Raw genomic sequence first — 72089 nt, forward strand, 5'->3', positions numbered from 1 at the left:
AGTTCAGTTTCATCCGGTTAAACTTGAATGCAAATATGTTGAGCCATGATAAAATAACATGATGCAAATATAATGCATGAGCATGATATCAACATAAGCATCAGGGTACAACATAACTATCCACCATATCAACAATGAATCATGTCCAACTGAGCATGGCATAATGACGAGCATGAATATCACAAGTACAACACTACTCATAGCATAACATGACCATTATCATCAACAATAAATACCATGCAAGAACACATCAATAACATTACCGAGTAAACACTTAATCAACTAGCAGCAAAAGAACAATGCATATTAACAGTACTCGATAACCGATGTTAGTCATGCACCAAAGAACATGACCAACCCAACATGTACTACTATCAAGCATGGCAATATGAAAGTAATACTAGCAAGTAGAACGTGATAACAGAGTGCAAGAAACATAACATGACGGTAATCACCGATCCACAAGCATAGCCGAAATAACGACAACAATAGCAAAACAATCATACAGTTATTAAAGATTCAAGTTGAAAACCAATTCTACTGCATGGCTATCACGCAAATGGTGGTTGTGGCTTGCCTGGGGTGGAAGAATGCACCCGGACGAAGTGCGGTGAAGCCGCAGAAAGATTTGCCGGAAACAGTTCTCTTTCGGAGGGGTTGTTTACGTGCAAGGGCAAAAAGGTCATTTCCAGAATATTAACGCATGGTGAAAGTGATATCAACAGAACGGGCTCGACGAGACGAAGAAGTGGGCTTTGGAATCACCTCATCTGGAGTTGTGGTTGAAAAGATATGAGTGTTTGACTGCCAGGGACCTATCTGTAATGAAATCATCACAAACAAGCCCTCAGTCGGTAAACAGAAAGTGCCTTCTCATGAAGTACGCTTTCTCTGAAGTGAAAACATAGTATGGCCCTAAGAAGAGGAGAGTGCGCTTTCGTGAGGGGAAAGCGCACCCGGGCAAATCCCGCGTCCACTTATCCACGTCAGCGAGGGTGCAGGGCCGAGGCTTGGATCTCTGACTGGTGGGGCCACGGGGGCCACGCGCTGGTCAACTCCCTCCTCCTACCTCCTCCTTCTTCCCCGCGCCTGCTCGCTAGACAGGGAGTGGGTCGACGGTGCCGACAGGATTGCAGCCAGCTACGGCCACCATTTGAGACGCTGCGACCACCAGCGAACTCAGGAGGCTACCGCGACTCCGTTACTGGGACACAAGACCGACGAAGATGCCTGGAGTGGTGACCGGTGAGAGAGTGGCAGGCAAGGTCATCGGCCGAGGTCGGTGCTGGCGATGTGGTTGCTCCGGAGGAGAAACGAAGAGGTGGGGAGGATTAGAGGGTCGAGGAGACTCCTCTAGTGGTGGTAGGAGAGCGCGGAGAGCGCGGAGAGCTTCGGTTGGCACAAATTTGAGAGGAGGTCCAAGGCGGCCATCTGAGACGAGGAGCTCTCGAGCTTGAATGAGACGCTGGGGAGGGGTAGTGGAGAGTGGCGGAGGTGATGAGGTGCTTGGGAAGGCTCGGGGTGGCCTATATATAGGTGGGGCGAGGGGCACGGGCTCGGGTGCCGCCGCTCGCGCTCAGCCAAGGCTCTAGCGACGCGCAGCGAGCACGGGCGAGCACGCGAACACGACGAGGGGGAGTGCGGACGAGCTAAAGAGGTGCACAAGGCAGGAGGGGCCGAGGGCGCAGACGAGAAAGAAACCAAACGCATTGAATGCTCGGTCGGCCACAGTGGGCCCGTGGACGCGCGGCGACAAGCGCTGACGGAGGGGCTTACGGAGGGGGAGATGGCTCCAGTAGGACGGAGACGACGCGGTTAAACTGTGAGACATGCTCATGGGCGCGAAGACGACGAGAGGAGAAGAGGCCCGAGCAAGAAACCATCCAGCTCACGTCCATGGCATGCCAGAGCTTGGGGTCACCGCACGCACTGGTGCACACAGTGCAACACGGCCGGCCAAACCATGTCTGGGGGTTTGTCCTTCCTAGGAAGGTTGCAACTGAGGTGGTAGTTCGGTGAAAATCGCTTTGGTTAAATGGTGATCTACCTCTGAAGTTTACTGCAGTAAACTTGAACGTGCACTGGTGATTTATAGGGACTAGGTTGGGTCCAAAAGGTTTGTCTGGGGTGATCAGATTAGGAAGGACTATAATCCTGGAGGTTTTGGAGCATAATGGAGCACAAACTAATATAGTTGCTTTGTAATTCACATTATGGTCCAGAAAGTAGATCAGGAAGGTGCACTCACATGGAGTGTCAAATTGAGCTGAAATTATGCAAGGCTTAGTGAATTGGCCATACTAAGATGCTGTAAAAAAAATTATACCAATTGGATTCACCAAAATGGTACTTCCTTCACAGTTATTCTCTCTGTCCAAAAATTGCAAAACTTCCAGAGGAATATTTGCTTGATGAATTGGTCCCAAATTTGGTGGAGAGAGGTCTTATGGTCATGAGAATGCTCTGGCAAATGTTTAGGCAAAATGAAGCAATATAAAATGTACTTGCTTCACAATCTGAAAATCTTGCCAGAATCAAACATTTGGTCCTGTTCTGAAATAGATGATAGGATAAGGCTGAAAATTGGAGTAGTGTGCTAATATGAGTACATGAAGGAGTGTGCAAAATTTCAAATCATTTGGATAGCCCTAGCTAGCACTTCCTTCACAAAGCCTTTTGTCTGGAAGAAACTTTGAAAAATCACTGAGGAAGTTTGGCTAGGCAAATAAAGTTGAATTTTGGCACAGGTCAATTATTTGGACAGGAAAAGATTTCCAAAAAGTTTGGTGTCAAATGGGTAAAATTAAATAACACTTCCTTCACAATGTGCCATTTAGGACAGAATAAGAAATGAATTTATTGAGCATGATGGGAACATGGCCAACGAAATATTTTGCCATATTTGAGGAAGATATGACCCAAACAATTTATAAGAATTATTTGGGGATTTTTGGATGGGCAGAAATATAGGTTGCTTCACAACCTAGGGCGGACAGGGTTATTCCTTTAATAGAAAAGGAATATTCCTGAGAAAAGGATTTTAGGGTTTGGTCAAGGAGTTAAGTGACATGATCTTGGCAAGGTGTTGAGAGATGAGCCACTTGGGAGGGGGAATGCGGATGATTTCCAAGGTGGCAAGGCCACAGAACCACACCAAAAAGAAAAACAGAGCAAAAACCAAATAAATCAAAAGAAAAAGAAAAGGGCCAAAATCCAGGCTGTTACAGTTTATCTTTTGCAGAAGAAGAATGCCCCTGCGCCAATCCGGAGATTCTTCGGGTGCGTTGAACCACAACTCCGGTCCTAGGTCTTCGGCGCAAGCCAAAGCTTCTCCCGAACATGCGGCTAGCGTCCAGCCTCCGGCGGATTCGGATGATGTTTCGGTTACCAATTCCGAAGTCGAGAGCGTCATCACTACCGGAAGGAAGCTTTATGTCATGCCGCCTTTTTGATCAAGATTTTAATGCCTTTAATTCGGTGGATGCGTACCTTGGAGCGGCCCGGACATGTCTTGAAGGGATCACCGGTCTGTTTGCCACCAGAGTGCAAATGCGTAACTAAAATAGCTTAGAAGCAGATCATGTTCCCTAACCGACTAGCCCCCGAGCCTTAATTTGGGCGGGACGACCAAGTTAAGGGTTGTTATAGATATGATTTATGTAGGCTGCGAGAGAACAGAGCAAAAAGCTGTCTGAGGACCTTGAGGCAAGTCGGACATACTCAGTCGAAGCCAAGGTCGAACTGGATGCGGCTCGAGAAGCCACCGGCGACTTGTCTGGTAAATAGGAAAATTGTTCCTCATCGTGTAAAAAGATATATGGTGTATTTATGTATTAACACCTTTTTATTCATGCAGTCGCAGAAACCGTACGCAACTTGCAGGAGGAGCTAGAAGCTGGCAAACGAGTGCTGACGCGAAGTCATGAGGAGAAAATGAGCTCAAGGCAGAGAATCAGTGGCAAGCTGAGGAGATTGGGAGTTTGAAAACTCAGCTATCAAAAGCCTTGGAGGAAAACCAGAAGCTAAAAGGTGGCATATTTGGTAAGTACTGACCTAGCCTAGCAAGTAACATGGGCGTCTTAATAACTAAATGCACACCTACTTTTTAGGTCTCATTACTGGGCGGCCCGAGGAGGAAACCAACACGTATGGAAGATACCTTTTAAAGGAGCTAACGAAGACGCACGAGAGGGCCCAAAAAGCCATGAAGAGCATGGTGAAGGTGTTATGGCCGTCGGATACGCCGCCAGATAGCATGGCCGAACTAGCCAGTTTCTTTAAAGGGGCTCAACAAAGGTTTGAATTAGGGAAGATCTTAGCTTGATGAGAAGGAGCACGCGAGGCTTGGGCAATGGTAAAGACTCGTTTCACCAAGCTAGACCCAGAGCATATGGACTGGGTTGGTCCGGTGGCTCACTAGGCTCCTGTGACCCGAGATAGCTTAATCCAGCAAAACACCTACTCTTGATTTCATTCTGTTCACTCGTTGGGTCAGCAAAAAGCTTCTTTGCTATTGAGCACCTGCCTTTGCTTTTACTCCCATCTTTTTCATGGCTCTATACGCAACCAAAAGGCTCGTCATCAGTCCCATGACCGGGGCAATCACTAGAGGACACATTACATGAGGTAGAGTTGTCTACAATTTCCGTCCGGAGAAATTTTCCATTGGTCGAAGCATGCCTTTTCCCTCGTTCCAAACTTTTGACTGTGGCAAGATCACATGTTTGTCATAGGAGAGCACATTAGAAAAAAACGGATTCAGTTTAAGCTACAATTTTAGTAGGGAAACTAAGGTTAAGACACGAAAAAATGCTATTTATGTTCTAATTCAGGAAAATATATTTGACGACCAAGGGATATCTTGGGTATCAGATTTGTGTAACATCAAGGCATATGTATTGAACTAAATACAACAAAATACACTAATGATTTACAGCCTTCATTCACAATATAAGGATCAACCAGGACTTAGGATGCTTTCCACAGAACATCGCATATGTATAACATAAGAGCCTATAGGCCTAGAATTTTGCAATATGGAAATTTTCTGGATGAAAAGCCAGAGAAACAAATATTCAAGTAGATCCAATTACCATGATACTTTGTGTGTCCAAAAACATTCATGTGCACTCAAGAAATGATGTTCCTAATTCTTATACTTGACGATGACATGTACCTAGGGTAGGGTCTTAGGCCTGACCTAGACACCCTACCCAAGGACATTACCCTAGAGTCCAAGGCCTACAAGGTTCAACAGAAGATACCGACTGAAATCCTCATGAAGTGCAATCCACTCGACAGAAGATTCCACTCGGATATCCCAATTCCACTCGACCACAATAACTTCACTCGACCATACAAAAACCCACTCGGAGTACAGAAGGTCTAAAGTCACCCAGGATGGCAACGGTCAGGCATTCACTCCGTCGTCATAAAGACCATTTATAACAGGTGTTACCAGTAACGTTCTAGACTTAACTCACATTGAACATTGATGATCCACAAGTATATGGGATCAATTGTAGCTCTTTTCAATAAGTAACAGTGTCGAACCCAATGAGGAGCAGAAGGAAATGAGAAGTGGTTTTCAGCAAGGTAATGTCTGCAATTGCTGAAATTGTAAGTAACAGAGTAGTTTGATAGCAAGATAATTTGTAACGAGCAAGTAACGATAATAGTAACAAAAGTGCAGCAAGATAGCCCAATCCTTTTGAGGCAAAAGACAGGCCAAAACGGTCTCTTATAGTAAGCAAAACATTCTTAAGGGTACACGGGAATTTCATCTAGTCACTTTCATCATGTTGATTCGATTCGTGTTCGCTACTTTGATAATTTGATATGTGGGTGGATCGGTGCTTAGGTACTCTTCTTACTTGAACAAGCCTCCTACTTACGATTAACCTCCTCGCAAGCATCCGCAACTATGAGAAAAGTATTAAGAATAAATTCTAACCATAGCATTAAACTTTTGGATCCAATTGGTCCCTTATGAAATAGCGCATAAACTAGGGTTTAAGCTTCTATCACTCTCACAACCTATCATCTAATAACTACTCCGCAATGCATTCCCTTAGGCCCAAATATGGTGAAGTGTCATGTAGTCGACGTTCACATGACACCACTAAGGGAATCACAACATACATACTATCAAAATATCGAACACATATCAAGTTCACATGATTACTTGCAACATGATTTCTCCCATGACCTCAAGAACAAAAGTAACTACTCACGAATGATATTCATGATCAAGATCAGAGGGGTATTAAATAGCATATTGGATCTGAACATATAATCTTCCACCAAATAAACCATATAGTAATCAACTACAAGATGTAATCAACACTACTAGTCACCCACAAGCACCAATCTATAGTTTCGGTAACAAGATTGAACACAAGAGATGAACTAGGGTTTGAGATGAGATGGTGCTGTTGAAGATGTTGATGGAGATTGCCCTCCCCAAGATGGGAGAGTTATTGGTGATGATGATGACGATGATTTCCCCCTACGGGTGGGAAGTTCCCCCAGCGGAATAGCTCCGCCGGAGGGCAAAAGTGCTCCTGCCCAAGTTTCACCTCGAGACGGCAACGCTCCGTCCCAAAAGTCCTCCCTTTATTTTTCTAGGTCAAAATGACTTATATACTAGAAGATGGGCACCGAAGGTGGGCCTGGGTGAGCACAACCCACCAGGGCACGCCTGGGCTCCTTGGCATGCCCAGGTGGGTTGTGCCCACCTGGTGGGCCCCCTCTGGTACTTATTGGCTCCAATATTCCTCATATATTCCATAAAAAATCTCCGTAAAGTTTCAGCTTGTTTGGAGTTGTGCAGAATAAGTAGCATGATGTATTTTTTCCACGTCCAGATTTCCAACTGCCGAAATTCTCCCTCTTTGTGTGCACCTTGCATATTATGAGAGAAAAGGCATTAGAATTACTCCAAAAAGCATTATTATGCATAAAAACATCATAAATAAATTAGGAAAACATGATGCAAAATGGACGTATCAACTCCCCCAAGCTTAGACCATGCTGGTCCTCAAGCGAAAACCGAAATCGAAAAACATGTCCACATGCTTAGAGAGAGAGAGAGGTGTTGATAAGAACAAAATACGGACATAGAAGCATCATGTTGATTATTGTAACATCAACAAATTTGAACATAAGACTTTTCTCATAGAACTCTTATCATAGACTTCTCATGAATAAGTGACAATTCATCACACTATTGAAGTATAAAGCATAAACTCTACTAGAAACCAACAAACTATGTTATTAGTTGAAAGTGCAACTACCCCTGGGTGGTTTTGGTAATATCTAACAACATATAGCTCACTGAACTAATGCTCTTTCAAGATAATCATTTCAAGAAGTTAAATGATTGGCATGGCATGGACTAGGAATGTGGACCCCTCAAAATGGTAAGGACACATATTGGCTCAAGCTCAAGACTCTACATTTTCATTTTAGTGATCCGATATCACATTGAGTCCATAGGAAAAGCCAATACTATTAAAAGGGGATGAGGTGTTGCCTAATGGCTTGCTTGCTCAAAATGCTTAGTGATATGCTCCAAAAGCCCTCAACCACTTTCTCGTATCCACATATGCCCCAAACCAAAAGTCAAACTCGGCCCCACCGATTTGATCTATCTGGCGCCACCGAGTCCATTTGACATAGCCATAGCCAGAAACCCTAATCAGTTCGGTCTCACTGATAGGGATCTCGGTCTCACCGAGATGGGATTGCAAACTTTGTGTTTCCCTTCGTAATGTTTTGGTCTAACCGAGATGACCGATCGGTCCCACCGAGTTCGCAATGCAAACTCTCTATATCCTTTCCATAACATTTCGGTCTCACCGAAATGAGCGATTGGTCCCACCGAGTTTGCCTGACCAACTCTATGTTTGCCTATTACAGAAATCGGTCTCACCGAGTTCATGTGATCGGTCTCACCAAGATTATGTTATGCCCTAACCCTAAGGAAATCGGTTCCACTGAGTTGACATGTCGGTCCCACTGAAAAGCCTAACGTTCACATTTTGAACTAAATCAGTCCGACCGAGTTTCATGATTCGGTCCCACTGAGTTTGGTAAATTGTGTGTAACGGTTAGATTTTGTGTGGGGGTATATATACCCCTCCATCCACTCTTCATTCATGGAGAGAGCCATCAGAACGTGCCTACACTTCCAGCATTCATTTTCTGAGAGAGAGAACCACCTACTCATGTGTTGAGACCAAGATATTCCAATCCAACCACAAGAATCTTGATCTATAGCCTTCCCTAAGTTGCTTTCCACTCAAATCATCTTTCCACCAAATCCAAATCAGCCAGAGAGAGTTGAGTGTTGGGGAGACTATCATTTGAAGCACAAGAGCAAGGATTTCATCATCAACACACCATCTATTACCTTTTGGAGAGTGGTGTCTCCTAGATTGGTTAGATGTCACTTGGGATCCTCCGTCAAGATTGTGGAGATGAACCAAGGAGTTTGTATGGGCAAGGAGATCGCCCACTTCGTGAAGATCTACCCTAGTGAGGCAAGTCCTTCGTGGGTGATGGCCATGGTGGGATAGACAGGGTTGCTTCTTCATGGACCCTTCATGGGTGGAGCCCTCCGTGGACTCGCGCAACCATTACCCTTCGTAGGTTGAAGTCTCCATCAACGTGGACGTACGATAGCACCACCTATCGGAACCACGCCAAAAATCTCCATGTTGACATTGTGTTTGCTCCATCCAAACTCCTCCCCTTACCTTCATGTGCAATGTTTTTCATTCCGCTGCTATACTCTTAGATTTGCATGTGTAGGTTGATTACTTGACTTGTGCTAAGTTGCTAAAGTCTGCCAAGACTTAAAATTGGGGAAAGGATAGATTTTTATTTGGTCAAGTAGTCTAATCACCCTCTTCTAGACATACTTTCGATCCTACAAGTGGTATCAAAGCTTTGGTCTCCATTTTCCTTGATTTCCATAGCTTTGGTCTCCATTTTCCTTGATTTCCATAGCTTTGGTGATCATAGCCTTGGTTTCACAACCTAGGAAAGTATGGCGTCTAGTGAGGGAAATTACCACTATAGAGGTCCTTACTTTGATGGTACTAATTTTGCTAGTTGGAAGCATAAGATGAAAATGCATATTCTTGGACATAACCCCGCCGTTTGGGCTATTGTGTGTATTGGCTTGCAAGGTGAATTCTTTAATGGGAGAGAACTGAACCGTGAAGCTACCAAGGAAGAGTTGAAGATGCTGCAATACAATGCTCAAGCTTGTGATATCCTCTTCAACGGATTGTGCCCCGAAGAATTCAACAAAATCAGCCGTCTTGAGAATGCAAAGGAAATTTGGGATACTTTGATTGATATGCACGAAGGTACCGACTCCATCAGGGAATCCAAATTGGATGTGCTTCAAAGTCAGCTTGACAAGTTCAAAATGAAGGATGGTGAAGGTGTCGCTTAAATGTACTCTAGGCTTGCTCTCATCACAAATGAGATTGCCGGCTTAGGAATGAAGAGATGACTGATAGATTCATCATCAAGAAGATCCTAAGAGCCTTGGATGGAAAATATGATACCGTGTGCACATTGATCGAAATGATGCCCAGCTACAAAGATCTCAAGCCAACGGAAGTCATTGGAAGAATTTTTGCTCATGAGATGTCACTCAAGGATAAAGAAGAGCTTCACAACAAGTTTACTGGTGCTTACTAAGCCTCATGTGATGCTCATACATCATCAAGTGAGAAACAAGCCTTCAATGAGGAATTTAGCCTAATGGTAAAGAATTTCAACAAGTTCTACAAGAGTAGAAGCAGAGAAAGAAGTTCTAAGTCAAGGTCCTACAATGACAAAATGTCTTCTAGTCGTGAGTGTAATTGCTACAATTGTGGAAGACCCGGACACTACTCAAATAAGTGTACGGCTCCCTACAAAAGAAGAGAAGATTCACCCAAAAGGAGAAGTAGAAGAGAAGAATCACCTCCAAGAGAGAGAAGGTGTAGAGATGATCGTTATGAATGAAGAACCTCTCGCAGAAGCAAGGATTCGGAAAGGAAGGACAAGTCATCAAGGAGCTACACAAAGCGAAGACATCAAGCTCATGCTGGTTGAATGGGTATCTGGCTCTGACTCCGACCATCACTCCGACTCCGAATATACTCAAGATGAAGGTGTTGTCGGTCTAGCACTTGTGTCAACCAACTCCTATGACATATTTGACTCACCAAATAAAGGAATTGGAAGATGCTTCATGGATAAAGGCCCAAAGGTATCACACCCATACTATGTTGATTTCAATAGTGATGAAGATGATTTGCTAGGTGATGATGATTTACTTGTTAACAACTCTAGTGATGAAAACTATGATGAAATTGCTATTAATCATGCTAATCAAGATAAAACGAATGACGATGATAAGAAGAAGAATGAGCGTCTAACTAAAGAACTAAACACTCTTAAGTTAGCTCATGAAAATACCTTGGAAGATCATTGAGAACTTTTAAAGACTCATGAGAAGCGACGCTTTCAAAAGCTCAACCTTGAGCAAGAGCATGGGTTCTTAAAAGCAATCAATAATGATCTTCGCAAGAAAAGTTCTTATTACATTGCCAAGAATTTACTATTGTCTACTTACATACCACAAGTTAAATCTAGTAACAAGAACAAGAAAGATTCTTCTTCTAGTAGTAACAATAACCATGTTAAATCCAATATTGTTGCTTCTAGTAGTACTCTTGATTCCACTAATGATTCTCTTAGCTAAGTTACACTTGAGCAAGAAAATAGCTTATTGAAGGGAATTATAGAGAAAGGTGTTTACAAGAGCCTTGCCGGAAGTAAGAAATTTGAGGAAATTGTACGCAAGCAAGGAAGGCACCGGAAGAATCAAGGTGTTGGTTTTGAACGAAGGTACAATGCCAATGGAGTTGAGTGGGAAGAAGATCAATACCCCAAGACGAAGTTTGTTCCTCAACAAGAGAAGTATGATCCTACTTCTTTCAAGGGGACACAAGCTCAAGATGATATTCCACCACAAGACCACAAGCAAAAAGGCAAGGACAAGCTTCAAGAGGATATTGATGAATTTGAAGAAGCTCCCAAGGCCTTGGTCAAGTTGGTTCCCAAGACTACATCAAGTTCTACTTCATCAAATATGACTACAACTCCAAGGATTCCCATCAAGTTGATGTGGATACCGAAGAAGAAGAACTAGACAGTTCTTGGGGGTGACTCTGCCAACATACTTCACTCATATCATTTTTGGCGAGGACAAGTGCAAACAACTTCCACATCTTGCACAAGTTCAAGGAGTCACAAACCCTCTTGTTGGTAAGGCAAGGGACAAGGTAACCTAATGTTTTCATGGACATCATCTTGTGTGAACTCCACTCTATGTCTATGGATATCATTGTTTGTTCCTTGTGTGACTAACCCATGTAGGTATTGAAAGTGCAACTCACTCCAGTGGATTGCTCCAAATGATCTACAACAACATTGAGCATCCACATCTTCAACATCTAAATGAAGTCATCATCGACAAAACCCAAGGTTAGTTCATCCCTCTTAGGGTAATATCACATCTAGGGGGAGCTTTACTCTAAGTATTAATCTAAAGCAACTCTAATGGTGTGAACACAACAATGCTTTATATAAAAGTGGTAACCCCATTTGTGCTTAAACGATGAGTATGACCTATGATCAAATGTTCTCATTTGACTCCTAAGTCAATATACTCATATATAGATGACCTAGTCATCACAAATTGCTTGATAGATGCTAGAGTGTTTGTGCATGCTTTGCCACATATTTCATTTGCCACTTTATTGTGTGAGCATGTTGGTTGCATATTTTACTCATTCAAGGACATCCATTTGTTTCTTTGATTGTTTGGCTTTTCTTCTTTTGCCAAATGGATGGACAAGAATGCCTAAGAACTTCCTCTAGCTATCTATGCTTTTCTCGTCTCAAACTCTATTCATGCTAGATCATAAAGTTTGATCAAGTCAGATTCGAACCCTCTGTGTGAGGAGCACTCGGAGTCACCGATTCGTCATAGACTTAAACTTGCAAAACCTCTCTATGCATTTCGATCTGAGTGATTCATCCTTTTCGGTCTGACTGAGTTCACTGAGTTGATCTAGGTTTTCAATCTCGGTGCAATCGATTAGAACTTTTCGATCACACCGAGTTGTAATAACCGCTTGCGACTCCGCATCTCGGTGCCACCGAGTTGTTCCACTTGGTCACACCGACTGGGTCAGGATATAAATACCGACGGGTCAAATTTTGGAAATTCCTCCAAAACCTCTCAGCCCGCGCGTGTCATGCTCTGCTGTCTCAGGTCTCTAGATCATCCTCTTGTTGCCAGTGACCTCCCGCCGCTGGTCTCCATCGTCATCAACAAATTTCAACACCACCGTTGCCGCCGTAGCAAGCTCATCACCGAACTAGGGTATGAGTTCGAATCTTTGTGTTGTTCTTTTCTCCGATTCTTAGCACAAAGCAAATGACATGTTTCTTACCACGTATGAGATCTTCCTGTCTAACAAAAATATCCTTTAGATTAGATTTGATAGGTTTCCACCGAACTCATCTTGGACCGACCGAGTTGTTGAAATCGGTCTCACCGATTTGGCTTAGGCCATTGCACTTGCATGTCTCGGTCTGACCAAAACTTGCAAATCGATGTGACCAAGTTCAACTCTCTATGAAACCCGAGCAATCTCGGAGTCACCGAACTGTGTCCTAGTCTGACCGATTTCACTAGTTTAGACTCCAAAAGTTGCTTCGGTGTCATCGAGTTTAACAGATCGGTAGCTCCGAAATGCTTTTTGTAGAAAACTAGAACTAAGTTTTTGACTCATTTGTTTTGCAAAATTTCTGCACTTTGTGATGCTCATCCACTCTATCTCATCTATAACTATTCACAGGGTCAGCTGTCAGTTTGCTTTGCCAGAATGTCTGATCAAAGTGATAGCCAGAATAAGTCAGAAGAGCGGATGAATCTGAATGAGGGCACTAGTCCCTCTAGCAGCTATGATGAAGGTAGCAGGAGCACCCCAAGCAACTTGCCCAAAGCAGCTACAAGGACAAGGAGGAAGAGAAATTCTGACTCAGAAGATGAGGATTATGTTGCTGCTGAGGAGGAAGTGAGCTCTAAGAAAAGGGTTGTCAAGAAGGAGTTTGGTATAGTTGCATCTACCAAACTTGGTATGCACAAGAAGGCCCCTGCAAAGAGAGTGCCAACCTTAAAAGCCAGGGCCTCAACTATTGAAACTTCCAAGTCAAATATTGAAGAGGCTGTTGGTGAGGGCAAGAAGAGGAAAGACAAGGTCAAGAAGACCACTGCCAGAGTCATTGGGAGACCCTCTATGATGGAAGATCCGGATGTAGAGGAAGAAGAAGAGGATGCTGCACCAGCACCCAAGTCTCGAAAGCTGATGGGGGATGCCATCAAGTCTGGGGCTGCCCCTTCCAAGTCCAAGACAACTCCCAAAGCTTCTGCTCCGTCTCCTAAGACTGCACCAAAGAGAAGCACAAGGAATATACCAGCTGCTGAGAAGAACAAGGCCCAGTGCCTGAAACTGAAATTGAAGAAGATGATGAAGCCCAAGTTCTTAGGAAGCTCAAACCCAAGATCCCTGACCACGATGACAATCATCCAGTGGCAGAAAACATGAAAATCAGAAAGGATGCAACTCTCAGACTATGAAGAGAATCTGATCCATATGCTGTGAGGAGAAGGACTGCTGTGGATTATAGGTTCCACACCAAAGAGCAGTAGGATTTCTATGAGACTATCTTGCTTGATAAGAAGCCAATTGTTTGTGATACGAAGTGGGCAGATTGGAAATATATTGACAAAATGAAGACACTTTCCAGGAGTGCATGAGAGCTTCAGGCTGTGTGGAGTAGATGCTTTTGTGGGTCAGAAGTTGATCAAGTGGAATGATGAACTTATCATGCAATTCTACTCCACATCACACCTCTATCCTGATGGCGGAATTGTCTGGATGTTTGACGGTACTAGGTACCAGTCCACAGTTGCTGAGCGGGCCAAACTGATCAATGCCCCTGAAGAGCAAGAGGATGACATAGATGTATATGCTAAGAAGAAGAAGGATCACAACTCCATGGCTAATATGTATAAGGAGATTCCTGATAAAGCCTTGGAGACTCACAAGATGGGCTCTGTGTACTACCTGTTGTCTGGTCTGACTACCATCAACACCATCTTGAGGCATACATTATTGCCCAAGTCAGGAGATCATAAAATGACCAGAGACCATTCTATTAACTTCCTGCAATTGTTTGATGTGCCCCAAAAGTTCAAAGTCATGAGTCTGATTGTTGAGACAATCAAGAGAACAGCTGCAGATCAAAAGAGGCCATGTGGGTATGCTCCACACATCCAAATGCTCATCAAATCCAAGATGGGCACAGTCACATATCTTTTGGACAAGGAACATCTTCCCTTGAGGCCTGAATTTGAGGAAAACACAATTGTCATGAATGAAGAAGACCCCACATCTGTAGAGGCCCAAGAAAAGAGAGAGAAAGCTAAGGCTGAGAAAGTTGCAAAGATGCCAAGTACAGAAGAAGCATCTCAAGTGTTTCTCAAAACCAAGCAAGATCAACTTGGATATCTGATTCAAGTCACCTTGAGGATTGAGAAGGGCTTGGCCACCCTGACTCAGAACCAAGAGAGCCTGGAGAGGATCATTAAGACTAAATTATATGATCTTGATCTAAAGGTGACAGAGATGCAGACAACAGTTGAGCAGCTCTAGGAAGAAGCTGAGGAGAGGAAAGGGCATGCTACCACAGATGCTTTTCAGAGAATGCCAAGAGGGCAGAGATCTGCTGCAGTGCCCATGGCTGACACAAGAGCAACTACATCAGCACTTGCAGCCATAATATCAGTGCCACCTCTAGTTGCCACTCCACCAACTCCAACAACTTCCACATATGCATTCATCCTTGGAGTCCTCTCAATGCCTCCTCCCGAAGATCAAACCTAGAGAGACCCATAGCACTATGCATTTTCAAGATTTTTGGTAACTTGTTGCCAAAGGGGGAGAAAATGTATAGATCATAGGCTGAAAGAGAGAGAGAGAGAGATTTGCTTCTTTTTGCCTTCTTTTCCATTTGGTTGATACTTATTTGTGTGCTTGCTTGATACTTTATGTCTATGTGTGTGAGATACTTGTATGATCATGTGTTTGATCATATTCTACATTAATGCTTGTGCTTGGATGATGCTATTACTTATCTCTCATATATGATCATTCAGTTTGCCTTGGTGATGAGTGCACGTTTTACTCTCTATCATTTTTAAGCGCTTCACCAAGATGTATGTGACATGGAAGAGTAACCCATGATCCTGATCGATTGTGCATTTGCATTCAAAAGCAAATTTTAAATAATGCACAAATTTAGGGGGAGCTCTTGCTTATCACATACTTCTCAAAGTAATGATGTATTTCAATCTTATTATCATTCGTCGAAGCTTTGATCTATATATTGTCATCAATTACCAAAAAGGGGGAGACTGAAAGTGCAACTATCCCTGGGTGGTTTTGGTAATTTCTAACAACATATAGCTCATTGAACTAATGCTCTTTCAAGATAATCATTTCAGAAAGTTCAGTGATTGGCATGGCATGGACTAGGAATGTGGACCCCTCAAAATGCTAAGGACACATATTGGCTCAAGCTCAAGACTCTACATTTTCATTTTAGTGACCCAATATCACATTGAGTCCATAGGAAAAGCCAATACTATTAAAAGGGGATGAGGTGTTGCCTAATGGCTTGCTTTCTCTAAATGCTTAGTGATATGCTTCAAAAGCCCTCAACCACTTTCTCATATTCAAATATGCCCCAAACCAAAAGTCAAACTCGGCCCCACCGATTTCATCTATCCGATGCCACCGAGTTCATTTGACATAGCCATAGCCAGAAACCCTAATCAGTTAGGTCTCACCAATAGGGATCTCGGTCTCACCAAGATGGGATTGCAAACTCTTTGTTTCCCTTCATAACATTTTGGTCTAATTGAGATGAGCGATCGGTCCCACCGAATTCGTAATGCAAACTCTCTGTTTCCTTCTTGTAACGTTTCGGTCTCACCGAAATGAGTTATCGGTCCCACCGAGTTTGCCTGACCAACTCTCTGTTTGCCTATTACAGAAATTGGTCTCACTGAGTTCATGTGATAGGTCTCACCGATATTACGTTATGCCCTAACCCTAATAAAATCGGTCCCACTGAGTTGACATGTCGGTCCCACCGAAAAGCCAAACGTTCACATTTTGAACTATATTGGTCCGACTGAGTTTCATGATTCGGTCCCACCGAGTTTGGTAAATTGTGTGTAACGAGTAGATTTTGTTTGGAGGCTATATATACCCCTCCACCCACTCTTCATTTGTGGAGAGAGCCATCAGAACGTGCCTACACTTCCAGCATTCATTTTCTAAGAGAGAACCACCTACTCATGTGTTGAGACCAAGAAATTCCAATCCAACCACAAGAATCTTGATCTCTAGCCTTCCCCAAGTTGCTTTCCACTCAAATCATCTTTCCACCAAATCCAAATCAGTGAGAGAGAGCTGAGTGTTGGGGAGACTATCATTTGAAGCACAAGAGCAAGGAGTTCATCATCAGCACACCATCTATTACCTTTTGGAGAGTGGTGTCTATTAGATTGGTTGGGTGTCACTTGGGACCCTCCGTCAAGAATGCGGATTTGAACCAAGGAGTTTGTACGAGCAAGGAGATCGCCTACTTCGTGAAGATCTACCCTAGTGAGGCAAGTCCTTCATGGGTGATGGCCATGGTGGGATAGACAAGGTTGCTTCTTCGTGGACCCTTTGTGGGTGGAGCCCTCCGTGGACTCGCGCAACCATTACCCTTCGTGGGTTGAAGTCTCCATCAACGTGGATGTATGATAACACCACCTATCGGAACCAAGCCAAAAATCTACGTGTCTACATTGTGTTTGCTCCATCCAAACTCCTCCCTTTACCTACATGTGCAATGTTTTTCATTCCGCTACTATGCTCTTAGATTTGTATGTGTAGGTTGATTACTTGACTTGTGCTAAGTTGCTAAAATCTGCCAAGACTTGAAATTGGGAAAATGATAGATTTTTATTTGGTCAAGTAGTCTAATCACCCCCCTCTAGACATACTTTCGATCCTACATCAGTCAACTTTGCAACTACAATTCGTCATGTTTTCAGGAAGGGTCACGTATCGAAGCCTTTAGGCAAGTCCACATACTCGACCATCATATAGTCTTCTATGATTGATAACACTCACCGCAAACACATGAGAACAATGTTTCAACCAGACACATAGAAAGATAAAGGATTATAGTTTTGCCTCCCATCGTATTCACTGATGACCCACATGTGGCACCCCGGCTCAGAGAAACCGGAACGCCCCATATTCCAGCCCAGAGATCGAGATGAAGTCTTCTGGAATACGTTACTGCTTAGTATAGAACAAACCAGCTCTCTATTAAAACACAAATAGGAATACATGGTCTCCGATATTACAATGAATAACATCGGCACGGCGACACTACGCCAACCACGCTTGCTCTATACAAGCAGCATAACAAATCAAGGCAGCGGAACAATGAATGGCGACGATGGACTCCGGTCTGCAAGGAATCTGGCTGGAACGTTTATCCTAGCTCACGAACATAGGAACAACACCAAACAAGCAAGCAATCCAGGCACGACCTGCAAACTGGCATGACCCGCCGGGTCAGTACATTGAATGTACTTGTAAGCTCACAATAACTAGAAGCATTCAAGACAAACAACAGCATGGCAATTACATGTTAAGCAAGAATTATCATGAGATCATCAAGATAACATGGCATGAACAACATGAACATAATATCGCTAGAACAATATGAGCATGGCATGAACATATAAATCTGACGAGACTAGCATGCAACATGATGACCCTATATGCACCACTTATTTTGCTCGGGTTACCTCGTAACCATCACATGCATCACTTACCAACCTCGGACATCACACGATCATCTCAGGATCAAATCAAGCTTGGTATAAACAATATCGTAGTAATCATTAAATGACCACAAGGAGCTTGATCTTTACCCACGATTCTCGCACAACATCACAAATACTTATCAACTTGGTATCCTCGATACCACAATGATCATCTCACGATCACAAGCGAACACATTCTTGGCTCAACGGGTTACCTCGTAACCAAATGGTGATCATTCACGGATCACAGCACCAACTTATCTCATCATCGAACCGGGGTTGTTATTAAGCACATTATTATTATTATTACTATTGACCCATAGTGTGACCGACACGAACTAGGCCCTTATCCGCGGGCACGACTATCAATAGATTTATACACACTAGCACACTGTACCCACACCACGGAACCCATGGCCTCGCACTCCCATTCGGGCGGACCAACGGTGTTCCGACAAAACTGTCCTACTACCTTGACACTCTCCTGGTCACTCCGACCAACACCCCCTCGGGGTTCAGTCCTGGGTGGCCCCGTGCCTACCAAAGGCACCAACGGCCACCATCGTGGCAAATCATAAACGGTCCCAAACGGGGACAAAAAGGCGCCTAACAACTATGGGCACACAAGGCTTATGTCCGCCTACCTGATTAGGGTAGCGCGCGCCCATAACCTTCCCTCGTTGGAGGCACCGGCGAGAGGCACGACAATAGACCCAGTTAGGACCTTCCCACTAGGTAAGTGTGGTTGCACTGATCAGCTCGATATGGTGGCACCATGACTCAACCAACAGTTGTTCAAGTTCAATTAATTCCGATTAAACTTGAATGTAAGAAGCTGAGTCATATTAAAATAACATGATGCAATAACAACGCATGAACATGAATCAACATAAACATGGATGTGCAACATATTCATCGAGAATAACCATAATGAAACATTAACCAGATGATCATGGTAAGCTGACGGACATAACATTACACATGAGCATATCTTGACCACTAGCATCATAAATAAATAACATGCAAGAACTCATCCAGACTACTACCAAGTAAACATATAACCAGCAGGATACAAAGTAACATGCATATCAACGACACTAGATAACAACTCATAAATATGCATCCGAAAGAACACACTGCTACTACTATCAAGTATGACAGATAACAATAATACTAGTAATAAGTGCAAGATAACAAGATGCAAAAGAGCATAGTATCACCGTGAAAACGAATCTATAAGCATCACTGAAACAACGATAACCATATCAAAACAAGCAGACATTTATTAAATATTCAAGTTGGAAACCATGGCTACTGCATGACTATCATGCAAGTGGTTGTTGTGGCTTGCCTGGGGGTGACGGAGACTCCGGGAAGAAGTACGGTAAAGCCGCGGAACGAAACGTCGGGTAGTTCTTTCTCGGAGGGGCTGATTAGAGGCAGGGGAAAAATGGTCATTTTCACTATACCACCTAGTGAAAATGTTAACAAAAGATAGAGCTCGACGATACGAAGAAGTGATCATTGGTTTTACCTCAATCGGAATTACGGTTGCGGAGTTATGAGGTGTGGAAGAAGAAGGACCAATCTGTGAATATTTCTTCAGCAAACAAATCCCTGAGTGGATAAGACAGAAACGGATTTCAGAAAATACGCTTTTGGAATAGAGAAAGTGCATTTTTGGCCGCAGTAGAAGAGAAATACGTTTACCGGAACGGAAAACGCATTTTCAGCAAAATAAGGAAAGGAATACACTTACGTCAAATGAAAACGTACTACAGGAAAACCCGTTTCCACTTACATGACGTGGCAGTGGTGGTCAACGGCCAGAGGATGACTTGCGGGGCCCACCTTATCCTTCTCTCTCCTTCCCCTGTCTTCTTCTTCCTCCCGTGCCTGGCCACGACAGAAAGCAGGGGAGGAGGACAGGGGCGCTGCCGGCGCTGGCCCCGCCGACTCCGGCCACTCCAGGCCAAGGCGAGAGCACCGGAGGCTTCAGGGTGGCGTGCCGCACCCGTTTAGAGAGGAACTGGACGCCGGGGAGGACGAGAAGAAGCGGAACTTCGAGGGGAACAGAGGGGCGGGCGCCGGTCATTGCACGCGGGGACGACGGCCCTGGTGGCTCCGGTGGCAGGAGAAGAGCGTGGGGAGAGTCGCCGGAGGGTGAGGAAGCTGGTGGTGGCGACTAGAGGGAGTGAGGGGGTCGGGATGGGCGAGACGGGGAGGCAACCGAAAGGATCGCGCGGCAGCCGGACGAGGAGCACGCGGCACCGGCGAGGGGCAAGGGGTTGGGGCGAACCGCGGGGACGAGGGGAAGCTCGTGGACAGCTCGGGAGGAGAGCAGAGGGGCTAGGCACACCGGGACCAAGGAGAGACCGAAGCGGCCATGGCGAACAGAGGCGAGGTGAGGCGATTCCAGTGGGATAGAGAGGCGGGGAAGGAGTGAGTGAGTTGCGGGAGGGCTCGGGGCACGCTTAAATAGCCGAGGGAGGGCTCTAGAGCAACGCTAGCCAGCTTGTGCAGTGCTATAGTGGTGGACAGAGGCTGGGCATGGCACATGCATGGTGTTTGCAACGCATTTAAGGCGAACCATGACGAGACAGCGACGCAGGGAGATGTAGTCGATCACGGGGAAGCTCCAGGACATGGTTGGACGTCGAGACGAGGAGGGAGGAGACGAGCACAGTGGCCGGACCGAGCTAGAGCTTGCAATGTGCGTGACGCCAGCATGATCACCATGGGCACTGGTGCAAACGGCGCGTTTTGGCCGGGCTGACCATGTCCAGTGGATAGACTGTCGTGTCCTCAGTCAAAATGAGGAAATAAATCGTCCAGAGGCAAAGAAGAGATTTGCACTTAGCTCGAAAGTAAATCAACAGGAAGGTGCTTGTAACTTGCTGTGGTGACACCGGCTTGGTAACGTGGTAAATAATTTATCTGGTGATGATAACACACTAAGGTGGTTAAGATGGCAATGTTTCAGCTCAAGAAGGGGAGTTTAGCTAGTGGTTGCTGTAGAAACCACCAGACTGGACAGAAATACAAAACATGAAGTAGCACTCACATATCAATTTGGATTGAGCTGAATTTTGGCATGGCTCAATGATTTGAAGATAGGAAGATGCCCAAAAAGTTTTAGGCCATTTGGATGAGCCAAAATAACACTTGCTTCATATAGCTTTGCTTTGGACAGAAACTTACAAAAATTACACAGGGAAAATGGATTATCCAATTGAGCTAAAACTTGGTGGAGGGAGTTTATATAGGTAGAAGCATGTCCTGGTAAAGTTTCAGCTCAATTGAAGCAATATAAAATATAGTTGCTTCACAAACTGAAAATCTGACCAGAAACTAAGATTTGGAGCTGGGATCACATAGATAAGTTACATGAGCTTAAATTTGGTGGAGGGTCATAATTTGATCATATGAAGGACGTTGCAAATTTTCCACTCATTTGAATATGCCTAGCTTGTACTTCCTTCACAATCACTTCCCTCAGACAGGAACTTTGAAAATTTTCTCAGGAATATTTACTAGGAAAATTGAGTTGAATTTTGGTATGAGGAAATTATTTGGACAGTAAAAGATGTTCGAGAAGTTTGGGATGAATTGGGCAAAGATGAATGGCACTTGCTTCACAAACTGCCATTCAGGACAGAACAGAAAAGGAATTAATTGAGCATGATGGGAAACATGGCCAATGAAATATTTTGCCATATTTGAGGACGATATGACCCAAAAAATTTATGAGAATTATTTGGGAATTTTAGGAGTGACAAAAATATAGGTTGCTTCACAACCTAGGGTTTTAAGGGTTATTCTTTTATCAGAAAAGGAATGTTCCCAATAAAAAGAATATTGGGTTAGGTCAAGGATGGGAATGACATGATCTTGGGATGATGATGAGGGTGACAAGCCACTATAAAACCTAGGAAGTCATGATCTTCCCAAGTTTCAGAACCACATAGCCATGGAAAAGCAAATCAAATCAAAAATCCAAAAAAATCAAACGAAAAAGAAGAGGGCAAAATCCAGGCTGTTACACCACAAGTGTAGGGGATCTATCTAGTCCTTTCAATAAGTTAGAGTGTCGAACCCAACGAGGAGCAGAAGGAAATGATAAGCAGTTTTCAGTAAGGTATTCTCTGCACGCACTGAAATTATCGGCAACAGATAGTTTTGTGATAAGGTAATTTGTAACGGGTAACAAGTAATGAAAGTAAATAAGGTGCAGCAAGATGGTCCAATCCTTTTTGTAGCAAAGGACAAGCCTGGAAAAACTCTTATATAAAGAAAAACGCTCCCGAGGACACATGAGAATTATCGTCAAGCTAGTTTTAATCACCCAGAGCTCGAGCTCTTGAGAGATAGAATCGTGATGTTTGTCAGACAGCATGTGATCGCCAAGGACGCAGGGAAGTAGTTGGCTGGCAAATTCAAGATCGCCAAGAAGGCGCTTGATAACTCTGCTGGAGTTTTGATGTAATTTGTCTGGTCGTGTCTTCCCCGTCTCGGTTACGTGACACGTGGGCTCTCAGTTTTCTAAAGTATTCCGAGGAAATGTAGACACATCGTTTTTGTACCCTACATGGTAATGATTTATTTGAATTGATGACGCAAATTTGTATCGTTCCATAAAATTAATGGTTACTATTACTATGCAAACTTGTGAGATGCAGCCTCTTGGCCACTATGCTGTATGCTGTGTAGGAGTATACATGAAGTTCCATCTGCCCTGAACATTTGGGGTTTAACCAATGATGCCATAACAGACGGTCACTTTGTCATAAAACACGTAGGATTAACTTGTGAATGGTGATTGCTTATATTTCTGACAAATTGATGAGGGGAAGAAGTCTAACTGGACTACTACGGAGAAGTGTCGTTGCTTTCATCTCCTTCCTTAGGCTTGAGCCCTGCCCATATGATCAGGGAGAAGAGGAACTTCTTGAGGTTCACCTTGCCGTTCTTGTTCAGGTCCATCTCCTCTACAACAAGGTACACGCACGAAACATATTACACTTTGGTTTTGTTCTGAATTTCACATGACTTATCTTGTTTATTATGCACATGAAATAGAGGGGGCAGCACAGCAAGAGTAGTAGAGTACCGACTCTGACTGAATAGTACTACCTCTTGAGCACTGCGTTGGATTTCCCCGAAGAGGAGAGGATGATGCAGCAAAGTAGCGTAAGTATTTCCCTCAGTTTTTGAGAACCAAGGTATCAAACCAGTAGGAGGCTACACGCGAGTCCCTTGTACCTACATAAAAACAATAGCTCAATGCAACCAACACGCTTAGGGGTTGTCAATCCCTTCACGGTCACTTACGAAAGTGAGATCTGATAGAGATGATAGATAATATTTTTGGTATAGAGATGCAAAGTGAAAAGTAAAAGGCAAAGTAAAAAAGCAAAGCAATAATAAAGTGATGGGGACTAATATGATGAGAAAGAGACCCGTGGGCCATAGGTTTCACTAGTGGCTTCTCTCAAGAGCATAAGTATTCAACGGTGGGTGAACAAATTACTGTTGAGCAATTGACAGAATTGAGCATAGTTATAAGAATATCTAGGTATGATCATGTATATAGGCATCACGTCTGAGACAAGTAGATCGACTCCTGCCTCCATCTACTACTATTACTCCACTCATCGCCCGCTATCCAGCATGTATCTAGAGTATTAAGTTAAAAACAGAGTAACGCCTTAAGCAAGATGACATGGTGTAGAGGGATAGTTTCATGCAATATGATAAAAACTCCATCTTGTTATCCTCGATGGCAACAATACAATACGTGCCTTGCTGCCCCTTCTGTCACTGGGAAAGGACACCGCAAGATTGAACCCAAAGCTAAGCACTTCTTGTTGGGGAACGTAGCAGAAATTCAAAAAATTTCCTACGTAACACCAAGATCTATCTATGGATAGACCAGCAACGAGTAGAAAGGAGAGGAGAGTTTGCATCTACATACCCTTGTAGATCGCTAAGCGGAAGCGTTCAAGTGAACGGGGTTGATGGAGTCGTACTCGTCGTGATTCAGATCACCGATGACCAAGTGCCGAACGGACGGCACCTCCGCGTTCAACACACGTACAGCCCGGTGACGTCTCCCACGCCTTGATCCAGCAAGGAGAGAAGGAGAGGTTGAGGAAGACTCCATCCAACAGCAGCACAACGGCGTGGTGGTGATGGAGGAGCGTGGCAATCCTGCAGGGCTTCGCCGAGCACCTACGGGAGAGGAGATGTGTCACGGGAGGGAGAGGGAGGCAACCAAAGGCCTTAGGTATGATTGCTCCTCCTTTTCCCCACTATATATAGGGCCAAGGGAGAGGGGAAGGGCGCAGCCTTGCCCCCTCCTCCAAGGAAGGGGTGCGGCTAAGGATGGGGAGGAGTCCATCCTCCCCAAGGCACCTCGGAGGTGCCTTCCCCCTTTAGGACTCTCCCCTTTTTCCTTTATCTTGGCGCATGGGCCTCTAGGGGCTGGTGCCCTTGGCCCATGTAGGCCAAGGCGCACCCCCTACAGCCCATGTGGCCCCCCGGGGCAGGTGGCCCCACCCGGTGGGCCCCCGGGACCCTTCCGGTGGTCCCGGTACAATACCGATGACCCCGAAACTTGTCCCGATGGCCGAAACAGGACTTCCTATATATAAATCTTTACCTCCGGACCATTCCGGAACTCCTCGTGACGTCCGGGATCTCATACGGGACTCCGAACAACATTCGGTAACCACATACAAGCTTCCTATATAACCCTAGCGTCATCGAACCTTAAGTGTGTAGACCCTACGGGTTCGGGAGACATGTAGACATGACCGAGACGTTCTCCGGTCAATAACCAACAGCGGGATCTGGATACCCATGTTGGCTCCCACATGTTCCACGATGATCTCATCGGATGAACCACGATGTCAAGGACTTAATCAATCCCGTACTCAATTCCCTTTGTCTATCGGTATGTTACTTGCCCGAGACTCGATCGTCGGTATCCAATACCTTGTTCAATCTCATTACCGGCAAGTCACTTTACTCGTTCCGTAACACATCATCCCGTGATCAACTCCTTGGTCAAATTGCGCATATGATGATGTCCTACCGAGTGGGCCCAGAGATACCTCTCCGTTTACACGGAGTGACAAATTCCAGTCTCGATCCGCATAAAACAATAGATACTTTCGGAGATACCTGTAGTGCACCTTTATAGTCACCCAGTTACGTTGTGACGTTTGATACACCCAAAGCACTCCTACGGTATCCAGGAGTTATACGATCTCATGGTCAAAGGAAGAGATACTTGACATTCGCAAAGCTCTAGCAAATGAACTACTCGATCTTTTGTGCTAGTCTTAGGATTGGGTCTTGTCCATCATATCATTCTCCTAATGATGTGATCCCGTTATCAACGACATCCAATGTCCATAGCCAGGAAACCATGACTATCTGTTGATCACAACGAGCTAGTCAACTAGAGGCTCACTAGGGACATATTGTGGTCTATATATTCACACGTGTATTACGATTTCCGGATAATACAGTTATAGCATGAATAAAAGACAATTATCATGAACAAGGAAATATAATAATAATACTTTTATTATTGCCTCTAGGGCATATTTCCAACAGTCTCCCACTTGCACTAGAGTCAATAATCTAGTTCACATCGCCATGCGATTAACACTCACAGGTCACATCACCATGTGACTAATACCCAAGAGTTTACTAGAGTCAGTAGTCTAGTTCACATCACTATGTGATTAACACTCAATGAGTTTTATGTTTGATCATGTTGCTTGTGAGAGAGGTTTTAGTCAACGGGTCTGAACCTTTCAGATCCGTGTGTGCTTTACAAATCTCTATGTCATCTCCTAGATGCAGCTACCACGCTCTACTTGGAGCTGTTCCAAATAACTGTTCTACTTGGAGCTATTCTAAATTGTTGCTCCATTATATGTATCCGGTATCTCTACTCAGAGCTATCCGGATAGGTGTCAAGCTTGCATCATCGTAACCTTTACGACGAACTCTTTTACCACCTCCATAATCGAGAAAATTCCTTAGTCCACTAGTTACTAAGGATAACTTTGACCGCTGTCCTGTGAGCCATTCTTGGATCACTCTTGTACCCCTTGACTGACTCATGGCAAGGCACACTTCAGGTGCGGTACACAGCATAGCATACTGAAGAGCCTACGTCTTAAGCATAGGGGACGACCTTCGTCCTTTCTCTCTATTCTGCCGTGGTCGAGCTTTATGTCTTAACTTCGTACCTTATAATTCAGGCAAGAACTTCTTCTTTGACTGATCCATCTTGAATACCTTCAAGATCATGTCAAGGTATGTGCTCATTTGAAAGTATTATTAAGCATTTTGATCTATCCTTATAGATCTTGATGCTCAATGTTCAAGTAGCTTAATCCAGGCTTTCCATTGAAAAACACTTTCAAAATAACCCTATATGCTTTCCAGAAATTCTACGTCATTTCTGATCAACAATATGTCAACAACATATACTCATCAGAAATTCTATAGTGCTCCCACTCACTTCTTTGGAAATACAAGTTTCTCATAAACTTTGTACAAACCCAAAATCTTTGATCATCATCAAAGCATACATTCCAACTCCGAGATGCTTACTCCAGTCCTTAGTAGGATCGCTGGAGCTAGCATACCTTTTAGCATCCTTAGGATCGACAAAAACTTTCTGATTGTATTATATACAACCTTTCCTCACGAAAACTGGTAAGGAAACTCGTTATGATATCCATCTGCCAGATTTCATAAATGCAGCTAATGCTAACATGATTCCGACGGACTTTAAGCATCGCTACGGATGAGAAAATCTCATCGTAGTCAACTCCTTGAACTTGTGAAAAACTTTTCGCCACAAGTCGAGCTTCATGGACGGTGACATTACCATCCACGTCCGTCTTCTTCTTAAAGATCCATTTATCTTAATGGCTTGCCGATCATTGGGCAAGTCCACCAAAGTCCATGGATCCGTTCTCGGATTTTATGGCCTCGAGCCATTTATCGGAATCCGGGCCCACCATCGCTTCTCCATAGCTCGTAGGTTCATTGTTGTCTAGCAACATGACCTTCAAGACAGGATCACCTTACCACTCTGAAGTAGTACGTGTCCTTGTCGTCCTACGAGGTTCGGTAGTGACTTGATCCGAAGTTTCATGATCAATATCATAAGCTTCTACTTCAATTGGTGTAGGTGCCACAGGAACAACTTCCTGTGCCCTGCCACACACTAGTTGAAGAGACGGTTCAATAACCTCATCAAGTCTCCACCATCCTCCCACTCAATTCTTTCGAGAGAAACTTTTCCTCGAGAAAGGACCCGATTCTAGAAACAATTCATATTGCCTTCGGATCTGAATTAGGAGGTATACCCAACTGTTTTGGGTGTCCTATGAAGATGCATTTTATCCGCTTTGGGTTCGAGCTTATCAACCTGAAACTTTTTCATATAAGCGTCGCAGCCCCAAACTTTCAAGAAACGACAACTTAGGTTTCTCTAAACCATAATTCATACGGTGTCATCTCAACGGAATTACGTGGTGCCCTATTTAAAGTGAGTGTGGTTGTCTCTAATGCCTAACCCATGAACGATAGTGGTAATTCGATAAGAGACATCATGGTACGCACCACATCCAATAGGGTGCAACTATGATGTTCGGACACACCATCACACTATGGTGTTCCAGGCGGTATTAATCGCGAAACAATTTCCACAATGTCTTAATTGTGTGCCAAAACTCGTAACTCAGATATTCATCTCTATGATCATATCATAGACATTATATCCTCTTGTCACAATGATCTTCTACTTCACTCTGAAATTACTTGAACCATTCAATAATTCAGACTTGTGTTTCATCAAGTAAACATTCTCAACATCTACTCGAATCATCTGTGAAGTAAGAACATAACGATATTCACTGCATGCCTCAGCACTTATTGGACTGCACACATCAAAATGTGTTACTTCCAACAAGTTGCTATCTTGTTCCATCTTACTGAAAATGAGGCTTTTCAGTCATCTTGCCCATGTGGTATGATTTGCATATCTCAAGTGATTCAAAATCAAGTGAGTCCGAACGATCCATTTGCATGGAGTTTCTTCATGCATATACACCAATAGACATGGTTCGCATGTCTCAAACTTTTCAAAAACGAGTGAGCCCAAAGATCCATCAATATGGAGCTTCTTCATGCGTTTTAAACCAATATGACTTACATGGCAGTGCCACCAGTAAGTGGTACTATCATTACTATCTTTTGGCATGAAAATGTGTATCACTACGATCGAGATTTAATAAACCATTCATTTTAGGTGTAAGACCATTGAAGGTATTATTCAAATAAACAGAGTAACCATTATTCTCCTTAAATGAATAACTGTATTGCGATAGACGTAATCCAATCATGTCTATGCTCAACGCAAACACCAAATAACAATTATTTAGGTTTAACACCAATCTCTTTGGTAGAGGGAGCGTGCGATGCTTGATCACATCAAGCTTGGAAAAACTTCCAACACATATCGTCAGCTCACCTTTAGCTAGTCTCCGTTTATTCCGTAGCCTTTTGTTTCGAGTTACTAACACTTAGCAACCGAACCGGTATCTAATACCCTGGTGCTACTAGGAGTACTAGCAAAGTACACATTAACACAATGTATATCCAATATACTTCTATCGACCTTGCCAGCCTTCTTATCTACCAAGTATCTAGGGTAATTCTACTCTAGTGGTTGTTCCCCTTATTACAGAAGCACTTAGTCTCGGGTTTGGGTTCAACCTTGGGTTTCTTCACTTGAGCAGCAGCTGAATTGCCGTTTCATGAAGTATCCCTTTGTTCCCTTGCCCTTCTTGAAACTAGTGGTTTCACCAACCATCAACAATTGATACTCCTTCTTGATTTCTACTTTCGCGGTGTCAAACATCGTGAATACCTCAAGGATCATCTTATTTATCCCTGATATGTTATAGTTCATCACGAAGCTCTAGCAGCTTGGTGGCAATGACTTTGGGGAAACATCACTATCTCATCTGGAAGATCAACTCCCACTCGATTCAAGTGATTGTTGCACTCAGACAATCTGAGCACAAGCTCATCGATTGAGCTTTCTCCCTTAGTTTGCAGGCTAAGAAAATCGTCGGAGGTCTTATACCTCTTGACGTGGGCATGAGCCTGAAATCTCAATTTCAGCCCTCGAAACATCTCATATGTTCCGCGACGTTTCGAAAACGTCTTTGGTGCCTCTACTTAAACCATTTAATTGAACTATCACGTAGTTATCAAAACATGTATGTTCGATGTTCGAAGCATCCACAAACGACGTTTGGGGTTCAGCACACTGAGCAGTGCATTAAGGACATAAGCTTTCCACTGTCTGCATAATTGCTACTTTCAACTTTCAACTATATTTTCTCTAGGAACATAACTAAAACAGTAGAACTATAGCGTGAACTACGACATAATTTGCAAAAGGTCTTTTGACTATGTTCAGGATAATTAAGTTCATCTTATGAACTCCCACTCAGATAGACATCCCTCTAGTCATCTAAGTGATTACATGATCCGAGTCAAACTAGGCCGTGTCCGATCATCACGTGAGACGGACTAGTCATCATCGGTGAACATTTTCATGTTGATCGTATCTTCTATACGACTCATGCTCGACCTTTCGGTCTCCGTGTTCCGAGGCCATGTCTGTACATGCTAGGCTCGTCAAGTTAACCCTAAGTGTTTTCGCTGTGTAAAACTGTCTTACACCCGTTGTATGTGAACGTAAGAATCTATCACACCCGATCATCACGTGGTGCTTTGAAACGACGAACTGTAGCAACGGTGCACAGTTAGGGGAGAACACTTCTTGAAATTTTAATGAGGGATCATCTTATTTACTACCGTCGTTCTAAGCAAATAAGATGTATAAACATGATAAACATCACATGCAATCAAATAAGAGTAGTGACATGATATGGCCAATATCATATAGCTCCTTTGATCTTCATCTTCGGGGCTCCATGATCATCTTGTCACCGGCATGACACCATGATCTCCATCATCATGATCTCCATCATCGTGTCTTCATGAAGTTGTCACGCCAACGACTACTTCTACTTCTATGGCTAACGCGTTTAGCAATAAAGTAAAGTAATTTACATGGTGTTCTTCAATGACACGCAGGTCATACAAAAAATAAAGACAACTCCTATGGCTCCTGCCGGTTGTCATACTCATCGACATGCAAGTCGTGAATCCTATTACAAGAACATGATCAATCTCATACATCACATATATCATTCATCACATCCTTTTTGGCCATATCACATCACATAGCATACCCTGCAAAAACAAGTTAGACGTCCTCTAATTGTTGTTGCATGTTTTACGTGGCTGCTATGGGTTTCTAGCAAGAACGTTTCTTACCTACGCATGAACCACAACGTGATATGCCAATTGCTATTTACCCTTCATAAGGACCCTTTTCATCGAATCCGATCCGACTAAAGTGGGAGAGACAGACACCCGCCAGCCACCTTATGCAACTAGTGCATGTTTGTCGGTGGAACCGGTCTCACGTAAGCGTACGTGTAAGGTTGGTCCGGGCCGCTTCATCCCACGATGCCGCCGAATCAAGATAAGACTAGTAACGGCAAGCATATTGAACAATATCGACGCCCACAACTACTTTGTGTTCTACTCGTGCAAAGAATCTACGCAATAGACCTAGCTCATGATGCCACTGTTGGGGAACGTAGCAGAAATTCAAAAATTTTCCTACATAACACCAAGATCTATCTATGGAGAGACCAGCAACGAGTAGAAAGGAGAGGAGAGTTTGCATCTACATACCCTTGTAGATCGCTAAGCGGAAGCGTTCAAGTGAACGGGGTTGATGGAGTCGTACTCGTCGTGATTCAGATCACCGATGACCAAGTGCCGAACGGACGGCACCTCCGCGTTCAACACACGTACAGCCCGGTGACGTCTCCCACGCCTTGATCCAGCAAGGAGAGAAGGAGAGGTTGAGGAAGACTCCATCCAACAGCAGCACAACGGCGTGGTGGTGATGGAGGAGCGTGGCAATCCTGCAGGGCTTCGCCGAGCACCTACGGGAGAGGAGATGTGTCACGGGAGGGAGAGGGAGGCAACCAAAGGCCTTAGGTATGATTGCTCCTCCTCCTCCAAGGAAGGGGTGCGGCTAAGGATGGGGAGGAGTCCATCCTCCCCAAGGCACCTCGGAGGTGCCTTCCCCCTTTAGGACTCTCCCCTTTTTCCTTTATCTTGGCGCATGGGCCTCTAGGGGCTGGTGCCCTTGGCCCATGTAGGCCAAGGCGCACCCCCTACAGCCCATGTGGCCCCCCGGGGCAGGTGGCCCCACCCGGTGGGCCCCCGGGACCCTTCCGGTGGTCCCGGTACAATACCGATGACCCCGAAACTTGTCCCGATGGCCGAAACAGGACTTCCTATATATAAATCTTTACCTCCGGACCATTCCGGAACTCCTCGTGACGTCCGGGATCTCATCCGGGACTCCGAACAACATTCGGTAACCACATAAAAGCTTCCTATATAACCCTAGCGTCATCGAACCTTAAGTGTGTAGACCCTACGGGTTCGGGAGACATGTAGACATGACCGAGACGTTCTCCGGTCAATAACCAACAGCGGGATCTGGATACCCATGTTGGCTCCCACATGTTCCACGATGATCTCATCGGATGAACCACGATGTCAAGGACTTAATCAATCCCGTACTCAATTCCCTTTGTCTATCGGTATGTTACTTGCCCGAGACTCGATCGTCGGTATCCAATACCTTGTTCAATCTCATTACCGGCAAGTCACTTTACTCGTTCCGTAACACATCATCCCGTGATCAACTCCTTGGTCAAATTGCGCATATGATGATGTCCTACCGAGTGGGCCCAGAGATACCTCTCCGTTTACACGGAGTGACAAATTCCAGTCTCGATCCGCATAAAACAATAGATACTTTCGGAGATACCTGTAGTGCACCTTTATAGTCACCCAGTTACGTTGTGACGTTTGATACACCCAAAGCACTCCTACGGTATCCAGGAGTTATACGATCTCATGGTCAAAGGAAGAGATACTTGACATTCGCAAAGCTCTAGCAAATGAACTACTCGATCTTTTGTGCTAGTCTTAGGATTGGGTCTTGTCCATCATATCATTCTCCTAATGATGTGATCCCGTTATCAACGACATCCAATGTCCATAGCCAGGAAACCATGACTATCTGTTGATCACAACGAGCTAGACAACTAGAGGCTCACTAGGGACATATTGTGGTCTATATATTCACACGTGTATTACGATTTCCGGATAATACAGTTATAGCATGAATAAAAGACAATTATCATGAACAAGGAAATATAATAATAATACTTTTATTATTGCCTCTAGGGCATATTTCCAACACTTCTCCCATGGCAAGAACAACCAATCTAGTAGGCCAAACCAAACTGATAATTCGAAGAGACTTGCAAAGATAACCAATCATACATAAAAGAATTCAGAGAAGATTCAAATATTATTCATAGATAGACTGGATCATAAACCCACAATTCATCGGTCTCAATAAACACACCGCAAAAAGAAGATTACATCGAATAGATCTCCACGAGAGAGGGGGAGAACATTGTATTGAGATCCAAAAAGAGAGAAGAAGCCATCTAACTACTAACTATGGACCCGTAGGTCTGAAGTAAACTACTCACACTTCATCGGAGGGGCTTGGATGATGATGTAGAAGCCCTCTGTGATCGATTCCCCTTCTGGCGGAGCTCCGGAATAGACCCCAAGATGGGATCTCGTGGATACAGAAAGTTGCGGCGGTGGAATTAGGTTTTTGGCTCCATCCCCGATCGTTTGGGGGTACGTAGGTATATATAGGAGGAAGGAGTACGTCGGTGGAGCTTCGAGGGGCCCACGAGGCAAGGGGGCGCGCCCTAGGGGGGCGCCCTCCACCCTCGTGACCGCCTCGTGGCTTTCTTGACGGAGGGTCCAAGTCTCCTGGGTCTTATCTGATGAGAAAATCACGTTCCCGAAGGTTTCATTCCGTTTGGACTCCATTTGATATTCTGTTTCTTCGAAACACTGAAATAGGCAAAAAACAGCAATTCTGGGCTGGGCCTCCGGTTAATAGGTTAGTCCCAAAAATAATATAAAGGTGGAAAATAAAGCCCAATATGGTCCAAAATAGTAGATAATATAGCATGGAGCAATCAAAAATTATAGATACGTTGGAGACGTATCAAGCATCCCCAAGCTTAATTCCTGCTCGTCCTCGAGTAGGTAAATGATAAAAAGAGAATTTTTGATGCGGAGTGCTACTTGGCATAATTTTAATGTAATTCTTCTTAATTGTGGTATGAATATTCAGATCCGAAATATTCAAGACAAAAGTTCATATTGACATAAAAATGATAATACTTCAAGCATACTAACTAAGCAATTATGTCTTCTCAAAATAACATGGCCAAAGAAAGTGCATCCCTACAAAATAATATAGTTTAGTCATGTTTCATTTTCGTCACACAAGAATGCTCTCATCATGCACAACCCCGATGACAAGACAAGCAATTGTTTCATACTTTAGTAATCTCAAACCTATAAACTTTCACGCAATATATGAGCGCGAGCCATGGACATAGCACTATGGGTGGAATAGAATATAATGAAGGGGGTTATGTGGAGAAGACAAAAAAGGAGAAAGTCTCACATCAACGAGGCTAATCAATGGGCTATGGAGATGCCCACCGATTGATGTTAATGTAAGGAGTAGGGATTACCATGCAATGGATACACTAGAAGTATAAATGTATGAAAGCTCAACAAAAGAAACTAGTGGGTGTGCATCCAACTTGCTTGCTCACGAAGACCTAGGGCACTTGAGGAGGCCCATTGTTGGAATATACAAGCCAAGTTCTATAATCAAAAAATTCCCACTAGTATATGAAAGTGATAACATGAGAGACTCTCTACTATGAAGATCATGGTGCTACTTGGAAGCACAAGTGTGGTAAAAGAATAGTAACATTGTCCCTTCTCTCTTTTTCTCTTATTTTTTTGGGCCTTCTCTTTTTTATGGCCTTTCTCTTTTTTTGGGCCTTCTCTTTTTTTATGGCCTTCCTCTTTTTTTTATTCCTCACTTGGGACAATACTCTAATAATGATGATCATCACACTTTTATTTATTTACAACTCAATGATTACAACTCGATACTAGAACAAAGATGACTCTATATGAATGCCTCTGGTGGTGTACCGGGATATGCAATGAACCAAGAGTGACATGTATGAAAGAATTATGAACGGTGGCTTTGCCACAAATACTATGTCAACTACATGATCATGCTAAGCAATATGACAATGATGAATGTGTCATGATGAACAGAATGATGGAAAGTTGCATGGCAATATATCTCGGAATGGCTATGGAAATGCCATAATAGGTAGGTATGGTGACTGTTTTGAGGAAGATATAAGGAGGTTTATGTGTGAAAGAGCGTATCATATCACGGGGTTTGGATGCACCGGCGAAGTTTGCGCCAACTCTCAATGTGAGAAAGGGCAATGCACGATACCGAAGAGGCTAGCAAGAATGGAAGGGTGAGAGTGTGTATAATCCATGGACTCAACATCAGTCATAAAGAACTCACATACTTATTGCAAAAATCTACAAGTCATCAAAAACCTCGGTACTACGCGCATGCTCCTAGGGGGATAGATTGGTAGGAAAAGACCATCACTCGTCCCCGACTGCCACTCATAAGGAAGACAATCAAATAACACCTCATGTTTCAAATTTGTTGCATAACGTTTACCATACGTGCATGCTACGGGACTTGCAAACTTCAACACAAGTATTTCTCAATTTCACAACTACTCAACTAGCATGCTTTGATATTATTACCTCCATATCTCAAAATAATCATCAAGCATCAAACTTTTCTTAGTATTCAACACACTCATAAGAAAGTTTTATTATTAATCTTGCATACCAAGCATATTAGAATTTTAAGCAAATTACCATGCTATTAAGACTCTCAAAATAATATAAGTGAAGCATGAGAGATCAATAGTTTCTATAAAACGAATCCACCACCGTGCTCTAAAAGATATAAGTGAAGCACTAGAGCAAAACTATAAAGCTCAAAAGATATAAGTGAAGCACATGGAGTATTCTATCAAATTCCAAATTATGTATGGCTCTCTCAAATGGTGTGTACAGCAAGGATGATTGTGGTAGACTAACAAGCAAAGACTCAAATCATAAAAGACGCTCCAAGCAAAACACATATCATGTGGTGAATAAAAATATAGCTCCAACTAAAGTTACCGATAGAAGTAGACGAAAGAGGGGATGCCTTCCGGAGCATCCCCAAGCTTTGGCTTTTAGGTGTCCTTAGATTATCTTGGGGGTGCCATGGGCATCCCCAAGCTTAGGCTCTTGCCACTCATTGTTCCATAATCCATCAAATCTTTACCCAAAATTTGAAAACTTCACAACACAAAACTTAAAGTAGAAAATCTCGTGAGCTCCGTTAGCGAAAGAAAATAAAAGACCACTTCAAGGTACTGTAATGAACTCATTCTTTATTTATATTGGTGTTAAATCTACTGTATTCCAACTTCTCTATGGTTTATAAACTATTTTACTAGCCATAGATTCATCAAAATAAGCAAACAACACACGAAAAACAGAATCTGTCAAAAATAGAACAGTCTGTAGTAATCTGTAGCTAGCGCAAGATCTGGAACCCCAAAAATTCTAAAATAAATTGCTGGACGTGAGGAATTTATCTATTAATCATATGAAAAAAGAATTAACTAAATATCACTCTCCAAATAAAAATGACAGCAGTTCTCGTGAGTGCTAAAGTTTCTGTTTTTTACAGCAAGTTCAACAAGACTTTCCCCAAGTCTTCCCAACGGTTCTACTTGGCACAAACACTAATAAAACACAAAAAACACAACCAAAACAGATGCTAAATAATTTATTTATACTAAACAGGAGAAAAAAGCAAGGAATAAAAATAAAATTGGGTTGCCTTCAACAAGCGCTATCGTTTAACGCCCCTAGCTAGGCATAACAAGCAAGAATAGATCTAGGTATTGCCATCTTTGGTAGGCAATCCATAAGTGGCTCTCATGATAGATTCATATGATAATTTTATTTTCTTTCTAGGAAAGTGTTCCATGCCCTTTTTAATGGGAATTGAAATCTAATATTCCCTTCCTTCATATCAATAATTGCACCAACCATTCTAAGGAAAGGTCTACCGAGAATAATAGGGCAAGAAGGATTGCAATCTATATCAAGAACGATAAAATCTACAGGCACATAATTCCTATTTGCAACAATAAGAACATCCTTAATTCTTCCCATAGGTTTCTTAATAGTGGAATCCGCAAGATGCAAGTTTAGAGAGCAATCATCAAAATCACGGAAATCTAGCAAATCACACAAAGTTTTGGGAATAGTAGAGACACTAGCACCCAAATCACACAAAGCATAAAACTCATAATCTTTGATTTTAGTTTTAATAGTAGGTTCCCACTCATCATAAAGTTTTCTAGGGATAGAAACTTTTAACTCAAGTTTTTCTTCATAAGATTGCATCAATGCATCAACAATATGTTCTGTAAAGGCTTTATTTTGACTATAAGCATGAGGAGAATTTAGCACGGATTGCAACAAGGAAATACAATCAATTAAAGAGCAATTTTCATAATTAAATTCCTTGAAATCCAATATAGTGGGTTTAGCATCATCTAGGGTTTTATTTCTTTTAATCCCACTTTTATCAATTTCACCATCAAGATCTAAATACTCTTAACTTTTAGAACGCCTTCTAGGTAAAGGTGTATCATATTCAGTCCCATAATTATCAAGATTAATATTGCAAAACAAAGATTTAATAGGAGACACATCAATAACTTTTAGATCTTCATCTTGATTTTCATAGGAATTGGGAGAACACGCTTTAATAAAGGCATCTTTCATAGCACGCGTCCTAGCAGTTCTTTCCTTGCACTCATCAATGGAAATTCTCATGGCTTTGAGAGACTCATTGATATCATGCTTAGGAGGAATAGATCTAAGCTTTAAAGAATCAACATCAAGAGAAATTCTATCAACGTTCCTAGCCAAATCATCAATCTTAAGCAATTTTTCTTCAATCATAGCATTAAAATTCTTTTGCGAAGAAATAAATTCTTTAATATTATATTCTAAATCAGAGGGCATCTTATTATAATTTCCATAAGAATTGTTGTAGGAATTACCATAATTATTAGAGTGATTACTAGGATAAGGCCTAGAGTTGAAATTTTCTCTATACGCGTTGTTACCAAAATTATTCCTACCAACAAAATTCACATCCATAGATTCATTATTATTCTCAATCAAAGTAGACAAAGGCATATCATTAGGATCAGATGAAACACTCTTAATAGCAAATAATTTCATAAGTTCATCCATCTTTCCACTCAAAACATTAATTTCTTCTATCGCATGCACTTTTTTATTAGTGGATCTTTCAGTGTGCCATTGAGAATAATTAACCATAATATTATCTAGGAGTTTAGTAGCATCTCCTAAAGTGATTTCCATAAAAGTGCCTCCCGTGGTCGAATCTAAAAGATTTCTAGAAGCAACATTCAATCCAGCATAAATTTTTTGTATAATTATCCACAAATTCAAACCATGAGTAGGGCAATTACGTATCATTAATTTCATTCTCTCCAAGCTTGTGCAACATGTTCATGATCAAGTTGCTTAAAATTCATAATATCGTTTCTAAGAGAGATGATGTTAGCGGGAGGAAAATACTTAGAGATAAAAGCATCTTTGCACTTGTTCCATGAATCAATACTATTTTTAGGCAAAGATGAAAACCAAGCTTTAGCACAATCTCTAAGCGAACAAGGAAATAGCTTCAATTTAACAATATCATTATCAACATCTTTCTTCTTTTGCATGTCACACAAATCAACGAAGCTATTAAGATGGGTAGCAGCATCTTCACTAGGAAGGCCGGAAAACGGATCTTTCATGACAAGATTCAGCAGAGCAGTATTAATTTCACAAGATTCAGCATCGGTAAGAGGAGCAATCAGAGTGCTAAGGAAATCATTATTGTTGGTAATTGTGAAGTCACACAATTTAGTATTATCTTGAGCCATCGCGACAAACAAGCAATCCAATACACGAGCAAACAAAAAGCAAACGGGTAAAAAGAGGCAAATAGAGAAAGAGAGGGATGTTAGAGAGAGAAGGCGAATAAAATGGCAAGGGCGAAGTGGGGGAGAGGAAAACGAGAGGCAAATGTCAAATAATGTAATGCGGGAGATAGGGATTGTGATGGGTACTTGGTATGTTGACTTTTGCGCAGACTCCCCGGCAACGGTGCCAGAAATTCTTCTTGCTACCTCTTGAGCACTGTGTTGGATTTCCCCGAAGAGGAGAGGATGATGCAGCAAAGTAGCATAAGTATTTCCCTCAGTTTTTGATAACCAAGGTATCAATTCAGTAGGAGGCTACGCGCGAGTCCCTTGTACCTACACAAAAACAATAGCTCAACGTAACCAACGCGCTTAGGGGTTGTCAATCCCTTCACGGTCACTTATGAAAGTGAGATCTAATAGAGATGATAGATAATATTTTTGGTATTTTTGATATAGAGATGCAAAGTGAAAAGTAAAAGGCAAAGTAAAAGCAAAGCAATAATAAAGTGATGGAGATTAATATGATGAGAAAGAGACCCGGGGGCCATATGTTTCACTAGTGGCTTCTCTCAAGAGCATAAGTATTCTATGGTGGGTGAACAAATTACTGTTGAGCAATTGACAGAATTGAGCATAGTTATGAGAACATTTAGGTATGATCATGTATATAGGCATCATGTCCGAGACAGGTAGACCGACTCCTGCCTGCATCTACTACTATTACTCCACTCATCGACCGCTATCCAGCATGCATCTAGAGTATTAAGTTAAAAACAGAGTAACACCTTAAGCAATATGACATGATGTACAGGGATAGTTTCATGCAATATGATAAAAACCCCATCTTGTTATCCTCGATGGCAACAATACAATACGTGCCTTGCTGCCCCTTCTGTCACTGGGAAAGGACACCGCAAGATTGAACACAAAGCTAAGCACTTCTCCCATGGCAAGAACAACCAATCTAGTAGGCCAAATCAAACTGATAATTCGAAGAGACTTGCAAAGATAACCAATCATACATAAAAGAATTAAAAGAAGATTCAAATATTATTCATAGATAGACTGGATCATAAACCCACAATTCATCGGTCTCAATAAACACACCGCAAAAAGAAGATTACATCGAATAGATCTCCACGAGAGAGGGGGAGAACATTGTATTGAGATCTAAAAAGAGAGAAGAAACCATCTAACTACTAACTATGGACCCGTAGGTCTGAAGTAAACTACTCACACTTCATCGGAGGGGCTTGGATGATGATGTAAAAGCCCTCCGTGATCGATTCCCCTTCTGGCGGAGCTCCGGAACAGGCCCCAAGATGGGATCTCGTGGATACAGAAAGTTGCGGCGGTGGAATTAGGTTTTTGGCTCCGTCCCCGATCGTTTGGGGATACGTAGGTATATATAGGAGGAAGGAGTACGTCGGTGGAGCTTCGAGGGGCCCACAAGGCAGGGGGCACGCCCTAGGGGGGAGGCGCCCTCCACCCTCATGACCGCCTCGTGGCTTTCTTGACGGAGGGTCCAAGTCTCCTAGGTCTTATCTGATGAGAAAATCATGTTCCCGAAGGTTTCATTCCGTTTGGACTCCGTTTGATATTTTGTTTCTCCGAAACACTGAAATAGGTAAAAAACAGCAATTCTGGGCTGGCCTCCGGTTAATAGGTTAGTCCCAAAAATAATATAAAAATGGAAAATAAAGTCTAATATGGTCCAAAACAATAAATAATATAGCATGAAGTAATCAAAAATTATAAATACGTTGGAGATGTATCAAATAGCTATGTGGTGATGTGGGTGGGCGTCCTCTCCCGGGCAGACTCCTCGTTCGTCCTCTGGGTGACGTCTTTCCTGGTCACCTTGTCGTCGTCGTCCCTGTTGAAGAAGAGGAAAGCGTCGAAAATGTAGTTGAGCTTGGCCGACTCAAACTCCGAAACGTGACGACAAACAAGCACCCTGACAGAACAAGCTTCATCAATGAACTATATTGAAGTCAAGAAGAATTCTCTTGCAGACAGATAGGAGGAAGATTTGGTTGGCTACCATACCTGGCACGTGACATTGGGGCCGAAGAGCTCCTGGAATTGGATCCCCTTGCGACTGTCGACGGCCTCCTTCTCCGACATACATGAGATGAGTGCACATACCGACATGAGCACATACCGGATTGTCCAAGGAAAAAGGATCACGAGCACATTCTGGTCCCCAAGTGACCAACAAGGCATAAATGGCAGTATAAGAATCTATTCAGTGAAGAAACACACGACTGACATAAACTCACCCAATATTACAACAGAATATAACCTTTGTGTGAAAGCAGGCCAACATACAGAATCCAGAATTTACAACCAAATCAGAGACACTATACCGCACCCGGCTATAGCGCGAACAGAAGATGCTGATGTCGCACGGTACCGAAGGTTGTGCATTGCACAAGTCTTCTCTGAAACAGCAACTCGAAGATTGTGAACCAGAAGGTTGCCTTGGGAATTCTTTCGATTTCTAGAATCACACATGGTTGGAAACGAGCAAAATAGTGTAGGGTACACATAAGTTCAGTGGTAGATGGTTTGGTCTGTTTTGCAATACAAAACACTTGTACAGTATTGTTAGAGTGGGAAACGGACATATAGTGTAGGATGTACCCACAAAATTATACCTTCATTCTTCCGTTTGTCCCTAGAGGTATTTGATCGAAAGAGTTCTGTCTTGATCCATTCTTCGAAGAATTAATTGTTCATAGTCACTGATTCAAGATGATACTGGCAGTAAGAATAGTCCAGCTCCTGACCTCTGCGACAACTTTAAAAGATAAGTTGACAATCTACACATACAATAAAGAAAAAAAAAACAGTAACACCATTCTTACCTGAAGAATTCACCCCAAAAAAATTCTACATGAATGCTGACTTGGAGCGAACGTAGCTCCTCTGGATCCCATCTCCACTCCACCTGGAATGCTATTTTTTCGAAAACACCAACATTAGGTGGGTGCCAATTCATTTTTCTTTTAGATTAGAGTCCTGAATATGCTCAGCCAGAAAATGATACAATGCAATTTATATGACACTCTTTAGAGATTATGGTTTTCCATATTCGCGGTTATCTAGCATATTCTGACAGCTCACAAAACCAATTGAGTCCATTGGTGAATTGAAATCGTCTGTTGACACAGCCCAATCAGCCAATCTTTGCACATCATTAGCATGCTGCCATAATTCAAAGAGCTCTGTTGGTAGGTGATTCAAAATAGACCTAATTTGACCCTGGTATCCAGTCATAGAGAAGGAATGCAGAGCAATGTTCTATCTTGGCCATCTAACATTTATGTTCAGCATTTCAGCTGATGTTTCTGCTCCTCTGAGAAAAAACAACAGCCTCCTCCTTTCTTTCAAGCACCACAGCCTCTTTGACATGAATACCAATCCAGAAAGCAAATTTCAACAAGACTGCAATACTGAAATTGATCTACATCTGGTTTTGTGTTAAACCAGATCAAGATTTGGAACATATCCCTCCAGTCTCATCTCATCAACAAGCATGTTGAGGATTTGATACATATCCTCCGCGCCATGCTGTGGTTCATCCCCTGCATAGAATTCAAGAACTCTGCCGCTAACCTCAATCCAGCTGCAACCTGGAATTTTGCTGACACCTCTCTCCCTCATCAGCCCTCTCATCCGTGCAGAGTCATCCAATCTATCTGAGCTTGCATATATCTTGGATGAAACCACATAGTTCCACGAGTTTGAGGGCTCCAGCAGCATGATCCTGTTGATGACCTTGACACTGACCTCAACATTTTTGCATTTCCGACAAGCGGCAAGCAAAGCCCCCAACATCACCGCATCCGCCTTACCAGGGATCTTCTCAATGAAATCCCATGCTTCTTCTAAATGCCCGGCACGTGCCAATAAATCAACCATGCAGGAGTTGTGCTCGATCTTGGGAACGATTTGGAACTCAGATGTCAAGGAACCGAACCAACGCCGACCGTCTTTCAGCAACCCTGCATGCACACAAGCAGAAAGTACTCCTATGAAAGTGATATCGTCCGGCCGCAGCCCTTCCTCCTTCCTCATCAGTTCAAACTGCCGAATAGCTTCATGGCCTCGCCCATTAAAGGCAAGACCACAAATCAAGGCGTTCCATGAAGCTTCATTCTTGCATGGCATTTTCTCAAACAGTTGTATGGCTCTGGTAAAATCTCCACACTTTGAGTATATATCCACTAAAGCAGTCCCAACGTAGACATTGCTGTAGAAGCCTCTTTGTGAGGCATAGCTGTCATGTTCGGTGCCTAGCTCCAGAGCTCCAACTGCAGCACAGGCCGAGAGCACCCCTACCAAGGTTATCGTGCCCCTGCTTGCCGCATGCTGTGAAATAAGGAAATGGCTTCCTTTGACATGCCGTTCTGTGCGTACCTGCGTCATCATACAAACCATAAACAAATGATCAGGCAGGCCAGATAAGATCACATTCATCAGAGAATATAATTTCAAAATGAGGACCAAAGTGGATCTATCTATACTTGCCCAGTGATCAAGGCATTCCAAGCGACGTTATCCTTGTCAACAATGCCATCAAACACTCTCCTCGCCTCCGCCATCTCTCCACACTTCTCGTACATCCCAACGAGAGCCGAGCCGATGAGTGAACCCACCTCGATCCCCGCGGATCTCACCCACTCCTCCAACCACCTGCCAAGCGCCAGGTCTCCGGTGTCCCTGCACGCCGCGAGCACGACCGCCACGGTTACCGCGTTGGACGCCACCGCGCCCTCGGCGACCATAGCATGGAACATGCGGAACGCGTCGTCCTTCATCCCCGCTGCCTGATACGCCTTTATCATGGAGTTCCAGGACACGACGTCCCGCCGGAGGATTCCGTCGAACACCCTGCGGGCGGCGTGGGGGCGGCCGAGGTTGGAGTACATGGTGATGAGGGAGTGGACGGTGTGGTCGTGGCTGTGTAGCCCGAGCTTCTGCAGGAGCGCATGTGCCGAGACGGCGAAGGCGGGCGCGGGGCACTGGGCGGCGGCGAGGAGGAGGAATGGGAGCGTGTAGGCGTCTGGGCGGAGCGCGGAGCGGAGCATGCGGAGGGAGAGCTGGAGGGACGTGCGTGGGCGGGAGGCGGCGAAGAAGCGGAGGGCGACGTTGAAGGAGAAGGCGGTGGGGGTCGGGTGCGCGGTGAGCAGGAGGAGGGCGTAGTCGGCGGCGGCGGCGGCGGCGGTGGTGGTGGCGGAGGAGGGCGAGGAGATGGAGAGGAGCTTGGAGAGGAAGTGGTTGTACGGGAAGGGGAGGTGGTGGTGGAGGAGGTGGGCGTGCAGCTGCTTCATGGTGGAGAGGGAGTGGCATCTCGAATGGAGCTTGGAGACGGCGGAGGAGACGGGTGGCGGCGTGGCGCGCTGGGCATCGCCGGTGAGGTGCTCCTTCCTTCCTGCCGCTGCTATTCCGAGCCAGACATGCACGGCCCACTTCAGGCCGGCCCTTGATTCTGCAACATGCTCTGAGGTATTTGCAATACTGTCTGCCTTGCAAGTGTCAACATCAAAATTGTCTATAAAGGTCGTCGATCAAACAATGATGTTGATAGCAACATCTCTATCTCTATTCTTATAAAAAGAACAAAATTGATAATGATGGTGTGCCTGCCCATCATGCAATATAGGCCGTCCGATTTATATCCGACGGATAGAAAGAAAACTATGGCAATTTTGCTAAAAAATATCCACACCCCTTCACATTTGCAAATAAGGCCTTTCCTCATTCATCATTTTCTCTCACAAGATAAACTATTCATATAAATGCATCTTGATGTTCCGTGCAACACATGAACATCTTGCTAGTAGTTTTACAAATTCATTAGCCCTATGTCTCGTGTCCTGAGTCTTGCTTTCTTTGAGGGTATGGTTACAGAGATTGCCCGCCCCTAGCCTAGGAGAAGGAGTGCAGCTTATATTAGTGCACCGCAGCCTTCATTACTCCCACGTCGTCGGGGCACTTAATGTTCGTAACTATGACTCTACTTTAAGACTGACTAAGGATCCCTTAACCGTTGCAACTCCCACGTCGTCCATTCACCTCTCTTGTCCGAATGATGGTGGCCGTGTCGACTGGAGAATGGATGTTCGAGTGTTGTCGAGGCGTCCGAGTGAACCTTCTGTTATCTGCATACCAATGCTCGCGTAGTTTTAAGACCTACCAGCAATGGTATGGGGCTCTAAATGGGCCCTAAATGACAGATCCTTGACCTTATCTGTAGTAGGTAACCTCATTAGCGACCGGCCGAAATTTGGGGGCCGATCGAGTGACGCCTATCACTGCCCAACGATAATTGCTCGATCTTAGCAAGTGGATGCTCCTCATAAATCCTCACATCAAGAGCGTCCTTGAATTCCTTTTACATTATTGGATTGGATGTTCCTTATCTTTATTTGACGATTCATGCTAAATCTTGTGGAATACGCACGAGTTAAAGAGGGGAGGGGCAATTCATGCTAAATGAAGTAAGTAATCAGATTGATGAATGCCGTCTAGTGTCCCTCCTCCATCTGGAGTATTTTGCTTCGCACCTGCTCGTCCCTGACAGCCATTTCCCTTACCTCCTCGGCAGTGAACGGCGGCGGCAGCGTGCACAGCTCGCGCCCGGCCACGTACCTCTCCCTGGACTCCATCATGAACTCCCTCTCGCGGCCACGTCTGGGGCAGGCCATGGACTCGACGCAGACCTCCACGGCTTTCTCGGGCACGGTGGGCTTGTACCGGAGCAGCGCACTGTACTGCGTCAGCGCGTGGAGCATGTACTCGTATACGTAGTCCATGCTCATCTCCTCCCTCGCGAACCCGCTGCCTTCTTCGCCCATACGCCGCGCCTGCCCCGGGTGGGCGTTGCCCCAGTCGACGGCGAACTTAATGGCGGCGCACTTGCGCGCCGGGTCGATGGGCCAGTAGTGCTTGCCGGCGACGAGCCCCCGGGTGAAGAAGTCCTCGAAGGGCGTGTCGATGGCCAGCATCGGCGAGTCGCAGGCGAGGATGTACTTCTCGCTCACCGACCACGCCCGTCCCTGCACGTAGATCTTGTACCTGTACCGGCACTGCTTCGCCAGGTCGGAGTCCCTGAAGCCGTTGCGGTGGGCGGCTTTCCAGTCCTGCTTGAACGCCCGCACGTTCCATTCCTTGCCGGCGGCGGAGTCGTTGTTGCACCGGAAGAGATCGCGGCGCACCGGCGAGACGTCGGGGTTGCCCTTCCAGAACGCGTAGGGCTCCCTGTCTGGCCACGACAGACGCCCGTTCTCTCGGACGAAGTCCTCCGTTAGCGCCCCCCATGGCCGAACGTTGACCTCAGGCCAGCCCCAGAAGGACCAGTCGGGCCAGAGGATGGCCAGCTCCGTCCCGTCCTTGCAGTAGCGGAAGAGCGGCGGCGCGGTGGAATGGTCGGGGTAGTCGGCGGCGCGCAACACGGGAATGTCGCCGGTGCCGAACATGACGTCGACGTCCGGCACGCGGCCGGGGTAGCGGGCGAGCAGCTGGAGGATGCCCCACTGCGTGAAGATATCCCGCGTCTGAAACGATCGGCGATACTTCTCCACGTAGGCGCGCCCGGAGACCACCACGAGCCGGAACTCCGCATTGGGCCGGGCGCGCTCCACCGCGTCTCGCGTGATCCCCGTCGCTCGCCATGGCTCCATGTCCGTGTGGATGTGGCGGAAGTAGTCCGGGCACCAAGGTGGCGGCACGCCCGGGGAGTATTGTTGCTGTGATGACGAGGATGGTGATGGTGCTGGTGCTGGTGCTGGCGGTGATGCGCGGCGGCGGCAGAGTGACGGGGACGACGTGTCGTTGCCGCAGCTGAAGGGTATGGGTACGAGGGACGCCGTCGATGAGCGGGTGCGGCCAGGAGCACGCCCATGCCGACTGAAACTGCCGCCGCCGATGACCGGATGGAACAAGTAGTACTGTTGCTGCAGACGAAAGTTAATGGTATATTATAAGTAGCAAAAAAGAGTTAATATCTTATACGCACTGAATTTCAGCCTAATCTTTTTTATTCTTCTTAAACGGAGGTTTTCTCGAAAAAAGTTAAGCCTAATCACGATGCTACTAACAAGCTTGAGCATAATTCTTCTCGGTTAGAAAATAATGACATTCTTTGATATCTATTAGAGTGTGGTTAGATCTCGGTAGACTTAATCAAGTCTCAATCAAGTGAAATAATAACATGTAAAAAGACAACAAAAAGTTGAAACAGAGAATTTTGCATGTATGATCTAATGAATATGGAGTTGACTAAAACTTAATGAAGTCTCGGTCGAATGAGATTTAGCAACACTTTATTGCAGTGAGATCCATGCAAATTTCAGTCAATTAAGACTTAAGGCTGCTCACAATGGGCAAGAACATAAGCTAGTAACTTACACACTTCCCTAGACTATGTTACTACCTCCATAGTGGGTAGGAACATCTATGTAGTGTCATGCAACGATGTATTTATTAAGTTATAGACTCATTGTTTCTTGGAGTGTATGATGTTCCGGTAACTTAGCTAGTTACCACAAGCACCTCTCTCTTCATTAAATATGTGTCACATAAGCAAAGTTGTATGAGAGTGTGTGATGTTACTGCTAAATTCCTCCCCATTGTGACCAGCCTAACCAAGTCTCGGTCGATGCTATATTCATGAGATCTTACATTGAGATCCGTGTAAATTTTGCTTTTTAGTTTTTTTTCTTACATATTATATCATTTGACTTAGAGATGGTGTGACTTGATTAAGTTTTAGTCGACTGAGGCCTAACCACACCCTTGAACTGTCTACAAGCTTTTTTCGGTGTCTTCTTCTTCAAGGCGGAGATTTGTTATACATATCTTTTCTGGACTACAGCGATTACTTCCCTACCATTGCTTCTACAAGCTCCTATATTTATACAAATTTTCTCCGTCGAGATGTAGACCCAGAGACGGTATCGAGCTTTGCTCGCAGCGCGTCATCGGTGGATGTAGGAGAAAAAAGATTTCAACATCCCTAAAAATTTGTTGCAATTTTCTTTTTCTCTAAGTGTGTGTTTATGAGACTTGCGATAGTTATGGCATTATTAGCCCTTTCCAGAAAAGAAAAAGGAACGTACTTAGGATTAATTCATGACTTGTACGCGCATGTGTGCGTATCTTAAGTTGGGGCCAAAGGCATTGACTGCAATTAACTTAAGTGTATGCGACTTCCAACGTGATGAAGGCTCGATTAACTAAGCTAATCCAGTCTAATCTACGCGTTTATTTACTTAAGATGGCCGTTACAGGGTTGATTACGGTTAAGGCATGCTAGAGATTTACGCAAAGGTGGCTTAAGTACGTAAAATACTGGCAGTTGCTAATACAAAATACTAGTACTACTACGTACTCTTTTTCTAGCTTTTTATCCTTGTCTGGTGAGGGAAAGCTACACTTAATGGATCGAGAACTCATGCTAGTATATACTCCCTCCGTTCCATAATGTAATGCATATAAATATTTTAAAAAATTTAAATTTACAAACTTTGATCAAGTTTATAGCGAAAAGTATATCTTGTGGTGTACTCCTTCCGTCCCATAATGTAAGACGTGTCAAAAAACATCTTATATTATGAGACGGAGAGAGTATCTAATAAAATGAATTTGATATTTTAGATGCATATGTTTTTTCATAAACTTGATCAAAATGTATAAACTTTGACTTCTCAAAATATCTATGTGCCCTACATTACGGAACGGATGGAGTATGTATCAATGTATATGCAACCTATATAATTTGTATTTCCTCCGATCCAAATTAATTTACAGTTTTAGTATAACACTGAGGGAGTACGGTCGACCGCTTCGTTCTAATTAAGACCGGTACCCATAGCTATAGAAGTTGATTTAATCATTGCACTTTTATAGCTAGCTAATCGATGGCTTGTCATGGATTTCGGCTTGTTAATTAATTGGATAAGTTCATTATCAGAAGTACTTAGAACAGGCGGGTACTGGCCTATATTTTCGAAAGGAGGCGATCACCCGGCTTTATGGCCGAAGCCCTTTGGAAAGGTTCAATAGTTCGTGTGGCTCTACACAATCATGCATTCATGCAGTTGATGTGTGTCAGTGTGTGTGTATGTTGGAGGTACACAGTACTCAAAGAAAAAAAAAATAGGAACTACACTTACAACAGCTTCGTGGTGGATCCAGTTGGTGCCGACGAGCAAAGCAAGAAACACAAGAAACACAAGGCTGCTCGTAGTCGCCTTCCAGCACGGCTTCGTTGCTGGTGATGACGACGGCTGATGCTCCGCCGGCGGATCATCGACGATCTCTTCCCGGGCTGCAGGAGGCGGCGGCACCATCGCCGCCCTCTCTTCCTCGACGGCTGCTGGATTGAAACTCTTCATCCAACTATATTTTTTAACTGGCCAGTAGACGAACTGAAGAGGGAAATGAATCAGTCCTGCTCTGCATACATACATGCATGTACCGTTATATATAGTGGGCTGGCCGGAGTGCTCAAGTGCGTGCCTACTTGACTCGTAGAGACCCCTCAAAAAAAAAACCTTGACCTGTAGAGTTTCTCCAGCGAAAAAGTTTCATTTTTTGAAGCATTGGCAGCACGTGCAATGCTCCTTTTTTGTATTGAGGGGAATGTGCAATGCTCTTATCCAGCCCTTAAGGGAGACCTCCTATATGCGCGTCCTTTAGCCGGCCGATATGCGGGGCAAGGTGCCACTTATTTTTTTGTTTTTCTTCCTTTGTTTTATTATTATAATTACTAGGAAAATGGCCCGTGCGATGCAACGGGGTAAAAATTCTGTAAAAAGCTACACCGTGTCTTGGTTTCATGGCTCAAGGGCTTTTTAATCCCGGACGAAGGTAGTATTTGAGAGAATTGATCAAAAGACAATGGTAGCAAATAGCTAGGCGCCCGTGGTTGCAACGGTAGAAAGAATTGATGTGTATTTAAATTTAGTGAGAGTTCCATGTCCATCAACATCTTGGTTCTAGGTTCTACTCCCTCCGTTCGGAATTACTTGTCGCAGAAATGGATGTATCTAGACATATTTTAGTTCTAGATACATTCATTTTTTGAGACAAGTAATTCCGAACGGAGGGAGTATGTCCATTCCAAGGACGCTACAAATATATTATCATGCATAACCTGCAATCTCATTTTAATTACAGTTGACACCACCATAATATCTCTATGATCAGCGCTAGGCGCTATCCGGAAGTAGAGAGGGAAAAAAAAAAGAAAAACAAGGTCCACAATTGTCTAGACTTTAATTATTGCGGGATGATAATCTGTTTTATGTCGGTTTTATCTTCTCAGGAGCAAGCGAAGTATAGTTTATACTTAATATATTGACATTCAACATGTACGTACTACAATTTCAAAAGGGCAATAATATCCGATAATACCCAATGCATTGCCCTTCATGAATTATCTTGGTCTGTTCTCACCGATGATCTGCTAGCAATCCCGTTTTAATTCGGTGCCTAGGTACTATTTTATTCGGTATTGGTGGTTAAAACATTCAGTACCGGTGCATAAAATACAGTATTTTGAAGGAAAAGAAGGCTTGTGTATATTCAATTTGCTAATTCCCATGAACAGCCACGCGGCGAGGAGAGTTCGCATGTGGTTGGGTATAGGATAGAAAGAAACTACTGGACCAGTAGGCCTAGGCGGTGGTGTGGGACCCAGTGGACGCCATGTGTAACTCGCACGAGATCTCTCGCCTGCTCGACCGCCGTGGAACCACCGGATAGATCGCTCAGTCTTATCTCTAGACGCGGCATTGTTAGAGTTGTGTCGAATATTGTGTACAAGGTAGATTACAGTTGGACTTGTAGTTGTATTGTCTTTAGATAGGATATGAAGTTGTGTCCTAATAGAACACTTGTATCATAGGCCTCTCATATATATAGCGAGGCTAGACACACGACGTAACCTATGCCAACATAATAGCACCGGAACGTAGGGGAAGCCGGCGGCATGTGCCGGTGTCCAGGGCGACCGGGTGCGGTATTGTGACGGTGTCACGGGGAGGAGCGCCCGTAGTCAAGCCCCGGGGATGTAGCCATATCGGTAAACCTCATTAACAAATCTCGGTGTCGTGTTCGTGTGATTGCTTGGTCCTCGAATGATCGACGGTATGCCTCGGATTTATTCTAACAAGTGGTATCATGAGCAAGGTTGTTCGGAAGCTGCGGATCATGTTGATTTAGAGGAAGGGTTAATTTTCTAGATCGGTATCGTCTACACAGAAGTTGTCGTAATACAATATGTGTTGCGCGGTTGAGATCGATTGGAAGAAGTCAGGCAAACAGCAGTCTGGGCAAGTTGCGGTCAGAATCAGATCAGATGGCTCGGCAGCGGCGCTTGGCTCGGCGCTTGGAAGCCGCCTGGAAGGAGCGCGTGGCTGGCCGAGCCCTGTGCGAGGTGCGTGCTGGGGCGGCAGGCTTGGAGCGTGGAGTGCTAGCGATGCTAGCCCGCGTTGGAAGCGCGAGCGCGTGGAGGCGCGACTGCCGAGCTAGGCTGCTCGGGAACACTTACAACGTTGATGCTGTAGTGAGATTTGTTTGGACCAAAAGTGGACCGAGTCCATATATGACACAGAGATTGGCAGGTAAATCAATTGGCCAAAAACATCTATCAAGGCATATGGATCCATCGAAATTAGCAGGAGGGGTTGACAAGGCAATTGCTAGCATCGAGGAGTTGAGCCAAGGGAGCAGATCACGTGAAGGCCAAGTTTTTTTTTCTGGTCGAGGCAACCACGCTGGGTTTGCTCGTGTACTTCGGCGTAGTGGGACAGCTCGGGTATTTTTCACAATCAGTCGTACAAAGAACTATGACACCAACGGTATCTGGTTTGAGGTGGAGAAGTTTGTGGAACTGAAAACCTTGGGTTATGGCAGACACGGATGAAAGATTTATTGGCACAACATGGATGCTTGAAGGTGTTGCTGGAAGTCATGTTAGCTAATATGGAATTATCATGTGATGGATGGAAATTCGCGGAAGACGATTTGGGAGCCTAGAGCATGTCGTTGCAGTCGAACAAGTTCGGCTGGGTCGGACTGACAGTCTGACGGATCGACGCAAGTCGGTTGGTACAGAAGACGGTGATGGAATCGGCGACGATGACATAGGAGCGTGATGCTGATGGTGACCGACTTCTGGGGCGTGGAAACACGTGGCATAGGCCCGAGGGCTTGTGTGGCTTCAACAAGACTATGCCGCGTGGTTGATTCAAGGTGGTGTACACACGGAGCTTGAAGACGACGGGGCGCGAGGGTGAACTGATCATCTACTATGGAGTCATATTGAAGGTGGAGCTGGATTGAGGGGCTACGGTGTAAGGATTCAGAGAATCGAAGCCTATTTCAGCGGGGAAAAAAGCGAGGGACACGTAATTCGGGCTGGAGCTCAGTGGTCTGATGGAAGCGTGAAACTCGCCATCGGTCGGTGATGATCGGTGATACTCTGCAGTGGGGGTTGAGTGGTGTGGGTTCACGACCCTTGAGACTCGACCGGGGCAGCGGAGGCTCGACGCGGTAGTAGCGGCGAGGCGTGCGGTACGCACGGGACATGGAGACGGGCCAGGGCTCTGGTGGTCATACATGTGGCGAGAAAACTACGAATTTGATTCGGGATGACTACAAGCAACGGTGAAATTTCTTCAAGTTTCAGATCGACGGTCAAGAAAGGAGCGGTGATGTAACGCCCCAAGACCGGAGCTTCAGATGCCTTCCAGGGTTTCTGGGTTTCGTCGTGTGAGTTGTTGGTTTATTGCATTCATCTTTGCATTTATGCATTGCATCATGTCATCATGCCATCATGTCTTTAATCTTTGCAACTCAAATAAATAAACCGTATGGATCTTCGATCCATTTAAACCGAGGGAAGAGTGACTTCTCTTTATAACATTATCCTCCTAATATTTATGGAGCTATATTAAATATTTCATTTTCGGAATCACCCATAACACACGTGGGAAATATTTTCCATGTCTATTCCTTTTCGAGTTTGACCTTCAAACCTTGCCAATATTTCTCATCTCTTTTATCGAGGCTCCTCTAAAAATCTCAGCCCTTTTAGAGTCCTTTCGAATGGGTTTCAAAATCCAAACATGTTGAATTAAATTCAACATATGCGAATCTATTGTTCTCCAAAAACCCTCTTACCATTTTATTTAAATTCCTCACATTTTTGTAAGTCCAAGGAAATTATCCGCATGTCCAACTTCTTCCCCTATCACCTCCTTCCTTTTTCTTCTCTTCTTTGTTTTTTTTTCTGTTTTAGAAATGAGAGAAAGGAGTTCAGCCTAGCCCAGCAGCCTGGGCCTCCCTACCTCCTGCGCTGGCCCAAGGCCCAGCCGCACCCACCAACCCTAGCGCTAACCCTAGCCCGTTTCCCTTTCGCTCCATCTCTCCCCTCGCGCCGTCAGAGGGAGACCCGCAGCCCGACTCCCTCTCCCCTCGACCCGATCCCCATCGATCTCCTCTCTCCTCTTGTCCGACCCCGCATGCAAGAACCCTGCGTCGGCCTCTCTTTTCCCCTCGACCAGCGCCGCCCCTTGCGGTCGTCGTAGCGCTGCACCGGTCGCCGTCCGTCCCCTCACCCGCGCCCAGGGTCCTCTCCCTGTTTCCTTGTGCTGCAGCTTGCAGGAGGCGCGAGCTCTCGCAGGCATAGCACAAGGGAGGAGCCCCGACGCCCGCGCACCCCTGCGTTCCTCGCGACCCCGCTCCGCGGTTCTTCCTCCTTGCCCGAGGAGCTCCGCCCAAGCCTCGGCCCAGCGCTGCCTCGTCTCCTCTGCTACGCCCGCACCTTGCCTGCGACCTCTCCGCGCCGACGACCTCCATCGAGCCTCCCTGCTTCGTTCGGCCACCGCGCCACCATGCTCCAGCGCCGCCTCGAGCTCTTCTTCCTCGACCTCCATGCCGTCCCGGAGCCCCTCGCCCGCTGCTGCACTGTCCAGCCTTTTGCCTCTCCTTCCGTTGCCATGGACATCCACCTCACCTGCCTCCTCCCGTCGGCCCTCTGCCTGCTGACGATCTGCCATCTCCGGCCGCCTGCTGTGCTCCACTTCCCTGCTCGAGCTTCCTCCTTCGCTGCCTGTTCTCTTTGATGTGAAGACTGCAACTGCAACACCCTTGGTCACCAAGTTCCTCTTCCGGACCCGTCAAGTGTACGACGACTCGGGTGCGACCACGTGCATTTGTCAAGTACCTTGGAACCACCACCGCCTTCAAGACCGGCAAGTCCAACTAGCACCGATGCCCCAAGGACCATGAGGATGAATACGCGGTGATGCGTCAAGTACTTATACCGCGTCTCCGGAATCGCCAAGACCGTCCCGGATATCGCCAAGTACCACTCTAGTTCCGGAACGCGACAAGTACCACAACACCCATGCCCCGTCAAGTTCGAACACGTGACGACCCTGGATATGGAATTGCAAAACACAAGTACCCCTTCGAGTGTACGAGATCGGCGAGTCCGAAGACCCCAAGTACCATGACAACCTCGAAGGGATTCAAATCCGCCAAGCTCCTCTAACGATGACCCGAGAATGACTATGATCCGTGCACAACTACCGTCGCCAAGACCGGACTGACAAGTTCCCTAACAACGTGTGTACAACTACCGTCGTCTTCGGATTCGCTAAAAACGACAAGTACCTTGATGCCCGATGCATAGAACAACTACCGTCGACCCTCGAAGACCCCGTGGATGTCAAGTTCCTCGCCATGACCCCGAGCATCTACGAACGTGGCGAGAACGTTTACTTCCGCTACGAACTTGACCCATTCCGAAAAATCCAGCCTCGAAGGTATAACCCCGAGACGACACCCGTGAACGAATGAATGCATGTTGGATGAGATGCCCCCTTTGTCTGCACCATGTCCGGGTTGTCACTCGTTTCCATGCCACTAACCCGTGGGAACCCGGTATCCGGGAGTGCCCCACCATCTTATGCATGCATCTGCACTTTTCTCCTTTGCATCGGTATCTGAATCAAATACTGGAACCGGAACGTTGCCGTGGCACTGTTACCGTTATCGTGGCCGTGGCACCCTTTTTCGTTTCCGCCACGATGACAAAATGCTTCATAATGCTCTTGTCAACTTTTAATAAAAAATTGCATAAACTTGTTCATGTCATCCGCATCATGATAACAACAATTAAAATGTTTAAATTGTTGTTGCAATAAATTACTAATGCATATGGGGATTTACCGGATTTGTTGTTTGTTATATCCGGCCCCATTTAAACTGTTTAAATGGTATAGTTTTGTTATGCTTAACCTCTTGCCATATTAACCAACATTTAATATTATTGAGTACTTAAATGGGAGAGAACTAAATAATTGATGTGGTGTTTTGTCAATATGCATCCCGATGCATATTGAGCTCCACTTAACTTGTAGTTTTGTTCGTGCTCTTGCCATGCCATGACATGCCATGCATATTTAAACCGGACATGCATCATACTTGATTGTGCATCATGCCATGTTTATGTGATAGTTGTTTACTATGTTGTTTGCTCTTTTACGGTGTTGCTTCTCCGGGTTGGTTCTGGTAATGTCGTGTTTGTGAGGATCCGTTCGACTACGTCCGTTTGTCTTTTTCATGGACTCGTTCTTCTTCCTTGCGGGATCTCAGGCAAGATGACCATACCCTCGAAATCACTTCTATCTTTGCTTGCTAGTTGCTCGCTCTTTTGCTATGCCTATGCTGCGATACCTACCACTTGCTTATCATGCCTCCCATATTGTTGACACTACAACCAAATTGACATACCATGACAAAAATCCTCGTGACGATGATGGACAACATCACCAAAATGCTTAATGTGTGATGTTCTCATAGGTGGCGTCACCAATTACTACAAAAAGGTGACGATAAACGTCACTGAAATGTCTCGGCCTGTGAGCACACCTGGCTGTGAATTTCTGTGACGGTCTGGAAGTTTTCATGACAAACTTGATAGTCATGGAAAACTATGAATGTGTGGCGATCAGTATTTTGTCATTTAATGTCTAGCAGTGGGACACACCATACCTAGTTTTTTACGGGTCCCACCATAGCTAGTTCACGAGTTGATGAGAGGTAGGTTTTGGCAGTGGGCCATAAATTTTCCAAAGTCTATTATGCATTGTAATTATTTTGTTCTATCTAATATAAGTAGGTAGTGTCCCTGGAAATACTCATAAGTAGGTAGTTCACGAGTTACGCCATATGTGACTTGATCTGGTCGTCTTCTCGATTCAAGTTGGCGGCATGTCGCCATGGGAAATGCAGGACTATGATAGGCGAAACGCGGCACGGATCGGTTCCGGCTGGCTATTACAATTCCAAGTAAATGTCTCCACTCCCCTGTACCAACCTTACATGAATCCATCTGGCCACCGTATCGTACGACGCTGCACAGAGCACCCGCATCACACCGTCTTTCACTTTCGACATATTTATTTACAACTCCAAGAAAAACTACATGAAAAAACACACCATAATGTATTTGTAAGATTTACTTTTTTTAATAATCATTTGATACTTATGTCGAATTAAATGAGTTACGTAATATTATGTGAAAACTAAACCCTATGTCCCCACCAGTCAAACACCTGTCCAAAATTACTCTTCTATTTCGCCCGCGAAGAGGCGCCGCTAAAGGCCACAGCCCACCTCAGCATTTTTTTGCCAGATCCAATCGGTTCTCCTGTCCCACGACTATAGCGATCAGGGCCGGGAGATTGGGGGTGGCCGGCTGGCCACCCCGCCGGTTCGAGCTCGGATCTCCCCCTAATTGCAGCGACCGGCGACGGCGACCGGCCCCGCGAGCACTCCGCTCTATCCCCCCTGATTGCAGCGACCGGCAACGACGGATTGAAGGAGGCCGCCCCACCAGCGGATCTCGGATCCACCGCATCAACCCGCCCGCAAGCCCTTCCCCACCGATTACAGCGACCGGCGACAACTCTCGGTAATTTTCTCATCCCGCAAGCCCTTAATGTTCAGTGATTAGGGTTCATCCATACCACTAATCATCCCGCCCTTCTCATTAATTAGGATCACCAGGATACAGCGAAGGGATTTGGGGGAGAAAAGCACTGAGGTGACATAGACGAAAGAGAGAAAGTGAGATCCAGAGTTATATTGGAGAGGAATTCAGAGTTTCAATTTTACAAGTCATACCCAGACATGGTAACAGCTTGCCGCTTTAACTGAACTCAGGCACCACACGGCCATAGTGCTTGTGGTTAAAACCTGAAGCCTTAAATTGATTCTACTGCCTGCTTGTGGTTAGCTAAAACTTGAAATTGATTTTACTGTCGCTGCTTGTGGTTCAGCTGCCCCATAAATAGTCCCTAACTACTGTTGTTAAAACTGAATAAACACTGAGACTGCACTTGATTTCGACTCCTTACGGAGATGTATAGCCCTGTGCCAATGTACTTTTATCTCCACTACTAAATTAAAGAGAATTAAACTTAATATTTGCCTTGCCGCTCTTAATTGATTGCTACCCATGATGTTAAGGGTCTGAAGCCCACAAGCATATTCAGTACGCCCAGAACTTGATAAAAGCAGATACATGGTGAACTCAAGCTGCTCCTACTTTACAAACATACAACACCGTCCATTGAGCCTTAATTTTGAAAGAGTATAGTAAACTTTATGGTTTTCGGAACTATGCCAGCAGCGATAGTAATAGTATTTTTTGTTGTTTTTTGTTCTAAACATTCTGGACAGGTAAAATAATTGACTAAAGATTGATTCATTTATATTCCTGCACGCTTTTACTCTCCTACCAACTACTCCCTCTGTCCCATAATATAAGTTTTTTAACACCACACTAGTGTTAAAAAACGTCCTACATTATGGGACAGAGGGAGTAATCTAGATGATGCTTTCTTTGTTCATTGTCATCCTATTTGAACTTGTGCTAACATTGGATAATTCAGTGTTGATTCACTTCCTTCTTTTACTTGACTTGTTTGACACAGGCACCTGAAGGTTCTACCATGCCAAAAACAAAAAAGCGTGTCAGATCTACAAACAGTGCATCAGCTACCTCAAGAATAACTGGATCCCAAGCTACCACAACAACTGAGTCGGTTGAACCTACAAACCATCAAGAATAGTCTGCACCAAATCCAACAAACACATCACCTCACCTAACTTCTAAGGATAGCAACTCGCCTGACACTGATTCCGGGAGGCAAGGTTCTCAAGACATGATAGGCACATCTAGCCAATCTGATAACATGATTACACTACAAGGCCAAGGTATATGCAAGATCATCTTCACACCATCTTTTTCCACTTGCAATTCCAACTTTCTAATTTATCTGCCAGGTTTTAATGTAGACTCATAAGCATGCTCCACTGGTCCAACTGATCCATAAGCATTCTCCACCGGGGGGAATGAGACCTACAGACCCAATCAAAGCAGCTAAACTATCTTCTTTGTAATCCATCATATGAAGTTTGCCTTACTGGTGGTATGAGCAAGCGGGTATGTTTAGCTTATATAAGATTTCTTCCTATTGTTTCTGACTTGAAATAGATTCTCATATTGATCATGTGTAATCCATCATATGAACTTTGCCTTACTTGAGCATCAATTTTCTTTATACTATAGAATGCGATGGAAAAGAAAAGGGAAGCACAATCAGAAGGTGAGTAGGCAATATCGGATACAACAATTGTGGCTGGAGTTCTAAAGGAAGAAAGCACCCATAGCACATTCCTTTCTAGCATGGGTTATGCATCAAGATCCAGGAGATTTTGGACCTCTACTTAATTAGCACAGAATTGAAGTAAGAATTGAAGAGAAGGATGGAGAGGCGAGAGATGCAAGTGATAGGTACATGTCTTGTTTCTCTTTGTGTTCTGGTTGTTTCTTTTTCCTTGCTTTTGTGCATGTGCGTAGTGCACCCATGATAGTGAGAAAATGAGAACACAAATCTGAGTGAACAAGACATTTGTCTTCAGTTCTTGTAACGAAAGTTGTACTAAGGAGTGCTTTGCTGTTTATGTATAGTTTGATCCAAATCCAACCATACAAAGTAACATAAGAAAATAATATATGCTTGTAATGATAAATACATGGTTTGTTGCACGGTTTTTTTGCTGCTGCAACACAAAGGCATGAGAGTAACATTGTAATGCATGGTTTCTAATCCTGAAATTTAGTATGATTTGTTGATTGTTTTTGTTCTTGCTTTTTTTGAATGATATAGGCTGGTAGAGTTTGATCTAGAAAATTGTTGTCCTAGCTTAGTTGCTTCTTGCCTGGGTTGTTGACTTGATATATTATTTGTGATGCTTTGTTGCTTTTCAAAATGATAAATAAAATCTAGTTCTTGGGTTTGCATGTATTTCTTAACCATTATAAGCTATTCTTGGGTTTACTGTTTAATTTTCCCATCTGTATGCTTTCCTTGACATTTAATAATGTTCCGTTCTATTTCAGATTGTTAATTTGATAGATTGTAAGCCTCTTAGTGGTACTCTTGTACCTCGTTATCTTGTCTATTTTCATCTCATCAAAGGTACAACCTTGTTGTGTTTCTTCAATTTATAGGCACCGAGAGGAGTTAGCCGCGAGGCTTCAAGCACAAGTGACAACATTTGAAGAGATGCAGAGGAAACAATAGGAAAAATTGGAAGCTGTGAAGAAGAGCCTTCAAGAGAAGAATGAAGCCTAGCAAAAGAAGCAACAGGAGACGGATAACCTAATTGGTTTTCTCTTAGAGGCTCAAGCAACTTAGCTGTCGAGTCCAAAACCGATGGTGCATGAAGGCCATCCTTTTGTGATGGAAAGATAGTTGTTGAATCATATGTTCTAGTCACCAGGACAACACATGTGGTCTTTAGCTATTTAAATGTTGCCTTTTTAACTCGTGAGCGAGTGTTACTTTTTGATGTCACTTTTGTTTAGGGGATGATTTGGCTGAGACGATTGATTATATGATATGATTTGTCGTTCATTCAAATTTATCATGTGATTCAGATCTTATCTTATATATATAATGTGATGTGATGTGAGTTATATATTGATAATTTGTTGTACAAATTCTAAATAATTAAATATATTTTGATGGTGTCATCCTCATCAATAATGAAATGCTAGCAGTGGGATAGTTTGCTCAGGTGTTGGCATCGTAGAAGTCAGTGGCGTTGTTTTGTCACTGCATATGGCATATTTTCTCGTAACGTGTGACATTAATTGATTGTCATGGAAGTAACAAGTTGATGACGTAGTAGAGAACGTCACCGAAGGTCCCGTTTTCGTGACGTTACTTTGTGCGCGCCGTCACTAGGAGTAATCTGTGACGGGGATTCCGTGACGATCCTTGTGACGCCCATAAAACGTCACTTAGGGGTAATTTGTGATGTTATTAGCTATCCGATGACATTTTTTGTCTCGTCACACTTGGCCCAATCTCTTGTAGTGGTGAACCAAGCCTCTAACCCACCAAGTCCTAGCAAACCGTTGTTTGGCTATGTTACCGCTTTGCTCAACCCCTCTTATAGCGTTGTTAGTTGCAGGTGAAGATTGGAGCTTGTTCCATGTTTGGAACATGGATATTTTGTTGGGATATCACAATATCTCTTATTTAATTAATGCATCTATATACTTGGTAAAGGATGGAAGGCTCGGCATTATGCCTGGTGTTTTGTTTCACTCTTGCCACCCTAGTTTCCGTCATATCGGTGTTATGTTCCCGGATTTTGCGTTCCTTACGCGGCTGGGTTATAATGGGAACCCCTTGACAGTTCGCCTTGAATAAAACTCCTCCAGCAATGCCCAACATTGGTTTTACCATTCGCCACCTAGCCTTGTCTTTCCCTTGGGTTCTGCAGACTCAAGGGTCATCTTTATTTAACCCCCTGGGCCAGTGCTCCTCTGAGTGTTGGTCCGACCGAGTAGACTGCGGGGCCATCTCGGGGCAACTTGAGGGTTGGTTTTACTCGTAGGATGTCTCATCTGAGTGTGCCCTGAGAACGAGATATGTGCAGCTCCTATTGGGATTTGTCGGCACATTCGGGCGGTGTTGCTGGACTTGTTTTACCATTGTCGAGGATGTCTTGTAACCGGGATTCTGAGTCTGATCGGGTCTTCCCGCTAGAAGGAATATCCTTCATTGACCATGAGAGCTTGTGATGGGCTAAGTTGGGACACCCCTGCAGGGATTTGAACTTTCGAAAGCCGTGCCCACGGTTATGGGCAGATGGGAATTTGTTAATGTCCGGTTGTAGAAAACCTGAAGTTGACCTTAATTAAAATACATCAACCGCGTGTGTAACCGTGATGGTCTCTTCTCGGCGGAGTCCGGGAAGTGAACACAGTGTTGGAGTTATGCTTGACGTAGGTTGTTCTAGGATCACTTCTTGATCATAGTTGTTCGACCGTGCTTTTGCCTTCTCTTCTCGCTCTCATTTGCCTATGTTAGCCACCATATATGCTAGTCGCTTGCTGCAGCTCCACCTTATACCTTTTACCCTTCCTATAAGCTTAAATAGTTTTGATCGCGAGGGTGTGAGATTGCTGAGTCCCCGTGACTCACAGTTACTTCCAAAACCAGTTTGTAGGTGCCGAGGTTACCGAGCAGGTGACGCAACCAAGCTCAAGGAGAAGCTCGATGAAGATCTTGTCCTTTGTGTTGTTTCATTCTATTTGTTCAGTAGTGGAGCCCAGTTGGGGTCGATCGGGGATCTGTGTAGCATTTGGGGTAGTCTTCTTTTATTTTGGTTCCGTAGTCGGACCTTGATTGTATCTGGGTGATGTAATGCTTTATTCATGTAATTGAGTGAAGTGGCGATTGTAAGCCAACTATGTATCTCTTTCCCTTATTGTATTACATGGGTTGTGTGAAGATTATCTCACTTGTGACATTGCTTTCAATGTGGTTATGCCTCTAAGTCGTGCTTCGATACGTGGGAGATATAGCCGCATCGAGGGTGTTACAGGTGATGTTGAGTTCAGGTAACTCTTATGTGTGACACCCAATATGTGAGTTGTTCACTTTCACGCAGGTCAGTGATCAGTGTGTGATGCGTTGAACGAAACTCTAGAAGTTGGGAGCATACACTAGAGTAAAGAGAAACTTAATTTTGCTCGAGTGTTGACAGTGGTCAAGAAAAGAAGGGACTGCAAGTTGCAGGTGGAGTCACATGGAGTCTTTGGAGTAGCAGCGGTTCTCATGGGATAAGCTCGAGTCCAATGTACATGGAAGTTTGACGCATTGACGAATTCAAGGTGGTGGAGAATATTCGCCAAGGTGGAGTTTGTTAGAGTTGTGTCGAATATTGTGTACAAGGTAGGTTACAGTTGGACTTGTAATTGTATTGTGTTTAGATAGGATATGGAGTTGTGTCCTAATAGGACACTTGTATCCTAGGCCTCTCATATATATAGCGGGGCTAGACACACGATGTAACCTATGCCAACATAATAGCACCGGAACGCGGGGGAAGCCGTCGGCACGTGCCGGTGTCCAGGGCGACCGGGTGCGTATTGTGACGGTGTCACGGGGAGGAGCGCCCGTAGTCAAGCCCCGGGGATGTAGCCATATCGGTGAACCTCGTTAACAAATCTCGGTGTCGTGCTCGTGTGATTGCTTGGTCCTCGGATGATCGATGTATGCCTCGGATTTATTCTAACAGGCATCACAGCCCCTCTCTCGTTTCTATCCCGTTTCTTTTTCCCTTCACTAATTAGCCCCTTCCCAACTCCAGCAGCCAGCCTCACCGCGCCTGGAGAGGAGCTCTCCTCTGTGCCACGATCCACCTGAAGCAGGGCAAGCCCAGCTGCCGCCCCTCTCCTCCTTTCTCTAGCTTTTCCCTTCTTCTTCTTCTCTCTCTAATCTTTGTTTTCTCCAGAGAAGGGAGTCACCATGGAAACCGAAGCACCCTCACCGCCCTGGAGCTTCGCCCCGCCTCCGGCTGTCTCTCCGTTAGGCTTGTGCTCCTCCGCCTCGATTCGTCCACCCCACCGCTGGATCCACGTCAGAGCAGATGGATCCGCCTCCTCTCGCCTGGCCTGCCGTGGGAGCTCGCCCACGAAGCCGGCATTCATCTCCTACACATCAGGCTGCCTTGGAGCTCCCCCCGCCTCCGGCCGCCTCTCCGTCCATGGGAGCTCGCCCGCGAAGCCGTGTTCATATCCTACTCATCAGGCTGCTGGGTGCTCGCTTCCTCGGCTGGTTCGCACGCACCGCACAAGGACAGGTGTCGGCACCGGAGCAGCAGAAATGCAGGCGTCCCACCGCGACGGCGCATGGGGGTTGTAGCAGTTGGTCCAGCGTGGCGCGGAGGACGGCAGCGACGACCTCGTGGCTCTTGGCGACGCCTAGCCATGCCTATCCTCCAGTTCGCCGTTGCGGTAGCGCCCGCACTCCAGTTCAGCCACTACCGCCTGAAGCCGCCCCGCCGCAGCGCGCTCCACAGCAGCCAACATCGCCGACAAACCGCGACGCCTCACCCTAAGAGAGCACGCCGGCCGCCTTATCCTCCTCCGCCATGACGCCTCGGTCTGCTGTGCCCTCCAACGCCCCCCGCGACGCCTCGGTCCGCCGCGCTCTACAACGCCCGCCGCGACGCCTCGCCCCATTCCTGGGCTCACGCGGTGCGGATGCCCTCCGCGACACATTCCCCTGCCTTGGCTTCTGCGGCGTCGACGCCGGCGGCAAGCGGCGGGGCGTGCCGGGCGGTACAATAGAGGCAGACAATAGATAAGTGGTGGAGGTGGCCGGTGGTGGCAGGTCTTTTTACCGAAACGTTTTCCATCATTACCACACATTACATGTAGGACTGCGGGTTAATTTATCAGAAATGGGAGGACTTGTTTGCAAAAAACCTGACGGACGACCAGAAGCAATCGCTGGTTTATTATTAGGGAAATAAATGTCAAACAATGTTCATGAACCCCAAATTCAACAAAAAAACTCATGATTTAAAAAAAGTTCTGAAATTCAAAAACGGTCATGATTTTTGAAAATAATCTTCTGTATTTCAAAACAAGTTTAAGATTTGAAAAAATGTTCCTATATTTCAAAAACAATTAACAAATTTCAAAAACGTTCTTGGATTTAAAAAATAGTTTAATTTTTAAAAAATGAAATCAGATATTTCTTTTAAACAAGATTTTAAAAAATGATCCAAATTTCAACAAAATGTTTCACGAATTTTATAAAACTTTGAAGATTTCGAATTTATTCATGAATTTAAAACATCTTTGAGTTTGAAAAATATTCGAAAATTTTAAAATGGTCTCGTATTTTTAAAAATGTTCACATATTTGAAAACAATTCCTACACTTTTAAAAATGTTTCAAATTAAAAAAAACGTTAACATATTTTAAAAATGATCTAAATTTCAAAAAAGTTCCTGGACTTAAATTTTTTGGAATATATTGTAAAATTGATTCGAATTTCCAAACATGTCCTGGATTTAAAACATATTGCTGTTTCGAAAAATGTTCCAAAAATTCAGAAAATGTTCATTAATTTCTAAAATTGCTTATGAATTTGAAAATGTTCTCAGATTTCAAAAAATATTGCTGAATTTGAAATGATTCCTCTATTTCAAAAACAATTCACGAATTTAAAAATTGTTAGAAAATTAGATTTTTTTTGTGTGATTTTGAATAAATTTCATGAATTATGAAACACATTCATGGATTTAAAAAAAATTCACGAATTCGAATAAGTTCACGAGTTTAAAATAGTCTGTGGATTTGAGAAAATTAAAAAAACTTAAAGATAAAAATAAAAATAAAGAAAGAAATAAAAGACCAGAAGAGAAAACAAAAATCTAGTTCAGAGAAGGTTCTAAATCCTTGTCAAAATCGGAATGGGTTGACCCATAGAAGGACAGGTGTGTGGGAGGGTACGTGATAGGTCACTATTCAATGACTACGCACAAAATTGGAAGGGCCCTCTTAGAGGATAGCGGTCAGGCGCTTGAAAGGGCGCTATTTGGGATGACAATGTGCATGGCCCAATAAATTTCATATTTCTTGTCGCGTATATATTAATTAATGTGTTGAGGTTCAATGATAATCATGTCAATTATACACCTTTAAAGTCCTCGTGCACGGGCCTCTTCCTCTTCCTCTTCCTTATCTCTGCGTCACCAATCCAAACTCGGCCATCTCATCCATGGCACATCGGGCTCACAATTGCCAACCCCATCCAAACCTGTAACTTTGAGTTTCAAACACGTAACGATGTAGTTTTGTTAGCATATGAGTCAAAAACAAGATTGTAATAAAGAAACAACAAAAAAGTTAATTGGCGGTCAGTAGACTTTTAGTAGTACGCCGAACGAATTGCCCATCGTTGAATGAGTATCGCTCAGTATAGATCATACCTAAAAAAACCGCTTGTTCCAAAAAAATTGCCGCCCATCCGCTTCTTCCGGAAAACAGAGCTGAACTGCTAACCTGACGACGGACGCCGCCAACAGCAAACAGAACGGGAATGCCGGGAAAGATGGAAGAAGAACGAAATGAATATAAAAGAGAGAAAGAGCACACCCAATGTAACACCCACGATGCGGCTATATCTCTCACGTGTCGAAGCACGACTTAGAGGCATAACCGCATTGTAAGCAATGTCGCAAGTGAGGCAATCTTCACACAACCCATGTAATACATAAGAGAATTCCTTATTTAACACTGTGTCTAAATATTATGCCCTATTTAACACTGCTAAATTATTTCTTCCCTATCTAGCAACAGTCTAAATTTTATGCCTTTTATGACACTTCTTTTTATTTTGAGCATAAATGACACTTGAAAAAACTCTTTTGCCCTTCATGTGATATATTTGTGCGGGCGTGCTGCTGCGTTTGTGTGTTTGCACACACACCTGTGTGCTATTGATGTTGTGCGTTTGTGTATGCTGTTGCATGTTTGTGTGCCCATGCGTGCATGTGAGATGTTGCGTGTGTGTCGATGGCGTCCTATTCTTCATCTACTTCTACTAGTTCCTGATCTCCATCTATTAATTACTCTGTCGCCCATCGCCGCCGCTGCTAAACGTCATCAGTATAATCGATCCATATATTCTAGTACTACACCACGGTGCTCCTTGCATTCACTATATTTTTCTTTGGTTACTACATGCCTACGCCTATAATCCATCCATCTAGTCTAGCTACTATTCCTTCCACACGTACACGTACACCACTCCATATATCTCCGTCTTTCTAATTCATTTTCTGTTTTCTTAGCCACTGAATAATTCTTCCACATAAATCTTCTAACTGTTTGCGCAAGTGAAAGATCGGGGCCACTATATTAAATCGTCGCTATTTCAGCCGTATCAGTGTGCGTTACTACCACGCACACACACATACCACATGAGGGACAAAGGGGTCTTTTCCAGTGTTATTTAGGTTCAAAATAGACGAAAGTGTTATAAAAGACATAAAATTTAGACTCGTTGTTAGATAAGGAAAAAAAAGTTTTTCAGTGCCAAATAAGGAAACGAAATTTAAGATAATGTTAAATAAGGAATTGTTTCATATAACATTACATGACCCAAATACACACAAGGTCCGACTACGGAACCCAAAAATAAAAGAAGACTACCCCAAATGCTACACAGATCCCCGATCGTCCCAACTGGGCTCCACTACTGATCAACTGGAATGAAACAACACTACGAACAAGGTCTTCAACGAGCTCCTCCTTGAGCTCGGTTGCGTCACCTGCACGGTCTCATCGACACCTGCAAGCTGGTTTTGGAAGTATCTATGAGTCATGGGGACTCAGCAATCTCACACCCTCGCTATCAAGAATATTTAAGCTTATAGGTAGGGTAAAAGGTATGAGGTGGAGCTGCAGCAAGCGACTAGCATATTTGGTGGCTAACATACGCAACTGAGAGCGAGAAGAGAAGGCAAAAGCACGGTCGAGAATCTATGATCAAGAAGTGATCCTAGAGCAACCTACGTCAAGCATAACTCCAACGCCGTGTTCACTTCCCGGACACCGTCGGAAAGAGACCATCACGGTAACACACGCGGTTGATGCATTTTAATTAAGGTAAGTTTCAAGTTTTCTACAATCGGACATTAACAAATTTCCATCTGCCCATAACCGCGGGCACGACTATCGAAAGTTCAAATCCCTGCAGGGGTGTCCCAACTTAGCCCATCATAAGCTCTTCCGGTCAACGAAGGATATTCCACTCAACAAAATACATGGCAGGGATCCACTCAAGATGCTTGACAAAAGATGAACACTGAGCTACGGCTAATTCACTCAATAGCAGGTTCAAACAAGTATGGCAAAAGTGCAAACAATATCAGGTTATAGACTTAGTGAAAATAACAACATGGTAGGAATTTATCATCAGGCTGCAAAGTTTAGAGCACGAAAACTACATGCTACAAGAATATATCATGGCAAAGTAAGGCATGGCATGAAGCTACTCAAAGCATACAACAAAAGTCCCTTACTGACCATAAGCCAAAAAGGATCAGAAAATACAATTGCAACCACGCGAACATAGCAATTATCGTTAACAGATTCACACTTAGTGAAAAACTGGAGCATGCAAAACAGATATCAAGTATGCATGTTTACGAGCTCGATGCACTCACCACAAGGCATGGCATGATAAACTAAGCATACACCCAGCAAGTAGACATGGCATAGAAGCTAGATATGGCAAGAACAACAACATAGCATGCACGGATCAACAACAATAAGCTCGGCAAAATTGCTAAACATGTTAATAATCTGCCAGGAATATTTTATAGCAAAAGTAGAGCTCGATTGACTCAAGTTAGGGTGCTCCATAAATGCAAACAAAGACATAGATGGATAGCATCATAATATCTACAAAACATCCTTACTGACCATGCTCAAAATAGGCATAGATCTCTCGGTAGCAACATGAACACATGGCATAAAAATAATGACAGGGCAGAGACTTAGAATATACTTAAGTCCCTGAAATCAGCAACGATAAGTAAGCCACTTTGCATGCTTATGCTAGCCACCACAAAGATCACAAAAATACATGATATACACTCCTGTAAAGATGTCATGACATACTACAAAACACATGTAGAGCTCAGGATCATAGCATGCACACATTAATCATGGCAAAAATGACAAATGAGCAAATGCTGAAACATATCTGAAACTAACATCACATACCCTTCTTCCAACAGCATTTAGGGCATCAAGATGAGCTCAAATGAAAATGATGCAATGAGATGAAATGGAGTACTCTTTGAGACGAACATTTCGATATGCTACACGCATGAATCGGAGCAACGATGATGAAGTTATGATGCGATGAAAAAATGCATAAAATTACTAGGATCTGGGGACTTAGAAGAATTTCGACCTCTCAGGGAAAATCAACCCGGGACGAGGAGAAGCGGGACGGCGCGGATACGGATCGGGCACGGCACGTTTGGTTCAGGGAGTGGTGGATCTAATCCACTCTCCGGATCAGATCTGGCCGGAGCTCCGGCGAGGGCGAGCTCGAACTCCGGCGACAAAGATTCGGCGAGCTGGGGCGCGGTGCCATGGCGGCGGCCGGTGGAGGAGGGCGGCAGAGAAGCGGCGAGCTAGGCGAGGCGGCGCGGTTGCGCCGGCGAAGGGCGGCCCCGGCGGGAAGGGGCGGTGGCGCCAGACGGCGGCCGTGGCCGGCGAAGGCGATGGAGGGCAGCGCGGCCGCGGGCGTGCGAGGCGGTGGCGCTCGGCAGCACGGGAGGCGAGGCGCGCTCGGGCCCGGCGCGGCCCGGGGCGGGCCAGCCGTGGGCTGCGGCGGGCCGCGGTGGTGGGACGGCGGAGGAGGTGACGTGGCGGCACGGGATTCGTTGCGGCGGACGGTTGGACGTGTCCGGCCGCCGGGCGAACATGTCCGGCGGCGCGGGGAGGGATCTGCTAGGGTTCCGTCCGCGAAATTAGACGGGGAGGGCATATTTATAGGTAGAGGAAGCTAGGAGAGTCCAAATGAGGTGCGGTTTTTGGCCACGCGATCATGATCGAACGTCCTAGATGATGGAGGAGGTTTAGGTAGGTTTTGGGCCACTTTGGAGGGGTGTTGGGCTGCAACACACACGAGGCCTTTTCGGTCCCTCGGTTAACCGTTGGAGTATCAAACGAAGTCCAAATGGCACGAAACTTGACAGGCGGTCTACCGGTAGTAAACCAAGGCCGCTTGGCAAGTCTCGCTCCAATCCGAGAACTTTTAACACCCACACATGAAAAGAGGTAGAAAGGGACACCGGGTGACATAGGAGCGCCGGAATGCAAAACAGACAATGGGGAAAAATGCTCGGATGCATGAGACAAACACGTATGCAAATGCAATGCACATGATGACATGATATGATATGCATGACACGCAAGCAATGACAAGGCAACAACAGCGAATACTGGAAGACACCTGGCACATCGGTCTCGGGGCATTACAACACTCCACCACTATGAGAGGATCTCGTCCCGAGATCTAGAATGGCACCGGAGGGAAAAAACGGAAGAGAGAGAGAGAAAAGGTAAAGCTAAGTTACTTCTTTGACCAAAGAGTGAAACCAAAGAACCTTGAGAGGTTGAACAAAACGAAAGAAAGAATACAACGAAGATGAACAAAGTCAAAAACACTCCGGTAGGGAAGAGGAACAAGGAAGAACAAATTCGGACAACACTCCGTTTGAAAAGTGATATGAAACTTGATAAGATGAAAATAAATTGAGCAGAGGGCACAACACCCCGGTTAGGAATGGAAGGTAAAGACTATGAACTTGACAAACAAGATGATGGGTTGATGAGAGCAACAACACAATGTCTCCGGAACAGATGAAAGAATGGAATAAAAAGGAACGGAGGAGAAAACAACATCTTCTGCCTCAAATGAGCTTGAAAAGGCCTCTTTAGGAGAAGGGTCGAACGAAGTTGTTGGAAAACCAACAACGAAAAGAGTAAGCTTGTTGTGGGCTTATGTAAGACATCTCAAAATTATGAGGTGAAATCCTGCCACTGACGAAACTATAGATTGGATTGATATAAACAAGAAGACGAGAAACTATTTCACCGGGAGGATAAAAGAAGAACTTGGATCCTATATGAGCACCATAATAGCAACAATCCTTAGGGAAAGATTTAGGTGAAAATATTACCCAAGATAACTCAAATGACAAGATTTATGGATTTAAAATATCTCATTCTTGATAACTTGTGAAACATGAAACATGAACTCAAATTATCAAGAATGTCATGATACCACCTCCAATGATACGGTAGAAAGAGTTGCACTCTGGATTGCAAAATGAAGAATGCTTGAGCTCCTTCAAAGAATCTCGATGAAAACATGGAGAAGGAATTAAATCCTTGATGAACCATCATGTAGAACCTCCATGAAGAACTCCCGCAACAAAAGAATGATCACACGAAAAGAAGGATAAAAAGAATAAGGTTTAAGCCTTGCGATGATTTGGATGGAGCTTCGCGATGATATAATTGAGAGAGCTTGGAATTCCGGGAAGAAAAAATGAAACAATTGAAACCGAGAATTTTGATGAGCCTCCGGAATAAGGAATTAATCGCTTGGATGAAACAAGAATAAGAATTAGATTATGCTTATCCTTCATCAATTTAAATTGATGACAAGCAATGGATTTGGCATACTACTTATTTTCGTTGAAAAGGATTAAGAGAGATATCGATAACTTGATAAGGTCTTCAACGAAACACCGGTAGGATTGAAACAACGAATGAATTGATATGATCACCATGGAAGAGAATCTTGAGCAAACCACCGTAAGAATTGAAAACGATCAAAGGAAGATATCGAAGCACCGGGAAGAATTAACAAATGAATGAAGATGTTTGAGAGAATTTAGATACACGTGAACGAAGAGATCCCGAGCTGATTAGAGAAATTTGAATGATGCATAGGTAAATTTAGATAACGAGAGCTGAAAGCTGAGAATGAATAATTCTGAGAAGATGGGCTCCGTATAATCAAACTGAAAAGACTCCTGAATTGCTCCGGATGGGTGAAAAGAATTCTCACAATCGAAAAAAACAATTATGAGAGGATGGCATTTAATCTAGAACCACGAATCTTGAAGAGAATGGAGTAAGATATGGAGGAAAAATATTCTTCGGTCTTCAAATGCAGAGAAAGATAACGAGAAACCACCACTGAGAATTGTTGAGGCACTCCAGAATAAAGAATGGAAAGGTTGAGCCAACGATGAAAAGAATTTGAAGGATCTTGGAGAAATACCGATGACTGATGATGAATCGTTCTTACGTCAAACTTTGGAAAGAATTTAGGATAGCTCCGGGAAAATTAGAAGAGTCAGGTAAGATCCTGGAAAAAAACCTGTGGGTTAGGGCCCACTCAAACGATACACCGTTGAAATGATTTAAAAGAGAGATTGCGTCGGTTGAATTAAATGGCTCAAAAGAGATAACATCCTCGAAAGATCTTGAACGAAAGCTGTCGTGGAATTGTCACGACAGATGTTCTTAGTCTGAGGACTTAGTCGCGAGGCCAACGCATCTATGTGGTAGCTTGAGAGGGGTTGAGCGGAATCGAGAGATGCAACACAAGACAAGGGTTTAGACATCTTCGGGCCCCGGGAAATATCATCTGGTAATAACCCTACATGCTGTTTGTGGCTAGGTCTCATTATGATCATCAGGGAGTTGCGGTAAGCCGGCTCTTTGTGTCTAGCCCTAGAAATTATTTTTTGTCCCTCTTTGGGGAGCTCTGTCCCTCCTTATATATGTTGAAGGGGCAGGTTACATGTGGAGTCCTAGTAGGACTAGGACTAGTCTATCCTTTCTCACAAGTTGAATACAAGTCCGGGTCTTGCTTCTTCGTAAAGGAAATATTCGTCATCCCTTTCCTCTTAAGTCGGCCCACGAGAGTATAAGCTGGCCTGTTGGGCCTTGGGCCTTTGTCATCCGTCTGATCCGCCCGCCGGGTCTCCAGTGAGTCACAATGTCCAGGCGGGTTACATGTAAACCGCCATGTCCGGGCGGATCGCCAGTGAGTCGCCAAGCTCCAGCCAGGTCTCTGGTGAGTCGCCAAGCCCGTCTGGGTCATGATTCCGGCCGGGTCATACCGCGGGGTATATCCCCGACATTAGTCCCCAGTTTAATTTGGATTTATCCATGTTAAACTGATCCTGTGAAATAAACACAAGAACAAACTTGATAGGTTGTGCTCTGGGTTAAATATTTTCCTGAACCGACACCTGATCATCTTTAAGTCCTTGTCATTTCCTCCTGGATGCATACTTAAAGATCTTATAGCAAATATCTTTTTAACAGATATGTCCAAACCTTGCCAATGCAAAAATTCAGATACTTCTTTTGAGAAATCCGGGCCAATAGGCCAGCTTTAGAGCCAATTTGCAGACATTGGTATATTTATAGAGAAATATTGTAATAAATAATCCACTTGAATCGGCTTCCCAAGCGTCGGCTTAAAAAATATTGGTCTTGAAAAACTCATCTGACTTTCAGCCGGCTTGTAGAACTTGCCGGTTTATCATTGCCAAAATATCCGGTTTGTAAATATTGATAGCATTGGGTCATAATTATTGCCAACGCCGGTTCATGATTGTTGCCAACGCCGGTTCATGATTATTGATGACACCGGATTATGGTTGTTGCAGACACCGGGTTATGGTTGTTGCAGACAGCGGGTCAATCTGGTTTATTCAAAACTGAGAATTTGAAGATTTTTCTCCCTTATATC

At 44.3% G+C, this 72089-nt stretch overlaps 1 protein-coding gene, 2 long non-coding RNA genes and 1 pseudogene across 4 annotated transcripts; 1 reads left to right on the forward strand and 3 right to left on the reverse strand.

Annotated features, from left to right (window-relative positions):
* Positions 1-19388: 19388 nt before the first annotated feature.
* LOC119331812 lies at positions 19389-20575 on the reverse strand. The gene is made up of 3 exons (XR_005160657.1): positions 19839-20575; positions 19572-19654; positions 19389-19466 (listed from the first exon to the last, which is right to left on the reverse strand). It is a non-coding gene; the product is annotated as an uncharacterized LOC119331812 (long non-coding RNA).
* A 20281-nt stretch (positions 20576-40856) lies between these two features.
* Positions 40857-44594, reverse strand: LOC119333560 (annotated as a pseudogene).
* A 134-nt stretch (positions 44595-44728) lies between these two features.
* On the reverse strand, positions 44729-48766 carry LOC119332582 (O-glucosyltransferase rumi-like). Its single transcript, XM_037605756.1, has 2 exons — positions 48501-48766; positions 44729-46280 (listed from the first exon to the last, which is right to left on the reverse strand). The coding sequence occupies exons 1-2, from the start codon at positions 48720-48722 to the stop codon at positions 44853-44855; spliced, it is 1650 nt and encodes a 549-aa protein (XP_037461653.1). The 5' UTR covers positions 48723-48766; the 3' UTR covers positions 44729-44852.
* Positions 48767-56027: 7261 nt separating this feature from the next.
* LOC119329968 lies at positions 56028-59352 on the forward strand. 2 transcript variants are annotated; one of them, XR_005159846.1, is made up of 6 exons: positions 56028-56317; positions 56404-56538; positions 57342-57624; positions 57694-57853; positions 57980-58204; positions 58925-59352. It is a non-coding gene; the product is annotated as an uncharacterized LOC119329968 (long non-coding RNA). The 2 variants fall into 2 exon arrangements; XR_005159845.1 differs by having other exon boundaries at positions 56030-56317; positions 57706-57853.
* Positions 59353-72089: the final 12737 nt, after the last annotated feature.

The sequence above is a fragment of the Triticum dicoccoides genome, chromosome 7A, assembly GCF_002162155.2.
Source record: "Triticum dicoccoides isolate Atlit2015 ecotype Zavitan chromosome 7A, WEW_v2.0, whole genome shotgun sequence".
In the NCBI taxonomy this organism is placed as follows: Eukaryota; Viridiplantae; Streptophyta; class Magnoliopsida; order Poales; family Poaceae; genus Triticum; species Triticum dicoccoides.

What these genes read in the sequence shown, in the direction of transcription:
- LOC119332582 (XM_037605756.1), bottom strand. Translation starts at nt 48,722, where the DNA reads ATGAAGAGTTTCAATCCAGCAGCCGTCGAGGAAGAGAGGGCGGCGATG. An exon ending in GGATCCACCACGAAGCTGTT is followed by an intron (nt 46,281 to 48,500) that starts GTAAGTGTAGTT and finishes TTTCGTCTGCAG; the next exon opens with CAACAGTACTACTTGTTCCA.